Source organism: Astatotilapia calliptera, chromosome 15, assembly GCF_964374335.1.
Source record: "Astatotilapia calliptera chromosome 15, fAstCal68.1, whole genome shotgun sequence".
Classification (NCBI taxonomy): Eukaryota; Metazoa; Chordata; class Actinopteri; order Cichliformes; family Cichlidae; genus Astatotilapia; species Astatotilapia calliptera.
In genome coordinates this window covers 18,133,290-18,205,378 of record NC_137436.1, presented here as the reverse complement: position 1 = coordinate 18,205,378, position 72,089 = coordinate 18,133,290, and the positions used below count along the sequence as shown (strand labels likewise).

Below are 72,089 nucleotides of genomic sequence, written 5' to 3'. Positions count from 1 at the left end.
ATACCAGCCCAAACCAGTACTCCACCTCCACCTTGCTGGCGTCTGAGTCGGACTGGAGCTCTCTGCCCTTTACTAATCCAGCCACGGGCCCATCCATCTGGCCCATCAAGACTCACTCTCATTTCATCAGTCCATAAAACCTTAGAAAAATCAGTCTTGAGATATTTCTTGGCCCAGTCTTGACGTTTCAGCTTGTGTGTCTTGTTCAGTGGTGGTCGTCTTTCAGCCTTTCTTACCTTGGCCATGTCTCTGAGTATTGCACACCTTGTGCTTTTGGGCACTCCAGTGATGTTGCAGCTCTGAAATATGGCCAAACTGGTGGCAAGTGGCATCTTGGCAGCTGCACGCTTGACTTTTCTCAGTTCATGGGCAGTTATTTTGCACCTTGGTTTTTCCACACGCTTCTTGCAACCCTGTTGAATATTTTGAATGAAACGCTTGATTGTTCGATGATCACGCTTCAGAAGCTTTGCAATTTTGAGACTGCTGCATCCCTCTGCAAGATATCTCACTATTTTTGACTTTTCTGAGCCTGTCAAGTCCTTCTTTTGACCCATTTTGCCAAAGGAAAGGACGTTGCCTAATAATTATGCACACCTGATATAGGGTGTTGATGTCATTAGACCACACCCCTTCTCATTACAGAGATGCACATCACCTAATATGCTTAATTGGAGGTGGAGGTGGATTAATAGGTGGATCGTCTGGCTGAGTGGTGCAACACAAACAACCTGCTGCTTAACACCGAGAAGACCAAGGAGCTCATCGTGGACTACAGGAGGAATGCTGACCCACATCCACCCATCTACATTAAGGGGACGGCTGTGGAGCGTGTGAGCAGCTTCAAGTTCCTGGGAGTCCACATCTCCGAGGATCTCATCTGGACGACCAACTGCTCCAAGCTGGTCAAGAAGGCTCACCAGCGCCTCTTCTTCTTGAGGACTCTGAGGAAGAACCACCTGTCCTCAGACATCCTGGTGAACTTCTATCGCTGCACCATCAAGAGCATCCTGACCAACTGTATAACAGTCTGGTACGGGAACTGCTCTGCCTCGGACCGGAAGGCGTTGCAGAGGGTCGTGAAAACTGCCCAGCGCATCGCCGGAGCACCACTTCCTGCCATAAAAGACATCTACAGGAAGCAGTGTCTGAAAAGGGCTGGGAAAATCATCAAAGACCCCAGTCACCCATCACATGGACTCTTCACCCTCCTGTCCTCTGGGAGGCGCCACAGGAGCCTCCGGACTAAGACCACCAGGTACCGGAACAGCTTCTTCCCCACAGCTGTCAGACTCCTGAACTCTGCCTCCTGACATCTGACCCACGTTAAAACATGGACTGAACATACACACACCCACAGTGGACAACTGTACCCTCAAACACACAATAATAACATGGACTGAACCACCACTCACAACCACTAGCACTTTATATAGCCTCTGTAGGAATTATATCTCACTTATCTTAACTGCACTACTGTATAGCTCTGTGTAAATAATCATTCTGTACATTCGATAATCTTTAATCCTACAACTGTTTACAACTTGCATAGTTCCCATTCTGTATAGCTGTATATCTCAGATTTCTGTAAAGTTATTTATTTCATATTCTGTATAGTTTTTCATATTTATATCCTGTTCATATCCTGTACATAGCTTGTACTCACTACAGCCTGTACATACTTATAGTTATAGAATATTCACAACATACTTCATACCGTGTACATTATAACATTCCATAATAGACCCATTTCTGTAATATACTCACATATCTATATTATTGCTAATATATATTTGTAATATATCTATATCACTAAAGCACTTCTGGATGGATGCAAACTGCATTTCGTTGCCCTGTACCCGTGCATGTGCAATGACAATAAAGTTGAATTCTATTCTATTCTATTCTATTCTATTAATTGGTAGTAGCTTGGAGTAAGACAACATGCATGAAGAGGATGATGTGGACAAAATACTCATTTGCCTAATAATTCTGCACTCCCTGTAGACACATTCACACACATGCAAAGCATAGCCTTTAAGGACTAAACTGATCTTGAAGGATCCATTTGTGTGTGTTACACCATGTTCAAAGGAGCATTGCTAATGTTTTTAGACATCCTTTGATCACCTCAATTATTTATTATTAGAGCATAAAAGACTGTAATGAACAGTACACTTTACAGAGTCATTGGCTCAAGTTTTCAAGCTTTTTTACAAAGGCTATGGAGCTTGTTGTAGATGTAACTGTCCGTTATCCACAGTTCAATTTCTTTTAATTTACCCCTAAAACATTAAGGAGTTAATACACCTATTTACTGCAAGAAACACCTTAAAAATAATTTTAGAAATTTATATATATATTACAAAACTGCTTTCTTCCAGTTTTCTTGTTGGTATTTCTCAAATATTAATAAACATATTGTTGAAAAAAACACTGAAATGTAACAAAGCATGCAGAAAGAGTAAACTAAATAGTTTCTTAATAATAACATGAATGATATTCAGCAGGCTTTAGTCACAGATGAATATGCCTTTTTTTATTCTGTCACTTATTCACCAAAAAGTTAATATTCAAATATCTCCTTGCTGGAAGTTAATGACCAGGTGAAAAACCAAACAAAAAGAGCTGCTTGAAAGGATTATGTATACTATCTCGCAAGACACACACGCTCACACTAGATGTTGATACAAAGGGAGGAGTTCAGTGAACTGTAAAAACTCTAATGGGATTCCTGACAATATAATTAACTAATGAGGCTGATGAAAATGACAGCTTTCTGGTAAACCCCACCAAATCTCCCCCCTCTGGTTTTTCACATCTGCTGCTGCTCTCCTTCCATTTTTCCTCAACATTCATCTCACACATATGACTCTGTGTATGAGTGTTAGTGTATTCTTTTAGCTGTTCAGCACTTTGGTCAGCAGCTGTCAGTTTTAAACATGTTAGATAAAAAAAAGCCTGACATGACTTGACACAGATATTCTGTCAAGATACTCAGCCAAGATTTTTCTTTCTCTATGAATCAGTAACACAAAAGAGTTTAATAACTTATTGTGGTGCTTACATATGATTAGAAATTTCTGCAGACTGCTGATTGTTTTTTTTTTTTTTATCCCATTATCTGTTTGACAAAGACCCTTCTTGTACTTTTGACCCTGTACACCACCACAGTTGATAAAATCAACCTGTTTAGGAATTACAGACATATTTGTTTGAGGTCAAGTGACTGGCTTGGACACTGAATTATATCCTATTTTTTAAACCCGAGAAACTCCTGGGTTGCTTTTTTAGCATGCTTTGGGTCATTATCCATTTGCACCGTAAAATGCTGTCTGATCAGTTTGGCAGCTCATTTCTCTCTTCCTCCATATTATTCTCTTCCCATCATTTCCATACAAGTTAGTCTTGATTTCATCTGTCAGAAGAACTTTGTTTCCAGAATCATGTTGACTCTTTTAGATGTGTTTTCTGGCAAGCTCGGTGTGCCATTCTTGTTCCTGGGTGTTACCAGAGGTTTGCACGTCATTGTAAATCCTTTTATTTACATTCATGAAGGTGATTCTTGATTGAAGACTCTGACAGTGATGCACCTCCGTCCCTCCTCAAGTGTTTTTTGGTTAGAAATAATTTTGACATCATGCAATTTCATTGCTTTCTGTGATCTTTTTAGGCATTCTGGTGTTGTTGAACTGGCTAGCACATTCATTCTTATTGAGAATGTACCAGACTGCTAATTCCACCATTCCATAAATATTACTGCTATCCTTCTGAGTTTTGTTTTCTTAGTCTACTGATGGCCTCCTTCATTTGCATTGACATCTCTTTGGGCCTCATATTGTCACACAGTGTAAAGCTATAAAATAGTAAGCACTTTGATATTATCTGTCTCATTTGTCATGAAATAACAGAAAAAGGCCTAACCCAGGCATGAAACTGCAAATCCATCAAAAATGGCTCTAATTCCTCTAAAGTAAAGAGAAATTATTTTGCAGAAAGTGTCTCCTTCAGTCACACATTGACAAGAACTATGTCTCAGTCCAACATCCCCAAAATTTGATTCTGTTCATCTGGACGTAGCGTTTTCAGTGATTTACTTACCTGGATGATTGAGCATGCATCAAGATGCCTCAGTCCAACACTTTTTGCATCTATTAACTGTATTTCTGTATGAATTGGTTCTTTTATTGAATGTATTGAATTGTCATTTTAGATTAGTTCATTATTATTTTTTACACATCTCACTGAATAATTTATCAGACAAAAAAAAATTACTAGAAATTACTCAACACGTACCATGTGAACTGTTGTATTCATTCCCCCTCCCCCCCCCCCCCAACATCCCTTAAAAAAGACAAAAAAAAGAAAAGCTGTAAATTTTCACAGCTGAGAAACTCAAAGACAATATGTCATTTTGGCTGGCGTATTATTCAAAATGAAAATTCACTTATTGAATTAGCTGGCTTTTAAAAAATGATTCAAAGAGCTGCACAATCAGATAATTTATTCCACAGCTAATAATTTTACCCCAGCGGTGTAAACTTCAAAGACGCACATGACGACATCAAACTCTGAGCGTCCATAATCACATATTCTAAATGTACTAACTCGTTTCCCTCTGCTGAGCTGCCTCCTGCAGATTTTTCCCTTGACCAGCGAGCGCATAAATCCTCTGCTCTGATCCGTCCAATTTGCTGCTTTCACCACCTGCCTGTTCTGATTACAACCTGCACTCAGTGGGACGACTTGCTTGGAACAAAGATCAGCCTGCTGTGTGCGTCTCCGTGCGCCTGAGTCCACTTTACAGCCCTGTGAGGCTTAAACTGCAGGTGCACAACTTAATGGAAAGCTAATTAAATTTAGCTTCTCCTCAGTAAACAAGATGAAGATGAACATAATTCTGTTTTCGCAATAGTTTTGATGCCATTTATATAGACCAAGTGAAACAGAAAGCAAAAGGAAAAATTTGTTCCATTTTTCTTTTTTAACTTGTGATGAAAAAGGGAAACAAAAACATTTGAGGTAGCAGACACGTTCCTAAAGGAAGGGACCATTTTAAAACTATTGCTGATTGGCTCGCAGTGCTTCTGGTTAACAGTTAACCTTCTTCCACACCTGATTTCATGGTTACTGCCAGTTTCTCACAACCAGTTTACTAAGGAGGTGCTGGAATCACTAATGTGACCGTGGTCATTACAGGAACATAACGGTTACACTGTGTTAAAGTGTCACTAAATCACTGTGGCTACTGATTTTATTAGTGAGCCACAAAAAGCCTTTTATTGTCAACCAGCGTAACAGCCAAGAATGGTGGACGCTCCATTAATTAGGCAGTTCATTGTGCTTTAGCAAAGGGACAATATTAATGATTAAGCTGGTCTATAGTCATACAAACACTGCTTGTCGCTGACCTGGTAGATGTTAATTGGTTAAACCCTTCCCACATTTTTTTCGTATAGTCTGAACCCCCAAGAAAGAAGCTTCTATTCAGTTGTAATGAAGCTCTTTCTTTTGGATCACAATGCAGATGTGTAATTGTGAAAGCTGTAAAAGCTGGAGGCCAACAGTAGAGGTCAGTATAAGTAAGGATACTGGAAACAAACGCAAAGTGCGTGTACTATAGTTGAAAAATTTATACTGCTAAACTAATACCTACTTCACTCTCTCTGCACATTAAGCACACTTCAGCCAGTATATATACTTTGCCTGTAGCAACACCTTAAACAAATATTTACACTGTATTTAAGCTGTAGAGGCTAATTTTCCCACATGGTTTTACTGTGCTATGTTACAGTAAGAACCGTGTGGTTAAGCTACTCCACCTTTAAACCTTTAAACAGCATATACTGTACAAAAGTCTTGTGTCACCCTTCAAATGGCAAACAAGTGCAGCAGTCTATTGGAATGTGCAAAAACAAATGGAAATACAGTATATAAGAGAAAAACAGAGTTTGTACAATTGTAATGAGGTCGAAATTCAATATTTATTCTTCACTGCAGCCTGAAGTCTCTTAGGGAATCTTTTTTGTCAATTCTTTAAGGAATAGTTCTCCAGGCTTCTTTAGATGTTGACTGACTTTTGTTCTGTTCCCTGTTAAAATGAACCCTCACTGCTTCAATAATCTTGCGGGCTGGACTCTAGGGAGATCCATCCATGACAGTGTTTCATTGTGTGATTTCACTGCACATAATGCTGCAACATGCAAAGTTTTTGTCTAATAGCTCTCACCTTGTTGGTGCAAAACTGTTATTTCATGCCTGTCAAACTCTGCATTTTTTTTAGAATCATCTAAAGAAATCTGAACAAGTCATATGTGTTTGTGACAGGCTGCAACAAAGTGTCTAATTGACTCTAAGTTGGTTCATCCCTAAAGTTAGGTGCTTTTTTATGCCTAAATGATCCATAGATCAGTATTCAGAGGCTCAACAAACAATAGAAAAAGACATTCCCATTAAATATATAAACTATTCAGAGAGAAAAACCTACTTACCTACTTACTTGCCTACTCACACACTTGATCAAGTGTATTACTGTACACAGTCTTGCAAGTTAAATAGGTTAACCAGGCTAAAAGTACTGCTTACTGTCATATGCTGGCTGTGATTAATCCTTCTGTTTTTCAGCCTTCCCTCATTGATCTTTTTGCTTTAAATGACAAAAAATAACCCACTGCATGTAAGAATTTTTTACCTCGAAACAAGACAATTCCAAGATGCTTCCCCTACAACATTTTCACAATTTTACAAATAACATTACAAAGCAAGATGCTTAAACTCGCAGATGTGATTACATTCATTTCTTCATCACATTCAACAGCAAACTTCTAATATATTGTAAGAAGTTATAGCAGGGGACTGTTTTGAAATAAACCTGCTCCCTCTGGGAGATATCCCTTGCTTCTTGTTTTATCTTTACTTTCATTTCTCCTCTGTGTGAAGCAGAAATCCTTCCCTCCCTCCTTTGCCGGTAAACTTACTGACCCTCTTTGCTGCAGCAGTAGTGCTCATCTCTGCATTGACTCTCTCTGTGGAGAAAATCAATAAGCACAGGTCAAAACAACCACCGAAGGAGGAGTACTGGTAACACTGTAAAACCATCAGCGCAGGATTTACGGAGGATGCAACCGCAGTCTAAGCACTAAGTAACATGCTTGGTGCAGTTTTACTTGTGTTTATTTATATTTAACCAAGCTTTCTTCAGTGATTACTGTTAAATATTTATTAAAGTGCATTATTTAGAGAGACATTAGTGCAGTCAATCAATCTTACATTTTTAACAGAATGAATTTAATGACAAAATCGTTCACACAAGTTTGACACAAACCTCTGATAAGTCTATTGTGAAGATCAACAGTCTTTCCCCCACATGCCTCTCACCTCTCAGCACTCTCAGCGCTCATCATGAATGTGCCGCCATGGAGTGTCTTTGGCTCCACGCCTGCCGGTGTCCATGCTGCACTCGAGCTCCTTATCAGGTGTCAGATGTGGCTCTGGTGTCACTGAAGTCCTGTCCATTTCCCTTCACACCCTTCTTATTGAGCTTCAATGCAGTGACCAAGGACCATTAGAACAGCCAAGTAACAAAGTGAAAACAGCAGCTAAATACTCTTTATCCATTTTTCTTTCATTCTACTTTTTTTAAGGGAAAATCTAATATCTATGTCATCCTTAAGTCTTTATGCTAATATGTATACATATGTGAACAAACAAAAAACTACAATGAAAACCTCATATAGAGAAAGCGAAATATGGTTTACTAATATTTGGATTACAGCAGAAGATTGAGGATACATTTTGAATCTGTCACACTCATGTTGCTTCATTTTTATTCCCACAGAAAAAGCAGGTCTAATATTTTTTCTGTGGCCTAAGAGACTGGAGCCTTGTTCACCCTCACATTGTTATCATGGTTGTTGCATGTCCACAATGGCCGACAAATTAATGTCATGTGGTTAGTGGTCACATGTATGCAAAGCCTCAGTAGTTCCTCCCTTCATAATAACTGCGTGTATTATTGTAGGGTATTATTGCGGAGTTTAATATAACCTCAAGACATTAGTTGTTAGGGACAACTAATTAGGTTGTCCCTAACAGTTAGGGACATGGCTGCTAAGTGGAGTAACTAAAAGTAGTTGGAGGGGAGCATTTTTAATGCAATTATGGTCCATCCAATACATAATTATTCAGTTTTGGTAAGTGAAATTCTCATATTTTATTATTTTGGAATTTAGGTGTACTGCACATGCAAAGTTAATGAATACAGTTTGCTAATTAAACTTGCTAGCAATGGCTAATAAGGTTAGCACTCCAGCAAAATATGGCATTGGCTTCACTTTTCAGAAATGTCAATTTTAAAAAGTTATTAATAAATGTTATTAATTACTGGCAATAGCTGGTTAGATTTACCACTGACTGCTAATCTTCAATAAAACGACTATAAATAAAGAAAAACTGCTGCAAAACTCAGAAATCTGACGGGAGAAACATTAAGTGTTACTGAACACATCTACATTGTCAAACATAGAAAATACAGAGACCACCAAATAATTCCTAAGAGATCAAAGAGAGCATTTATGTGTGCCCAGACCTACTACATCGCTTGAGTGTTTCACATGTATACCAGATGGTTAAGCAAAGCTATTCAAGCCTTAATCACTGATCTAAACAAACAATTATCAGGCATCCCAGTACTTTGCTTGTGAAGCTGCTGATAGCAAAGGGTAAATGAAAAAGTCCCATCCTGAATTCTGCAGTTTGGAAAGTCCCACCGTGGGAATATGGGACATCAAAGCCGGCAGCTCAACACCAGGATAAGTGAATGAAAAGTTCAGATGTAACATTTTCTCCTTGACATTATTGGTGGCAATTAGCTGCTGATAAGTAAGCAGGAAAGGAAGGAGACAGTGTGTGTAAATGCCATCAGAAGACTTACACAGAGCTCCAACAACACAGTGGTCTGAGCAGAATGAGGATCAAGAGATAATGCTGTCATGCATACACACATGCATGCACTAAAAAATGGAAGCTATTAAATGGTAAAAGCCTTTTTTTTCATCGACATATGAACAAAACTACAGGGAAGCAAAAATAATGATTCCATAGTTTAAGGAAAATGTACACAATCACTGGATTTCTCACTCTTCATTTGACACTTCAGGTTTCCCAGGTCTGATTTCTTAAAACCACCTAAAACATGTTATACATTTTATCTCCTTCTGGTAGCTGAATCATTCATGATTTTTCTGCTTTTCCGGTCAATTACAGATAAAGAGGAACTATTTCAAGGATAAACATAAATAAATAGATTAAATCTCAGGCTGAGATAACTCGTTTTAAGATAAATACAGACCTCAAATTGATTGTTAATGATCTAAAACACACTTTAAAAAAAAAATCAATAACATAGAGCTATTTATAAAGATATTTATGGGACTTTTGAGAGAGAAATTTAAAAGAAGGAAGAAGGTCTTTGGTTTGAAAACTGTGCAGGAAGCTGCCTGTGGAGGGAAACAAATTACCTCAGGTTTAAAGGTATCTTTCCATAACACACCTTTTTTAACACCTTATGAGTAATCCTAAGTGTGTTTGGATGAATGACAACGTTCTGTCTTTCATCAGAAAGCTTTAACTCAGGGCTGAATGCATAACTTCTAATGGGGAAATACAAATGGAATGCACTCTTGCAAGACTGGATCTGTGAATAACCGAATCAAATCACTTACCCTGGGGTTAGAGTTTTTACCCAATGTCAGGGTTGGCTCACAGACATGGACGACATGGTTAAAGGCCAAATCCAGAAGGTCATTTTCTATGGTTATCGATAGTGCTCCTGGTTGCCCCCTCATACATCGAACTATTTTACACGTGTTTTCTAAAGTCAGCTGACTAAATGGGGAAGGAACACCACACTGATATTTCTGAACAATGGCTAGTTTCAGCTGGTTTGGAAGTCAAATTTAACTTCAGGCTGTGTTTTAAAATACACTTCTGTCTGAACTCCAACTCCAGCATACACATGAACCTCTTTGGGGCGACAAATCTTGATCATCGGGAAGAATTTTCTCCCTCCCACTTTGATGTTTCTTCAAGGTTGACTATTTATAAAGTCACCACTTGTTGTCTGGAAAGTGCAAGTCTGTGGTGCTACATAGATCCCCACTGTACACAAGCATATAAACAGTCCATGCTCACAACACTGCCCTCCTTATCGACAGGAACCCAAAGTTCCTCCAGCGGAAATGTCTTTGTTCCCCCACGGCTGCCACACAATGAACGCGACTCTCTGGAGTCTGCTGAAGGCACTGCAACCAAAGGCCTTCGCTCATTCCACACATAGTGTAGCACAACGAAGGCAGTGACCTTGGCAAGAAGCTATTAAAATTGTTCTCCACTGAACGAAATATGTACAGTCACCTTGGCACATAAAAACACTCCCTTTAGCACAACAAAACATGTTTAGGTGACAGCTGCTAGAATAAAACAAATGGAAAAATTTATCTCTACTTATCTGTCAATCTATCATTATATGATATGATCTGTATCACTTACCAACTAAATTCTGATATCTTTTCCATCTCATCTGCCCTTTTACTGCAGGTTCCATGGATCACACCTCTTTTTCTACCACATTCCACAGATTATCTTATCTGATATCTGGGGAATTTGAAAGTTAGATCAACAACTTGAACTCTCTGTAAAGCATTTTTCTACACATTTTTGCAGGGTGGAAGAGCGCATCCTGCTTGAAGAGGTGAACCCCATCAAGGAATGCATTTGCTGTGAGCAACAAAGTAAAAGCAAAAGTAAAAAAGCAAGTGCAAACAAGACGAATCAGCAAATGAAAACCAAGCAAAACAAAATGCAAAGCCTGCAAACACAATCGCTGGTGTCTTGGCCAACAACCTCCTCCACCAACCTCTTAATGTCAACCTTTATCTCGTGACAAGGCACTAACTTCAAAGGGCACCTTATTCACCTGGGGATGAGAATTCACACGCACAACAGAACTAAACCAGGATGAAACCAGACCACCTTCTCCTATTGTTCAGTTCTGACGTTCACATTAGGCTCTTTCAATAGTGGGCAGGGGTGAGCATGGCTCTCCTTTTACAGACCCTTCTGCCGCTTTTCACACCCAACATTAAGACTTTCAGTCATGTGTACACCAAGTTCAGAGTTATCCTGTTTTTGTTGTACTAAGATGGCAGCTCACTTCTTCCTGGGTTACAATACCATGGCAACTTGTGCTGCAAACCCAAGTAAGTAACGTGTATTTATAGATCACTTTTCACACACGTAAAGTCACAGAATGCTGTACAACAAAATAATTGAAAGCACAATAAAATATAATCACGAGCTCTGGATAGTGACCGAAAGAACAAGATTAGCTTTAGCTGGCCTCTCCTTTAGAGAGAGGGTGAGGAACTCAGGCATGGGCTCAGAGTAGAGCTGCTACTCCTCCACATCATCATGATGACTGATGCAGTGTATATTTCTGTACTCATATTGCTTGACCTCATTGACCTTAACCATAATATTTTACTTAACACGCTTAAGGTTTTAGCTGTTATCTCTGGCTCAGCAATAGGCTGGTGTTGCACCTATTTTTTTGAAAAGACTTTTTCTGTCAAATTCTCCCCTAACACTGTTTCTTTAACCTGCAAGGGTCAATTGTAGGCCATTTATTCTTTTTCTTTAACATCCTTTCTTTATCCAGCATTTTTGATCTTTTCTGGCATTTTCTATCATTTCTGTGCTGATGACATTCAGCTGTATATGTCTTTAAACCTCATCAGCTGTATGGACTGTCCATCAGAGTTGACAGTTCATCCCAGATAAGTGAGTGGAGCTCCAAGTGGCTCTCCTTGTTTCAAACTCCAACAAGAGGCCGTGATTAAAGCTCCTCCTGAAATACGTTCAAGAATGAAGTGATTGTTTCCTTTTGCAAAGTCCACTGTTCACTGGGATAATATTTGATCCTTCTCTGGCCTTCACATGCAAAATCTATCTCATATTCTCGTTTTATTCACTTGAGGAACATTTCGAAAGTTTATTTTCCATTACTGAACTGGAAAAACATATGCATGCATAGATATCATCGCACTCCTGTTATTGTAATGCCCTATTCACCAGCTTAGATAAATCATGTCTTTCACGGCTTCAGGCAATACAAAATGCTGGACCCAGACTCCTTACACGTTCAAGCAAGCAACCTCACATCACCCCTATCTTTCACTCCCTTCATTTCAAAATTTCAATACTTATATAGAGAGCTCTAAACAACTAGCTTCACACTATTTATTAACTTTTTCTTATAGACTGCTAGCATTCTTTGTTTGCGGGCTCAAAATGTATTAGTTGTTCCTTTTGCAAGATTGCAGGAAGACCAAGGGAGAAAGAGCCTTTCAGTCTGTGGCACTTATACTTTGTAACATTTTAATCGTATATGCTGTGCTGCACACAGAAGCCCAAAGGATCTTCCAGGAATGGTGATGCTTTTTCTAGAGAATTAAGTAGGCGATGATTTCATATCTGTTTCTGTCAACTAAAACAATTCCTGTTCTTGGGTAGAGTGATGTGAAAATGGTAATGGGAAATGGATTTATTCTTAAATAATGATTTTCTAATCCCCCAGCGCACTCAAAGTGCTCTGGGAGTGCGAAATAAGGTGTTTGTCTGCTTACTGATTTCTTAGTTTTCTTGTACATTTACAAATTTCACCAAGGGCTAGGTACATTTGATTAGATCATTTTCCTTGATAAATTAAATAATTTAAAAACTGCGATTTCTCTTTACTTGTTTTATCTTTGTCTAATATTAAAATTAAAAGACCTCTGAGAAACAAAACAGCATTTTCTCACAACGCATCTTAAACCAAGAATAATAATTTACATACTTAAGATAAAACACACCTATATCTATTGGTGAAGTTAAAAGCAATATAAGAAACACAATGAAGGAGTCAAGCAGATGATGTTCTATGGGTGTTTGTATGCTGTATACTATGCTGTTGATTTTGTACTTTATGGTGTATTTGTAAAACCTTTGAGACAATTTGAGTCTGTATGGCTGGTGCCTTGGGCAGGTCTCCCTTGTTAAAGAGATTTGATCTTAATGAGACTTTCTGGTTAAATAAAAAACTTTTTTTTTTTAATTGACTGTTAAACACCACCAAAGCTGGAGAATCAAAACTAAAACTGTCTTTGAAAGATCGGTTTAATTGAAGACCACTCATAATCCATCTGTGTCTCCTGTGTCTTAATGAAATTATTGCGACTTGATAAATCTGTTAATTTGCTTTTCTTCCCACATTTAAACTTTATTAATGTAGTATCACTTTTTCAAACTTCCTGACCAAAATGCACCCATTCATTCATCCCTTGAGTGTGAGTTCCCTCTCACAACATTGATTTGTTGTGTATTGTTTTAAGTTTGTATTATATATGTAGCCTCTTTCCAATACTATTGTTTTATCATCCTTTGAAAAATCAGTTGCTCTACTACCAGCTGACTTACCCATGTTTGTGACTGGTCAGAATCTGCTAACACTACCTCTAGATAAGGAAACCCTGAGTTAACTTGGTGAGCTGATAACCAGCTTAGCAATCGTGAGAGTTGACAGTTCATCTTGTAATCGGAAGGTTGCCGGTTCAAGCCCCAGCTCGGACAGTCTCGGTCGTTGTGTCCTTGGGCAAGATACTTCACCCTTTTCCTACTGGTGGTGTTCAGAGGGCCCGGTGGTGCCAGTGTCCGGCAGCCTTGCCTCTGTCAGTGCGCCCCAGGGCAGCTGTGGCTACAATGTAGCTTGCCATCACCAATGGGTGAATGGGTGGATGACTGAACGTGTAAAGCGCTTTGGGGTCCTTAGGGACTAGTAAAGTACTATACAAATACAGGCCATTTACCATTAGTGTGACCACCTGATTGCCAGTGTTAGGATAAATGAATTGAGATACCCTGGGTACAATAGAGTTGTACAGGGCTCTGAACACCACTGGCATCAATGAACTTTGGGCACCCAAGATCCTGCTATTTTAGAGAAACTCTGACCCAGTCATTATCTATCAAGATTACTAGATTTGTCTTTGTCAAATCTGCTCAGAACCTCATGGTTGCGACTGAATGTTCACTTGGTAAGTAACAATGGTAACGGGATAATCAATGTTACTCACTTCACTTGTCACTGGCTTTAATGTTGGAGCTCACTAGTGTGCATCAACTGAATTGTATTTCCCTTTGTACCTATAAGCCTTAGGGTCTGCTTTTTGCTGAATCTGTTTCTTCGTAGCACTAGTTCTGGCATGCAGCAAATGTGCATGTGCAACAAATCGACCAATTGAGGCCCCAAATAAAGTATAACTACCTACATACAGTATCAGCAAAGATGCACAAACACACACACACACACACATACACATGCACACAAGCAGATATTTCCTAATGACTTGCCTCATGGCAGCAGTCAGTTGAAGGTCCACAGAGGATGAAATCCTGTTACAGCTGGCTTTTCATGACGCCTTTAACTGCATTATACTCTCCTCTCAAGTCTAGATCCAATTTCCCTATCAAACAAGGTAGCACACGCACAGCAAAGCTGTAACAAGGCTGGCTGCCTTTAATGTCACATAAAACAAGCGTTTTTTTCTTCTGCAGTGTCTGGACTTTCTGAGTAGATGGGAACAGGAAGTTGGTCAGACAGATGGGAGAGGATGGGGGGAACAGTGAGTGACTGGATAATTCACTTAAGTTTGCTGTGGTAATCATAATTATAGAAAGGTCGCCTGATCACTTAGCTTGCTTAGGATTTCAGAAATTTGTGTTACAGTAAACTGGATTGAGGGGGAGGTTTAGATCTATAATTGAATGGTATGAGAAAAAAAACCCAAATAATGTATTCGAAACACTCCCTGTTGATTTATCTCACATTACCTTAAGCCTAACAAGCTGACATTTCCACCTGAAATCATTATTTGAATGAATGAATGAATGAATGAATATGAAGTCTTTATTTGTCACTTGCCGTTTCCTGCAGTGAGTAATACAATCATTTTAGACATTTAAAAGCAACACAGTGGAAATTTCTTACATGATTACTGCCTTTAAAAAATGAAACTGATTAACTGAAAAGTAAAAATAAAAATAGTAACTGGTTGAGCGCTCCAAAAAGTGGACATGGAAAATTCAAATGAGTTATTAGAACTTGAAAATATCTGGGTTGAATTTGCCTGAACTCTTATAATATCACCATCTCTGAATACCAAATGGTCATCAAAACTAGTGTGATGTGTTTTACTCTAACAACAAGCAAAAGTGATGTGAAATCAACTAGAGAAACGAGTGTATAAAGAAGCAGTTGCAGTATCTGCACATGTTCCTCTACAGGATAAAAGGCCTTCCTTATTCAGTCAGCTGTCACATCTGGCTTATTGCCAAGCTGCACATCCATCTACTCGCTAATAGCAGCTGTACTCTTATCGCTCAGTGCCAATGACAAACCCTAGTATGACCTTATACAACCTCAGCTAAGAGTTTTACTAGCCTCGCTGTATTTCTTCCCAATCTCACTTAAATATGCCTTCACTGTGGGCAGCCTATTTAAAGAAAAGGAGCAATTATTGTTTATTCGTGCTTATCTAAGTGAAATAATGACAATAGTTGCAGCCAAATACAATTTATAGAACTTTCCAAAGGTTTTTAATGAGTAAAGGGGATCACTGGCTTAAACTCAATCAATTTCTTTTATATAGGTCTCGCATGGTAACTTTCAATTATCCTTTCATTTACTCTTTGTAATTGAATTGATGGAGTTGACCTCTAATCAGCTTTCTAAGGTCACACCTGTCAAGTGTCAAGTTGAGAGAATTGATTAAAGGATCACTTCAGTTTCTGATTAATTGATTTTCTTTTCTTGTGGAAAGGATCTCTTCCACAAACACAGGACATATGAAGGAGACCCGTTTCAACATTAATGAGTCTTGAAAGCCGGAAGTTGCTTGAGTTCCATACACGTTATTTTTAAAATTGTGTGTGAGGAAAATCTTAAACTGTATAACTGTATAAATGTAACTGTAGCATAAAATCAATCAGCATAAAAATCAGCCAGAATTGGGCACAGAGCAGTTTTTTCCGTTTTTATTTGCTCTCAATGCCTCAATGAAAAGGCTGGTACAAAAAGGGTATTGACCCTGATAATACTTTGTAGTGCCTCCTTTGGACACCACAGATCCATCCAAGAATAGATGATGGACACAAGACCTTAAGGAGCTATACAGTATATGTACATTTAAATTAACTTCCCAGTAATGCATTTCATAACTAGTTAGAAAGCTAAGCTGAGGACTATGCATATCCATCTGTTTAGCTAAAGTGCACCACCTGCTTCTTCTAATGCAAACAATGCTGGGAGTATTCAAAATAATCAAGCTCTGCAAGACAATTTCTCAGTTAACCTAAGCAATTTTCCTGCTTTTGTGTTCTGTTCATATCAAAGCATACCTAATATGTCACTGTATATTTGTGTCTTTGGGATCATGTCCTGTTCCATGACTCAATTTATCTGTCAGATAAATGGCCTTATTTTCCTTTTCAATTTACTCACAACACACATTTTATTTATAGAATAGTCACAAATGGAAAGAAAGGGCACTGATTTATGTCAAGTAAGATAGTTAAGACTCATCTCTCTGTCTTGTACTGTGCATGGATCAATTATGCTTACTTTCTTTTCCTTTTTTTCACCTACTTAGGAAGAAAAAACCTGAATGGCTCAGTGTTGGATGATTAATATCACCTATCAATGTTATCAGCCACAATGTAGACATCGTCGCTGATAACGTATATCCAGGGCATGATTTACAATGAAAATGACCGTACACTGTCAGACAGTTTTAAGGGCGTGTAGGAAATATTACCTTAACCCAAAAAATTCCTTTAACAGAAAACCAAGCCTCTACATGCTTCAGCTGAGCTGTTTACTCACGTATTAAGAGGTGCAACACATCATTGCAATGTGGAGAAATTTGCAGCTGTAAACCATTTTTTTCACGCCCCCTGTTTTGTGACTGAGATGTGAATCAGGGGTCCTCACTAAGTTAGTCTGAGCATGATTAAGGTGGCCACTTTCCTCCCTGCATTATGTCTAAAACACACAGTCTGGCTCATCTATACTTGCCATGGCTCAAGGCAGCATATTTCCATGACATGCCCAAACCAAACATGGAATGTGTGATATTACACAGTCACGCATTCATTATTTCATTATTCACTCTAAACCATTTGCGTCAAGACTGAGTCATATAGGAGTGTCAAAATGAAAAGATCAGCAAAGCCTCACAATGGGTCGGTTTCCTTTTTAAAAATGTGTTTTTCCATCACAAAAATCTAAACAGAAACACTCCTACTTACCTTCACATGGATGTCAGTGAAACCCTTATTAACTCATTCTTTATTAGAAATAGCCCACTCTTGTAGGCCTTTCAAAGGGTTTTTTGGGACATTAACACTGACCTATGAATCATTCAAGCGTAAATCAACCATGCATTGTCTTCCACAGAGCCTGGACTACAATGTTATTGAAGCAGAGTGGGATCATCTTGACAGAGAATATGAAAAAAAGGCAATCAACATCCAAAGAGGAGCTTTGAATGTCCTTCAAGAAGCCTGGAGAACTATTTCTGAAGACTGCTTAAAGAAATGACAAAAAAGCTTTCCTAAGAGAGTTCAAGCTGTGCTGATGGATAAAAGTTGGCATAATAAGCATGTGCTTCAGCCAGTACCTTTTTGATTAGCCTTACTTTCTTCCTTTGTGGTAAATCTTTCTTCTTTATTCATTGAGAGAATTGAATGCTAACCAATCAAATAAAAATAGAAAAAGTGGTCAAACCAAATACTGACTTTCAAGCCTATTAGAAATATACAAAGTATTTATACTGTATTTTCGTGTGTGTTTTTACGTTTCAATAAATCTCTGTACCTATTTCCAGTTTTCCTAGCAAAAGTTAAAGAAATGAGGGGTCGCTCAAGATATTTGCATAATACTGTAGATGACATAAGCTGGTGCAGAATGGTAGTAATGCAGTGTAATTTGAAGAGCATAAAAAATCCTCTTATGTCTAATTATGTTCACAGTTCATATTTTATGAGGAACATAAATCAGCACCATGAAAGAATAATAAAATAACATATAAAATAAACCCCTAAAGGTAATAAGTCATTGAATTACTGCCCACAGGTAGAAACCAAGACTAAAGCAGAGGAATAGTCAGTGTTAGCTTACATGAACTGAGCCAAGAAACAGGAGTGAACCGAAACCAAAATCTCAACTTGTAATATGCACGTTAGGACGAGCAGCTTATACTTACAGCCAGTGATATAAAGCTCTGGCGGCTGACATTTCAACACAAAGTCTGAAGTATCTTTGGCAGAATAGTTTACTTTAAAATGAGTCATAAATATTTAACAGCAAGCTCCAAGCTGTTCTAGCTGCAAGCTACGGGTACTATTAGGCTACTAGCTAAAGTTAGCTAATGAAGAGTGTATATGTTACAGCAATATCAGCAGGTAATATTAAGGTTCAAATCCACCACAAATAAAACTCTTTTGCTCAACATCACACTTAAAGCATGTGAACAAAGTGTACTAGAATTCCAAAGTATAAGTTTATGTTCTGTAGAGATATATATCTACGATAAATTATGTAGTATTATAAAATTACAAAATTACTATGTAAAGTGAAATCAGTGTTTTAATGCTAAGGTTGTAAAGGAATGGGGAAATATTTCATTTCAATTGAGCTAACATTGCCTAGGTTGGCCTTGAACAGTTATTTCTAGATTTATTTACTTGAGGGCAATCTTGTGAATGAAATTGTTGGCAGATAATTTGGTCAATTTTGTGTTGAAGTTACAAGATAAAATAGAACAGCATTGTAAAATGAGGTTGTATGATTCACAAGACCAATACCGCATGAAAAATAATTACACACACAACACACACACTCAATCACTGACTAACCTAACATGTAATTCTTGAGGTTGTGGGAGGAAACTGGATTACCCATTGAGGACCCATTCACACACAGGGAGAACCCATACTATTTTGGCAAAAGTATTCACTCACCTATGCAAATCATAGCATTCAGGTGTTCCAATCATTTTGATAGCCACAGTTGTATAAAATCAATACACTTGGCATGCAGACTGCTTCTACAAACAATTGTGAAAGAATTGGTCGCTCTCAAGAGCCATGATAGGATGCCTCTCGTGTATCCAGTTGTCCAGTTGTGAATTTATTTTGCTTCCACTGTCAACTGTTAGTGGTATTGTAACATAGTGGAAACAACTGGGAATGACAGCAACTATTAAAAATCAGTGGATATTAGAGCTGGGCGATAGAACGATAACGATATGTATCGCGATATAACTTTTACTCGATAGAGAAATTAAGCTATCGCGATAGACCTCTCCGCTCTTGTCCCCCCCCCCCCCCAAAAAAAAAGGTCAGCCAATCCAAATTAAGTAGCGCAGAGCCGAACCAATCACAGCCGCAGCGTCATGTCGCGTGACTTGTTACGTACAGCACAAGTGCCAAGCCGTGTGTTTGTTTGGGAAGCGTGCCGACTGGAAAAATCAACCGAGCGTGACCGAAGAGAAAACAGATGATGGTTCCAACGCCGGAGAGATTGTCGAACGGAAGAGCCATAGAAGTTCCGTAGTGTGAAGGTATTTCGGCTATTTCAAGTCTGACAAAAAACAGAGTAACGTGCACTGTAAATTGTGCCGAAAGCAAGTCTGGAAATACAATAAACTGGTGCATGCGTCACACTGTGCGCCATGTTATTGTTTCGGTGAAATGAATTTCTACAATACTGTTACTGTTAATTCTACTCTCTGCAGTGTTTAAATGCTTACATATACACACAGTTACTGTCCCTCCACACATACGACTCGGTTCTGCTTCTATGCCCCAGCTTTGTTTACTTTTTCCCACCGAGGCTTCTAGACTTCTGATTGGCCAACATTTCTGCACGGTTAGGAATCTAGCGCCACCTGCTGCTTTGGCATGTTCATAGCAGCGTTTTCCTTCATTTCTGCCTTTATGTGTGGACGGGATTATTTTTTAAAACGAAAACGGAAAATCTCCGTTTTCAAAAATACCCGTATACGTGTGGACGTAGCCTCAGTCTCTGACTGGAAGCGCTAATTCGTTATTCGGCTTTTGTCAGACTAAAGTAACTGTTAAAACTGTTTGAAAAGCTAAGCTATACAACAAGGAGAGATTGAGAATTTCCTTTTAGTTCTCAGTTTATTTGATATTGACAAAAGTTAGTCAGTTTTGTCTGTTCTTCTGTAAAACAAACTAAGATTTATTTTTAGAATTAATATTTTCTTTCTAAGTGGAATTGACAATTTAGTCTGTTTCATTTGTTCTATTTTGAAACTTAAACGCTTTAGCGGCTGCCTTTTGTGTAGTTTGCAATATTTGCCTTTATTTATCTGAAAAAGTCTCATGTTCCTTAAGTACATCTACCCTGTTGAACTTATTATGGGAAATAAATATTTAAATCAAAACAAGCTGCTGATTATTTCACATTTTACTTGTGAGCAACGGCACATTTAAATCTTACAAATATAGTTATTTGGCTTATATCGTGATAGATATCGTTATCGCCTGAAATGAAAAAAACATATCGTGATATGAAAAAATCTCATATCGCCCAGCTCTAGTGGATATGGGGCACATAGTGCACAGAGGTTGCCAACCTTCTGCAGTGTCAATCCCGATAGACCTCCAAACTTAATTTAGCCTTCAGATCAGCAGTGCGTAGAGAGGTTCATGGAATGGGTTTCCATGGCCAAGCAGCTGCATCCATGCCATACATCACACAATGCACAATGCAAAGCGTTGGATGCATCGATGAAAAGCCCTTCACCACTAGACTCCAGAGCAGTGGAGACGTATTCTTTGAAGTGAGAAATCACTTCTTTTTTCTTTTGTCATCATACCAAGACATTTTGGATCATTTCATGGTCCTAGTTTCATGGGAAGAGTTTGTCTATGGCCCAATATGACTGCCCTCCAGTGCAAAAAGAAAGGTACATAAAGACATGGATGAGGGAGTTTGGTGTAGAAGAACTTGACTGACCTGAACAGAGTTCTGACCTCACCCCGAGAGGACACTACTGGGATGGACTAGAGTGGAGACTGTGAGCCAAGCCTTCTCCTAGTGTCTAACCTCACAAATGCACTGCGAAACCCCACAGAAAGCCTTCACAGAGGAGTTGAAGCTCTTGTAGCTGAAAAGGGTGGGCCGACATCATATTAAAGCCATGGATTAAGAATGGGATTTCACTCAAGTTCATATGCGTGTGAAGGCAGACAAGCAAATACTTCTAGTGTAAAAACCTCTACACAGATTAGTTCAAACCCAGAACCTTGATGCTGTTAGGCAACCGTGCTAAATACTGCATAATCGCATCACTTCAGTTAGTTATTCATCAAATGGTTTTAAAACCTAGCAAAAAGTAAGGAAATTTGTGTTTGATTGATTATTTCTTTGTTGTAAAATCCTTCTTGGCAGTTATTCTTATATGACTGGAAAGCCTGTTTATTTCTCCTTAAATAGTGCTACATCTCTAAAGGAAAACAGCCAAGTTTAGTATGTGGGCTGTGCCCATTAAAAACTTGCCAAATCTTTTCTGCTGTTGCCCAAAAGCTTAGCTTGCTATTGGATGTTGTTTTGAGATTCTAGTAGCCCAGGTAAGGACAAGCAGGTGCCTGATTAGTGCAGCACCTGTGAGCAAGGACCCTGCTACAGTGGTCAGTTGGTGTCAAGTATACCACATTTGACTGAACTAGATCAGACCCCGATGCCATATACTCAGCCCACAAATACATTTTATATAAATGAATAACATAAACAATCGACCAAAAACAAATTTCCTTCCATTTCTGGTAAGTTTAAATTGTAGCCTACATGTATACTTTTGACTGAATTGGAGAAAATCCTAAATAAATTCAAACTTGTATCAGTGCAGAGCCACTAAAAGTTATCGTGACAATTCTGCCCATGATGAGTGTAGGTAAACTTGTGACCACAACAGTAAAAACATCCCTATAGTGCTTCACTGTGTGTTATGCCAGTTACCTTTGAGTTTCGTTGCACTTTACATTATTGCAATTTGCTTATGAGTAGCTCCTGAGGGTGTTTTACATTCCCTGGTGTCTCTTGGGCTGGGAGAGGGGCAAATTGACCTTGCGTATCACTGCGCAGAGTGTAAGGTTACACTGCACACTGTCATTTGAGCATGTACAAACAGACACGCATGGAATATGTGGAGGCAAATATTGCAAAATCTCAAAAAAGCACAGCCCTGACCATAAGTGTTTCCATCTTCATAATCATGTAATGTATGCACTTTGTTTTTCACCACCAGTTGCTAAAGAACACGTTTAAACCAGAGGTATCAATTTGACCAACAAGTGCTGTGCATGCACTGGCATCAAGCTACTGCATGAGCATGCATGTACAAGAGTGGCTGCCGACTGTGGTAGGGAAGTAGATTAAAATTCACAGTTTGTTTATCCTCTTTTGGCCTCTTGACCTTTCCTTTGACCCTGCAAAATCCAGCATGTTTGTTTTGAATTGCTTCCATGGTTGTGAAGAAGAATGATTTACATTTAAATATCTATGTACGCACACAATCCCCAGAGGACAACTAACATTGTTTTTGAGGATAGGCAGCTAATCTACCTCTCAGTGTTGTTTAGAGCTAAAACTATTAGTCAATAAATAGAATTTGAATCAATCAAAATTGAGAAATTTTTATTATCACTGCTTAAAAACAAAACAAAACAAAAACAAATTACTCCATAAAATCCTGTTTCCTGTTACCTTTAATGTGAAAATTTTATATATTTATGAATTTGAAATAATGATCATCAGACTGATCAATATTAGAAATAGTTATAATTAAGAATCAGTTTAAATTTCAGTGATTAAACCTCTGTCTATGTTGCATTATCTATTTGTCTCAGTGTAAATGCTAGGTTTAGCCACAAATCATTTAATTTTCATCTTAATCTTTGTTTATTTAGATGCATGGCATTCATACACACACACACACACACACACACACACACACACACACACACACACACACATCGAACAGCTGTCCCAGAAAAGCTGTTATGGATCTCTGTTGCACTCCTGCAGCCCCAGCCATCTCCTCCTCTCTGCCAAGACTGTGCCCTCCCCGCCTTCTGGTGCAGAGGGTACGTGTCGGGGTTTCTGCAGCGCCAAAAGAGACCTGCAGTGCCAGTAAACACACCACTCCCCCAGCACACATACACAGACTCAGTCAGTACACTGTTGCTTATTTCCCTGCCTTAAACAACCCACAGTGCCAGCTGCAGCCCCGCTGTCCACCAGCACGCGCCAGCTTGATGTCCAATAAGGGCCACGTTTAGCGTGTGTATGTGTGAGTAGACCTTATGTGTGTATGTGTGTTTAAAGGGACGAGGGGCTTAGCCTTAAATCCTGTCACCCAGCTGCCTCTACAGTCAGATGGTCCCAAAGACCCACATCAACAGATGTACAGAGCAGCTAGAGCGAGCAGAGCAAACAGAAAAAAATACCATCTCAGACTTAGTCTGCCTGTGTGTGCAGAGGGAGTATGTGTCTATAAAAGAGTGTACAACCTCCTCTGAATTAATGAAGAAAAGCAGTCGTGACCTTTAATATTTAGCTGTTTATGTCCCTTGTGAATCCTTTCAGCCATTTTGAGCTGTCTGTAGTAGTACTACGTGTTTACAAATGCAGCACTGAAATGTCCTTGGCTGTTGTGGAGAGCTACTTTTGGAATCTGGTGTCAGTTTCCTGATGCAGTCTGGGGTATGTGGGGGGAATTGATGCCGACAGTCACAAAAGCAACTTGGCATCACACTCCTACTTCCTTGTACCAAGCAACAGCAATAAATAAATATTGGTATGCTTCCAGATTAGACTTAAAAAATTGATGTTGGCATTAAAAGCAGAAACAGATTAAATGTAGGTCAAGCAAATAACGTTTTACAGAGCATATTGTAAAAGCTCTCTAATGGCAAATTTGTGATTCAGAATGCTGGACTATATACATAACAGACTTAATCAGAATATTAGTTTCCTGTTAACCTAACCTTTTCCCAGCTAGAACAAAGCTACAAGTAAGTGCATGTAAGTGGAGTGACAAATGCCACATGGCTAAATTTTTTACAGCATGTGTGATGCCGTCACTGATCTCCCAGTTCTTAGCTGGGACTCTTATGACTTTGAGTCAATCCAAGATTCCGTCAATATAACACGTGAAAAAAGCATAACAGTAAGAGCTACACAACATATGCATGCTTTAATAATAACCTCCACTCTTTAAGCTTCGGATTTTCCACAAGATATTGGAACCTAGTTGCACGGATTTGTTCTCAATCACCGTCCAAAGACGAAGAGAATTAATAAATCTTTAGCTCAATGACAGCTTCCCAGCTTTTGGATGGGGTCTTGGTTAGGCCTCTGAGAAGGCTAGTCAAGTTCTTCTAAACCAAATTGTGTTTTCTGTCATATATACACTGGACAGAATGGAGAAGAAAGATGACTTTGAACATGGCGTAGCTGTTTTCACCAGAAGGGCTGATCTGAGTATTTCAGAAACTGCAAAGATTTTCCCACAAAACCATCTCTAGTTTGTTCCAAAAAGAGAACATATCCAGTGAGAGACAGTTCTCTGGGAGAAAATGCCTTGTTGAGACATACATACAAACACATGCAGAAAAGCACAACACAGCCAACCTTGAAGTGGATTGGCTACAGCAGCAAAGAACCACACTAGTTGTCACTCATATCAGCTAAGAATAGGAAACTAAGGCCAAAATTCAAATGGGCTCACCATAATGACATTGACAGTGACACTCGGATGGTAGGGTCAGAAGTTGGCATAAATAGCATGTGAGCATGGATCTATCCTGCCTTATAAACAGTTCAGCTTGGTTGTGGGGGTGGTTTAATGGACTGGAGGATATTGAGCATTGTTTAATGTTACAGCCTATCTTGGTAATGTTGCTGACCACGTTCTTTAATTTTGGGATCACAGTCTACCAATCTTCTGATGGCTCCTTCCATCAGGATAAGGTCACAAAGTTAAAATAGTCTCAAACTGGTTTCTTGGACCAGTTTAGGTTCATTGTACTCGAACTGCAGTCACTTTCAGATTGGTGAAGGCTTCCACAGCCACCAGATCTCAATCTAATAGAGCATCTTTGGGGTGTAGTGGAACGAGAGATTCACATCACGAATGTGCAGCTGACAAATACGCAGAAACTGTGTGATGCTATCATGTTAATATGAGCCAAAATCTCTAAGGAATGTTTTCAGCACCTTCATGCCATCACGTATAAAGACATTGCTCAAACCATACTGTGGTCCAAGCCTAGATTTGCAAGGTGTACTTAATAAAGTGTGATCTAGCTTGATGGTGCATGCATATGTTACACGTGACCAGAGAAAACAACTTATTTCATACAGAGAATAAACTGTACCAAGCCCTAACTGTATAAATTAAATATGGATTATTTTGAACTGTGAATTATCCAGAGATACTCCACTAGAGTCCAAGGGTAAAAATATGGAGATAGAAAGCATGATAGCCCCCCTTAAAGGACCTCATACAGAGCAGGAGGAGCACGGCCATGCTCAAACAAATTGTTTAGAGCACAAAGCAATAAATGCTGAGTCATAAAAGCAGCAAGAACTGCAGACAGTATTTCTGCAGAAATTAAACACCACATTCTGATATCGGTTACTCATGTCCACCAGATCTCTTTTACAGGATGTAATTATCCTAAGACCAGCCAAACCCTTCCTAAAATGATACAGTCATCTATATATTAATATAGCCGTAAACATAATCAGCTGACTTCCCTTCTCCCGCTATAACACCATCACTCCTACGAAACTGTAAGCTGATCTGGCTTTTCTGACAAAGGAAGGTCCCATTAGCACCAGCTGGGGCTACCCATGGGAACGAGGAGGAAAAAAGTTGTCCCACCCACACCACACACCATAACATTACTCATGAAACATTCACATCCTTATGTGGCCTGGACGATCACGCCAGTCTCCCATTGGCAGAGAAGAGATCGGCCCAGAGCAGGAGACAAGATTCTATTGGTGTGGTGCGAGCATGAGTGATGACAGGACGGCGGGGAGGCTGGCGAGGTTATTGGATCAATCGATCCAGGTCCTTCGCAGACCACACAGATGAGGGCAAGGGCAAGTGCTGCAGAAATTCAGAAGATGGCAGTTCTGGGGTAAATGCTAGCAGTTACAAGTTGTATTGTGTCATTACAAATACAAATACATGTACATATGTCTGTGAAGGTTCTCAGTCATCCAGGTCATCGTAGTCAAAGGAGCTTGCAAAGAAAAGCGTCTGGATTTCTTTAAGTTGCTTGAAGACGTTTCACCTCTCATCCGAGAAGCTTCTTCAGTTCTAAGGTCAAATGGTGGAGAGTCCCAGATATAAACCTAGTGGGAGTGACCCCTCTAGGTTTATATCTGGGACTCTCCACCATTTGACCTTAGAACTGAAGAAGCTTCTCGGATGAGAGGTGAAACATCTTCAACTTAAAGAAGTCCAGACGCTTTTCTTTGCAAGCTCCTTTAAATACATGTACAGTTATTGAGCAGAAGTAAATTTAGTGAGCAGCTTATTTTGCCCACTTTGTGCTTTCGTCTTTATCCCTGTGGACAAATATTGCAAAATCACAGGGTGAACTGCTCCCAAAAGAATTACTACTCAACTATTCAATAATCGGCCTGTGGGCAACCACTTTCAATCACAAGGCTCAGTTGGTTTGTATTCCCACTTTTAAGTTTCTATTTTAAATCTGACATTCTATCTGGATGGAACTAGTTAACGTGAATTTCTGTGTATACCGATGACGCCATCATATTCCTATGTTATTGCCACCTTGATTGACATTTTGTTTTGAGGACAGCCATTGATTGCACGTGCTTGCTTATCTGGTCCCCGTCTTTGAAACAACCATTTCAAGGGGAATGATTTCAGAGGTGCATTGTAGAATGACATACATCTTGGGTGTCCCACTATCTCCAATCAGCATTTTCTCTAGACTGACTGTAGTATAAGGCAAGATTTAATTTAAAAAAATTAAATACATTGACAAATCAGAATGTGTGTAATCGTTAAATGTTGCTGCTCAATTTACACTGGATGTGAATATTTTGGGGTGATTTTTGCACTGTAAACCAAATATTACAAGTGTGATCATGGTGTGTCAAAACTGCTTTAATAAATAGGTAGGATGATTATTTAAAACAATGAAACACCCTTTTTGCTTTGTACAAAATTAACGCATGTCCCTTGTACAATAAAATGTATACAATATGCATATTCAGCTTTTAACACCAGCAGTGATGCAGCTTTAATTGTTTATTTTGCTGTGTCCCATTTACAGAAATACAATGGCGTTTTGAGACAATGACATGATATGAAAAGGGGTAAAACTGTTTAAACTGAGTTGGTAACTTAAAACACATTTGCATGATGGCAAAGAAAAATCTGCATCTGCAAACATTGTTCCCTTCATTAAAGCCTTTAAACCAAGCTAATGCTAATGCAAGATGTCCACATTTGACCCAACATCCACATTCAGAACTCTAAACTGCCAAGAGTGGACTGGTTTTTCTTTTGTTTTTAAACCATCCATCTGTGTTTTATTTTAGAAATCTCCATGACAGTAAAGTGACAGCAGTGCACTTTACTCAAGCGAATAAAGCACACCACACTACACAAGATGTCTTACCTGCCTTAATAGTGGAACAACATCAACAAAAAAAAAAAAAAAAACCCCAACAACATAACACGACCACTGATAACACAAACAATGCACTGTTACATTAAGGCACCTGAAATAAAAGGGTTTGTGATGGGTTTATAAATGGTTTGGAAACTTGTTAAGGCTATAGTATTGGCAGCTTTTAAAAAAAAGAAAAAGAAAGAAAAAGAAAAGAAAGACAAAAGAAAAAAAAAAAAAAAAAAAAAAAAAAAAACAATGAAAAAGAAAGCAAAAGAGCGGTTTGACCGTAATAGCAATATGATTTTCTCTACAGCACTTACAAATAAATAGCAAGTAAATCTTAGGGCTAACAACAGTTAAGAGCAAAATTAAAGCATTTATAGTACATTTTCCTACAAAATAAAACATCCAGGTTATGCTTCCTACTTCTAACTTTGCCAATTGTGTATACACCCCCCTAAAAAACAAAAAACAAAAAAAAACCAACAACAACAAAACACTAAGGGAAGCTAATATTGAGACTGCATGCTAGACTGAAAGAAAAGCCAAAATAACATCAATGACACGAACAGGATGCCTAGTGATGCCTCGGCCCTGTGAAAGTTATTCTATCACATAATGTAAAGGTGAAAAACCAAAAACATCACTTTTTCTTTAATATTTCAAAACACATATTAATACCCCCCCCCCTCAAAAAATAGACACCATTTATAAACCCTTCATAAATTCCTTCATAGGTGGTACCTCATTGTAAATGTTCCTAACTCTTAACTGCGGGACTCTGAGTATTAAGTGTTATAAAACCTGCCTATTTGGACAGGCATTAAATAAAAGGAATGGCGTTGTAAAAAAAATAAAAATAATATTAATCATAATAATAATAATAATAAAAATGTGTGACTTGTCTTTTAAGTTACTTATTTCAAATATACACAGCGACTCCTTTAGTATTTACATGTATGTACAGAGTATTCATTTCTGCTTTGATCAAATACCTTGAATGGCGTTGCTGTGAAATTGAAGTCTAAATGTACACATATCCCTTTGAGATTTGAGAACAAGGAGGTCAAACTGGGCAGCGCAACTTGGAGCCTGAACGCAGCTCTTAGAAAGGCACTTGCTACCAACTCAAATACTGCAAAAAATCATCAAACAGAGCTTTCAGCCAAGAAAACGAGACAGGAGAAAAGGAAAACAAACAAAAACAAGGAAGGCCACATAGTAGGCACTGGGGTTTCTGCCCCCTCTTCCCCTCCAGGCCAAGTGTTTTTGGTAAGGCTGGCGTGTGACGGCCACAGGTGGGCAAAGCTGGAAGGAAACTAGAGCAAAGGGAGAGTTTCCCCTGTTACTGTGAATGCAACAACAGTCCATGTCTCTAAAACCCTTCCCTTTCTCTCCCTTTAATGTGCATCTGCCCCAACAGACACTGAACAGGAACCCACTGATAGTTTAACAAAATCATACTCATCTGTAAACAAAACAAAAAATAAAATCATTATACAGCCTGTTTTTTTTTTCCCCTCAATCCATATCAGTGACTCACCATTTACCAACAAGTCCATAAACATAAATTGCAAGAAGCTTCTTTTGCCTCCTGAAATATCATTACATCTCAGCTCCTGTGTACATGTAAAGGAAAATAAGGTAACAGAATGAAAAAAGGATGTTCACTGTGCTCTAGCCCTCCTGAATCAAAAATCACTTCAGGTGACAGTGACGAAAACATGAAAATGAAGCAAACAATGGCTTATATAAACAAAAAGCATTTTTTCCTTTCTTTCCAAAAATAGTCCAAACTAAAAATAGTCACTGCCTTGCAGCTTCTCTTGCTTCCACACTGCAACTCATTTGTTTATATATATCTCATACACAATAGTCTCTGAGGTCTTTCTGACCAGTCAGGACCGCACTGACATTTTTCCAGCGGTTGTCTTTGGGACTGTAGCCTGGGGTCCGGTGGGGGGCTTTGAGAGGTGAACTGGAGCTGTGCATGGTGCAGATCACTCCTCCACTGGGCCGCACTGCAGTTTTAGAGTACTTATAAACTAGCTGCTTTCCCGCCTCTGCTCCACCGCACTCCTCCTCGAGCTCAAGCTCGCCTTCCGTCTCCTCCTCCTCCTCATCATACGTCCGACAGGAGGGGCCCATGAGCTTTTTGCGCTCCTGCTCAGCCTCCCTGTTGCTTTCTTTCAGCTGCTGCTGCTCCTGCTGACGTCGCACAACGATCCGCAGTGGCTCCCACTGGTTGTTGACGCTGTCGTCGGCGGCTGATCGGGAGGTCCTCTCGCGCTCTTTTCTCCGTTTGCGTGTCCACCAAACACATACAATGATGCAGAAGAGGCAGAGCAAACAAAAGGCGACACATAGTAGAGGCACCAGGTAATCTGTTGACATCAACATGGAAGGAAATTGTAGAAAAAGTAAAGTCAGTAGGAGTGCGACGTCAGCAATAACTAAAAATGGCTGGCCCTATGAAACCATTGTGCAACATTTGCGTTAATCATTCCTTACCCACTGATGGACGCATGACCTGGGTTTCCACTTTGACCTCAATGACTGCCAGCATTATGGTGCTATTGTGCCGCTTAGACAAGGTGCCCACAATGGCACTGGCTGTCTCCTGGATCAGACTGTGGTCAGGTAAATCCTCTGGATGGAAAGACTGAGAACCAAATCAAAAAGAAAGGAAGAGAAAAGACACCATGAAGTCCCAACCAAACATCTTATTGAGTGTGCCACTTGGGTTGTATGGTAGGCACTGGCTGTTTGTGTATTTTATGCCCCCACCCATAAATCTGTGTCAATCAAGCTTGGTAAAATCTCCAACATGAGCTAGAATAAGGTTGTTTTAGAAGGCAATGGAATAATCACCACTCTAATTCACTTTTACTTACTATAGCCACCTCTACAGCATCCTGATTTGAATGAGAGAGATCACAGAGAAGGAGAAGAGCGTGGTCTCTTGCCAAGTGTCTAGTATCAGGAAGATACCTCAGCTCAAAACAGATATTCTCCACTGTTGTTCCCTGTAGATATACACAAAAACCCAAAACGCATCAATCAGAAGCAACACAAAAAGTAGTTTAAACGGTTCAAAGCGATATGTGGCTGATTACTCACCGGCGGTACTTTGTCTCTGTTGAAAACGAGTGTTATGCGGCCGCAGCTGTTGTCCAAATGGCCGCTGTTTGGCTGGCACTTGGTGGTTACATGTGGAGGTGGAGGTCCAACCATTGAACAAACCCCCCACTGATGACAAGGGGGGGAGAAGCAGGTGAAGTAGCTATGCTCCAGACATTCTTGTCCAGCCGGACAGGACTGGTCACGGCCCGATGACTCGAGCCGGCACGGACGGCGACCACACAGCACCTGGTGTTACAAGGTCAAAATATTCACTTAGACGTGAGACAACATTCGCATTGCCATTTCTTTCTTGCGTCACTTGTCACCATGTTAAAATATCACGTGGGAGTGCGACTTCATATGAAAGCATTTTCATTCATGCTTCTGGAAATATTCCCTTGAATATAATATCCATTGTGAACTCAAAGACACAGAATGGAAAAGCTAATAACAGGATATCAATCAAGCCATCTAAAAATAGCACAAGTCCTGGAATCTGTTCAAAGGTGCGAAAGAAGAGTACCTTGAAGGCTCTAATCATAGGCGGTTATTTAACTTTAGGGTCCAGGAATAAGATAAACACGATGAGCTCTTAATCAGAACGCCGTTTTGATAGTAATTAAGTCTCTTACCTTTGTACAATCCACCTTGCCATCGAGGCAATGGCAACTGTTGCACTCCTCCTCCCAGTGGCTGCCATGTGGAAACTGCAGCCCAGTATAGTGGCAAGTTTTCCCAACGCCTATGACTATAGATAGGAAGAAAGAACCATGATGCACTTATGGAACAGTTTTAAAATCTCCAGCTGTCCTCCTGCAGCTCTCCTCTCTGGTCTAAGCCCCTTGTAGTAGATAACGACATTCGTAATTGCATGTCATAACCAGACAGTGAAAGCCCTCAGCTTAAACCACTGTGCCACTGGAGCTCATTCAATGCAAAACTTTGTTTTTAAGATACTCCATGGTTTTAGCCAATAATGTAAATCTAAAGGAGGTGATTTCATCCTGAAATCACTTAAATTTGAGCGTGCTTACACTCTTGGCATCTGGCTCCTCTTCTTCCACGCGGACAGATGCATCGGAAACTATTGATCTCATCCACACAGGTGGCTCCATAGGCACAGGGTGAAGACTGGCACTCGTTTATGTCTACACAAAGAGGAAAAACACCACAATTTAAGACAAAATGTTAAACCATTAGTTAGGTCTACGAGTCTTCCAAGCTCCCTGAAAGTTGATGTTTTAAGTACTTTGAGCTACTGGGAAAAAGTTGACATCTTAAAACAAGACGTGGCCTTCTTATGCCTTTTTTGCAACCAGTCACCATTGGCTGTGCATTGTTAAATAAATGTTGTTCTACAGACAAAGTTAATTCAAAAAGATAGAAAATAACTATAAAAGTCACATTTTCCCTCACTTACAATCATATCGCATTTGATGCTTTAGGGAAAAAAACAAAACAAAAAAAACAAACAAAACAAACAAAAACCGCCCCCCAATAACAACCCCCCACCCCGAAAACAGCCAGTCAAAACTAAAAACTTCCAAAAAGTGCAAAAATAAAAATCACAAAGCCTCGCCTCCCGTGTCAGTGGGAACCTCCAGGCCATTGTCACCCAGATTTCACATGAACATGTCTGAATGAGAATTTTCAAATTTAAGCCCCAGAAAAAAGGTGAAGGCTATCCGTCCAAAACAAAGGAGCAGAAAAGAAGAATTTCGGGGTCACTGGGTTATTTGTCTTCAATGTGTGAATATGTGACTGTGTGAGTACGGAGGAGGGATGACCTTTGACCCCCCCAAGGCGTTAAAGGACTAAGAGAAAGTGAGAGGGGTCTGTCTCGGTCTCACATTTAGATGTCAATACAGCCATCTTTTTCCACGCCCTATACTTTTTTCCACCCCTTCTTCCATGTAGCAATCCTCTTAATCATGTTCTCATCAGGAATATCATTGCGGTTGGTTTTAGCCATCACATCCAAAATCGGTTCATCTTAACCTCATGTCATCACTCACTGATTCTGCAGTCAGGTCCGGCGAAACCGGGGGCGCACTCGCACCGGAACCAGTTGACTCCGTCCACGCAGATCCCACCATTGTAACTGAGGGAGCAAAGAAACTGACAGTTAGATGAGGCCGTACATCCTTTCCAGCTACAACAAAGCACATCGATTGTGTGCCTTTGTGGGGGGGGGGGGGGGGGGGGTCACAAGACTCAGTTCAACCCATCAATACAAGCCTCCACCTTTCAAATGCTAATAGGTGTGTCCAGTTCCTCCCCTCCCCTCATCAGGCCTTCTTCCATTCCTCCTCAAAAGCCAAGCTTCCCCCCAGGTCGCACGGAAAGAATGGACACGTACACCCCCTCTGCCATTCTACCCCCCACCTGCATTCACCACAGGGTAGGTGGGACTCTTGTCCTCCCCACAAAACTCCCACTTCTCACTGTCCTATTCAATATTTGAGCCCCCTCCTCTGCGAGATGCCCTTTGAGGCTTGATTTAAGGACAACTTCCACTGCTTTAGTGGCCCTTCACCCCTCTAGCCTGTAAGGTCTGAGTAAAGCGTGGAGATGAAGGAGCCAGGGAGGTGTGCAAGGAAAGAAAAATGTTACATACCATGGATGAGGGTCGCAGTCGTTTGTATCTGTTGAAGAAAAGAAAAAGTAATATATCATCTTTGTTGCATACATGTGGCATGCTACCCCCCACATCTGAATTGACCAGTCTATTATTTATATGCATGTAATGCAGCAATAATCCCAGCCTAATAAGATCATGGGTTTCAAGCTTTTGTTACTTGCAAACTTTATAATAAAACTTAAATGTCCCATTGCAACAGATTTCACCTCTACTTCAAAAACAGTACACCCAACACACAATTATGGTGATTTTACCGTCAGTTATATTTGAAGTTATACAGTAAAACTAACTTTGTCCACAGGTGGGGCCTTCCCAGCCCTCTTTACAGATGCAGGTGAAGGTATCGCCTCCTCCCACACAAGTCCCTCCGTTAGAGCAAGGACTGGAGGCGCATGTGCTGTTCTTAGCTATGGAAAGAGAGAGTGAGTCACGAGGTGCACTAGACTGTCAAAACCCAAAAGAGCAACACATACACAGGTATATGATTCCAAGCAGTGGAGCAAGTGGGTGATACTAAACTACCGGGAATAAGGTTACAGGTTTCCTACACATTATAAACTTACCGTACAGTCCCTATAGACAGTTATTTTATGTTCTACCAGCCTATATTTATCATCATTTTACTATTTTTTAGCAACAGGCTTGAATAATTACTTGTTACCTGAGTGTTTGTGAAAGGCGAGGTAATTTGGGACATGCTTGTCCCACTAATTCCAGCCAGCCTTTAAATTAGCTAAAAGTAAGCTCTCAGGGAGGTCTTCCTTGGAAGGCTAATACCATATTGGATTGTCTGAATCATCCACTCCATATGGCGGTGTAGCTTCTGCCCTCAGGTTATCATGCAAGGTCAACCGTTTGGTCTCTCATGAGTGCGATTCAGATATTTATAATGGGTTCTATTCTGCAAAAAAATGGGTACTTTGCTCACTTGTTATGAATTTTCATTTCCCACTTCTTCTTTTTTTTAAATGCTAAACTGCTGATGCCATTACGTTTGTCATGTTTACAGTTTCTATATGAACCTAGAAAAACAGGACCGTCACCAGAATCCAAAACCTCTTCCGATTAAAACATTCGCCAACTTTCTCGTCAACCTAAAATTGGCTCACCGATCAGACAGGATTAAACTGCTGAAATGCGACACCAACAATGGAAGCCGATCAGAGGTGGCTGTTCTAAGAGTTACGTGGTTATTAAAAGATATGCCAAGTCTTGCAAATTTGCAGCAATCACTGTAGCCCGTTTTACTCTGAATCTAACCAATCGAGACTAACACAGCTGGTTGTTTCTCAGTTCTATTCAAGAAGTGAAGGGGTATAAGACTGCATGACATTTCTTTAAGGAAGGGCCAACAGACATCCCATCTATTACTCCAAGTTTGCCCACCATAAGGTTTATGAGTGAAAGACAATCATGCTCCATCTCCTACACTTAGTTTTAAAATACAATAATGTCAGTAATATAAAGCATCAGAAAAGTTTCTGATAATCTTACAAGTGGATGTTTCCTGTCAATTTGTGACAGTTTCTTATTAACATGATACTTATTCACCTATAAGGAACTTTTTCATCCTTGAATCCATCATTAGCATTACTCTGGCTTAGCCTCACCCACACACATTTCTCAGCTTGTTCAGAGGGTTAAGGTTAGGCCTGGCATTGTGTCCATTAATGACAATTTAAGCCAGTGACGGAAACAGCCCATTTCATAGTTATGAAAAGCATTAAGAGCTCCCAGCAACTACAAATGTAGCCGTAATGATTGGTCCATGCATCGTCTGTTTAGTGAAGGCAAAGCAGAGCAAAAAGCATTCAGTAAACATTTTAAAGTTTTTGGATTTCTGACAAAATCTCCCGTAAAACTAAGCCATTAGCTTCCTTAAACCTTAGCGTATTCCGTTTCTGCCTCACCTGTGTTGCACATCTTTCCTCCCCAACCAGGTGGGCATGCACAGCGGAAGGTATCCCCGTGGTCATTGCAGGTTCCTCCATTACTGCAGGTGGTTTCATCACACTGGCGCTCACCTGGCAAGAGGAAATTAATTAATAATTGGTGTAATCCAATAATGATATAAATGTAGACATCAGTTTTACAGCTGTGAAACTGTAAAAATACACAAAAGGTGGAGCTGGAACTACTGGGAGCTGTGAACATAAACACACCCATTAACACATAGGCAGATAACTCACGGGAATGGCAGGTCTTGCCCTTCCAGTTATCGGTGCAGTTGCAGTAGAAGTCGTTTACCAGGTCGATGCACTGTCCACCATTCTTACAAGGATTGTGTCTGCACTCGTTGACATCTGAGGAAGGAGGAAGGTTTCTATGATTCAAGTGTTTCATTCACTTTTGCATAAACTGTGGCGTGTTTGGTACAAAGCAACGCAGTGGTGGCAGATTCTTTAAACCAGCCGTGACTTTGTGTTTAAGAAGGACACAAAGACTAGCAGGAAATCACTCACTGTGGTCACAGAGCTGGCCCTCCCATCCATCAGGACAAACGCACTGAAATGAGTTCACTCTGTCAACGCAGGTTCCCCCATTTCTGCATGGGTTGCCTATGCAGTCGTTAATATCTAAAATAAAAAGAAAATGATATGACGTATATAATGATATACTGAAAGGGTTAAAAGAAAAGAAAAAACACCCCAAAAATGAATTACAGACCACACAGCACCTCCAGAATCTGAAAGCTCAAGTCTCTACGTACTCTCGTGACAGTAGATGCCACTGAAACCCGGATCACAGACGCAGGTGAAGTTTCCGGCTGGCTGGCTGATGCAGCGTCCTCGTGCGCCACAGACATTGGAGGGTATGTTCTGTATGCCATCCGAGTCATTGGTTGCAACAGCAATGCTGCAGCTGTCAATAGCTGTCAAAAATAAACCAAAAACCCCCCCAAAAAAACAAGTTTCAGGTTTAGTGTTTTCTCATATTATCGATCTATTCAAGGCTTTTCCCCCCTGCAGATTCCTTTAGCCACCTTGACATTGAGTGGTTTGGCAATCCTCTTTGAGCCTTTCACACATCTTTCCTTCGTAGCCTTCAGGACACGCACAGTAGAAGTCCTGTTCCATGCTATGACACTTGGCCTCATTCTCACAAGGGTTTGGATCACAGGCATCAGAAGATGACGAGCTTGGGATCTTTGGAAAAAAACAGGAGAGGGGGGGGGGGGGGGGGGGGGGAGGACAAACAAAATATACACATTAAAAGAGTGACTGTTCCAATTATAAGACCAATGATGGCGGAAAAAAATAAATAAATAAAAATCACTCAGTAAACATAGTCCATCATCTTTACACAGCCAGGTATCTTCTTCAGGTGATGATGGAGACCAAGAGGATCTAAAGCACTATATGTTAAAACAGTCCATTTGTATTCACCAGGTCATTGCAAGCACAAATGTTGAGGATGCTTCCTCAAACTAACAGCCTGATGTTGGACACAAAAACCCCGGCAAACAATACAGTAAACTGGTGTGACTTAGTACACTCAGCAAAGTTTTCTTCAACAAGTGCTCACGAATTGTGGGGTGGTAGAGCAGATCAGCTACTAACTGGAAGGTTGGTGGTTCAATCTTTGGCTTCCCCAGTCTGCATGCCAAATATAAATCCTTAGGCAAGATACTAACCCCAAATTGCTCTCCGATGTGCCCATCGGAGTGTGAATGTGTATGAATGTTGGTTAGATTATACTTGAGTATAGAAGGAAATGCTTGTATGCACACTATATCAGTCCGTTTTACGGACAAAAGAGTTTCTAAGTGGTAGAAAACATTATCATCACATTAAACTGCCTATGATAATAAAGCAATCAGGCCAGCTGGAGTAAGGACAGCTAAAGTCTGAAGGTGAGCAGCTTAGCTTGGCTCAAGCCTCTGCGATTATGAACAAACTGAGTAAGTGGACGAGCAATGTAAGCCTCAGAAACTTTTACTAAGCTCATCAACAGAATCCATGCTTTCGGTTTTACATCTCTGCCCTGCGTTATCATTCAAGATTATTTTGAGAGGAGTCAGAATGCGAAACGGAGCAGGCAAAAGAACGGCTATCCATTATGAAGCTGGTTCCACATCATGCAGAGACAAGCGAACACATAAATATAAATCCTCTGACACAGAGAGAAGCTGCCTAGAGGTCAGAGTGATAACTTCAGCCATTTACACATACGGCATTTCTGGGATTGGACAGAAAATCTTTCAGTTCCTATAAACAGAGCATAACTGTGCATAAACTCTGGGTTGCAACCCGTTGCCATTTAAGGTGCTGAAAAAGGGAGATGGAATTGGGCAACGGGGTTGGTGAAGTTTGTGGTCACACACAGTTTATTTTAAGTGTCAGGGCCAGACTTCTTTCTTTAGTATTTGCACGTGTGTGGTCAGGGAATCACGTCTGAAGGTAATAAATCTGCAGAACATCACTGTTAACTGCTTGCGCTGTCCAGAGCACAAAAGTCATTGTTAATGCAGCAGGCGAGAGCCCAGAATTTAGTGCGTTTCATTGCATAATTTATTTTTGCTGTGTCTAGCCAGACTTTTTGGCGATCGCTTAGATCACCCACATGTCCTCTGTGAATAAAAAGGGCCCAATTAAATGTAGATTGCCAACTGAGGACTCACATTTTACTGACCCCCTCTTTTCTTTCTTTGTTATTCTCAACTCGTATCCATGTTGTCCACTTGTCATCAAGTTTTCTACAGGAGACAGAGGCTCTCGTCACCAGCACCACCCGGGCAAGTTTAAGCGAAATTGCAAGATGCACCATTTCAAGTGGTCATAACTTGAAAAGTTGGCTCTGAAGAGAAAACTGGCAAAGGTTAAATCGGGTATTCCTGGAAGTTTTTTGTTATTTTCCCTTTTTTCTTCACACCTCTAAGATTGTTTAGATGCAAGTTGCCCATTTTTGGATATCTCTTGCTTTAGAGATGTTTGATTTCGCGTGAATAAAATCTCACTAGATGGCATTCACCGTGTTGCGAGTAGTTTCATGTAGGATATTATCTTTCTATTGCACTACATCCACCCGAGGTATAATTGTGCAGATGGAGGCGGGCATCCACCTGGGTCCTGCTGATGTCAGCGTGTAATGATTAGAATTTCTTTCGTTTATCATTATTCAGCAGCTGGTACCTCGCGATCTCAATTAACTCTGAGATAATTTAATATATTGCTTAATTTCCATAACAAGAGTCTTTAAAAAAAAAAAAAAAAAAAAAAAAAAGCATTGGCCAATCAGATCACCAAGATATTTAGGAACCATGAATGGATTTCAAGACAGCAAATATGAGATTTCACGCTGGGACCTAGTGCTTGACCGACTAAAAGTGATATTCGTAGAGTCACACTAGTAAGAGTGCTTGAATATAAAAAGATAAAGCTCTTTTTTGCTTGGCCCCTTAAATTCACAAAATTCACAAAATTTAAGCATGTCTACTACCATAAAAGTAAATGCATCATATTTGTCCCCTTTAGCCTTTTCTCTGTACCCATTTTCTCTGAAGACATGAAACACCGAGGCAAACATGACATTGATTAATCCAGTAAGCACTTGATTGTGTAGTCACAATCTAATCAGAGAAATACGATGCTGGAGGCATTGTAGTTTTGGCACTGCGGGGTAGGACTATACGGCCCTGCAACAGCAGGCATTAGAGCTCTGTAGTATGCGGGCAGAAATCCAGGGTCCCCTCATTCAGAGAGGCTCATATTTATAGTAGAGATGCTAAATCAGGATTGGCTCCTGACCAGCAATGTCCTCCATTCAGGACCCCAAGAGATGCAGCTGAGTGTCGGTTTCCTCACTGCTAACCTACATTCAAACACTCGCTTCATACATGAAGGGCTGCAGCAGGGACACCAATATGTGGCATCTTTATGAAATAAAAGTATGAATTGTGACGTGGACTTGGCTTGCAGGGTTGGAGGCTGACAACATTGCACGTTTTGGCAGATCACAGCAGCGATTTGGCACGTAGGGGAGTTTAATGATCTGCTGGATCAGATGACTATTGTGTTATGGCTTTTTGGTTGTCTTTATAGTTTAGGGCAATTTCTAGTCCATCTTAATGACACTTACATCCCAATTCATGGGCTGCTTTGCTTCACAACATGTTTTCTAGCATCCAACTTCACAGGAAACCATTTCCCCATCAGTGCTGGTACAATTGCACATGATTAGTCGCTATGATGGCATTTTGTTAATGTTCTACGTTTACAGAAGATCTGTGAAACAAACAGATCACCTTTTACGGTCATGATACCAGGTTATAATAAGAGATATCATCTCCTGATTTACATGCATATAACCACAAAGCATTTGCGGTCACATTTTATTTGTAGTGTGAACAACCAGACCAAAAAAAAAAAAAAAAAAAAAAAAAAAAAAAATATATAAGAATTGAGCATTAAGACCTGCAGTGTGAACGTAGCCTTAGACCTCCAAGAAAACACCCTGAACTTAAGTGGACATAACATACAAACTCCACAGGTCCTGGACCCCTAAGCCTGGGGTGGGGAACTCAAGGGCCGGTGTCCTGCAGGTTTTAGGTATCGCCCTGGGTCATCACAGCTGAATCAAATGATTAGTTCATTCCCAGGCTTCTGGAGAACTTCAGGACATGTTGAGGAGGTAATTCCCCCCAAACCCTGTCCTAAGCACTAAAGAGCTCAAGTTAAGGTAGTGTGTGAAACTTCTGGTTTTGGATTGATCAAATAATCAACGTTACTAATTTACAAGCGTTTGTTGACACAAACTTTGAAAATGTGAAATTGTGAAAACCAAAAGTGTGCCTTGGCAAGGCCAACAAGTCCAGAAATGTGAAAGGCAGTAAAGCACTTTACACAAACCATAAATCCTGCATGATATTGGTTTATGGAATTACAGCAAAAAACAGGTTTCGCCTCTCATATTTTATACCACAAGATGCAATAAAGGGTTAGTCAGCATCTCACAGCAAAAATTAATAAATGAAGCCTACTGCTACGTTACGTATTGCAGTTGGTCACTGGTAGAACCTGGGTAACATGAGACTCACCTCACACAGCTGTCCAGTGAACTGCGGTGGGCATTCGCACACAAAGCTGTTCAACACAGCGCGGCAAGTTGCTCCATTCTTGCACTGACCGTGGCAGGCACTGGTATCTGAAGAGGAAGACAACAAGAATTAGCAAGTTTCCTGCAAACATACATTTTAAAAATGCTACTCCACTAAAAGAGTGAACGATGCGCTATCAGTTGTGCATAGATTAAGTAAAAGTTAGGAAAAGGAAAAAAAAACTAGTGAAGTGAGAAGGGTGCCAGATAGACTCTTATGTAACTGGGCATGCATAACACAGCTGGAGTTTCGGTTTGCGAGACGAGAAAGGAACACGTTGCCACACGTGTGGAAAGTAAGCGGTGCCAAAGTACACCTAAGCTGTGCATCCAGAAAGTGAGGAGGAGACATCCGAGAGCAACCAGAAGAAGAGTTATCGATTTAGGAGCGACTTTGAAGGGAGGAATACTGACTGATGTCACAGTTTTGTCCGGACCATCCCCGAAAACAGCTGCAGTGATATCCGCCAATCAAATTTTTGCAAGAGTAAGCGTTCACACAGGGCTGTCTTGCACACTCATTTGCATCTGTGAAGGCAGGAATAAGGAGTCAATCAATTGAATGAAACCAGAGAAGGGACAAGATAGGAAAGAGACCAGCAACCCAGCTTTGAAGGCCTGCTGGCACCTGCGCTCTTGTATAATCGAACACTCAGAAGTTCGAGTGAGGTAAAGTTCGAGGAATAAAGAGTTAATCAAAGAACAGTTTAAATAATGAGGATTTTTGGTCAACTTCTGAGTTACAAAACTTTATGAACGTCTAATATTTAATGGCTCAAGTGCCTTAATTCTTAAATTTTTTGTCCAGTTGGTGTCAACAGAGTACTGGTATAAAATTACCTGCCTATTATTGGAATTCAAAAGCACAAAATTTGATATAAATATATTCATTCTTTTCAGTTTCTTGACCAATGAAAACATTGCTGGTTAAGATCAGGTGGAGCGGTCTCATAGGCTCGCTTCTGTACCCACAGAGTTCTCTCCACTTTCAAAGCTATAGTCTTCAGACCGAAAATGACGCAGGCTCAGGCGACAACACCTCAGGCACTGTATCAGACTTCACACAGCTTTAAGCGCCACAAAAAGCTTTATTCAAGCCTTTACTCCACAATACATGGAAACAAACTTTGAAGAGTAAAAGTGCCGAGCTACTTTCAGGATCTCAATTTCAAATTCAGTGTAAGTGATAAAATCTGCGAAAGTTCACCTGAATTTAATATTTAGCACCGAGTTATCCTGTAGTGCACTGAGTCGACGTCATTTTCGCAAAAAATTCCCCATTTGCATCACAGGGTGTTTTTTTCCCTGCTTAAGAGATTTTAGCCAGACTGAGAGAAAAGCACTGTAATTAAGTCTTACGTAAAGTTTATTTTAGAACTTCATAATATTTTTAGAATGTGTTTTGTGCGCCATATAGACAACCTCACAGTAATTCTATACACCACTTTGACCTGTTCAATAAAGATTAACAGTTTCACTCACAAACATCAACCACCTGCAGGTATTAAAAGTGGGTGTTTGGGGAGGAGAGGGCAGTCCGCAGGGAGTCCTGCTACACTCCCCTCACACACCTGTCTTCTCTATGAAACCCCAAACTCTACACATGCACCAATGGCCAGGTAAGACAGGAGGCCTATAGCTGCCTGTAAACTGAGACTGGAGCTGGTAAAACGACACTGAACTCTCGGGATCTCTTTCCTGCCTTTACCCCCACACACGCAACCCAACTTTGTTTACCGGTTGTAATCCATTTCCTGACTTTATGCTGGTCACGTCCGCTCATCGGAGAGGGGGGGGTTCTACAGAAATGAATGCCACAGAGAGTGGCCAGCAAACAGCCGGATATAGGCTTTGGTATCTCATAAAGTCATTGAGAAAAAGGTGGTCACGCTGTGGGAAGCTGCCAGCTCATTCAGGATACCAACATCCTATATTGTGGCCTTGTGACATGGCAGTTTCATTCCAAAATGATGAGCAATGCTATGCCTGCGTGTCAAAGGCCAATTATTTATTTTAGGAAAAGGAACAAACAGGAAAAGGGCAGAAAAACATCTTCCCCGGCTGAAATAAAAACACACTAATATGTGTATGCACACAAAACTCACCTATCTGGCAGGTCTTTCCTTCCCACTGAGGGAGGCACACACACTCGAATCCATCCTTCAGGTTAATGCAAGTTCCACCATGAGAACATGGACTGGAAGCACAGTCATCCAAATCTGAGGAAAATACTCAGGTAAGTGACTGACTGATCAAAAACCTGATTTTCATGGCTGGAAATCACTTTCATCATATAAAAATAAAAATGTGTGTAGAAAAGAAATGAAGACACTCACTGGCACAGGTTGGGTTATCCCAGCCTGGAGGACACTGGCATTCAAACCCTGCTGGAACCTCGCGGCATGTACCACCATTTGCACAAGGACTGGAAACACAGGCGTGCTCAGCTGAAGAAGCAATAGTGTGGAAGAAAGGGAAACATTAATTTCATATGAGATATGTTTGGGTATTTTTTTCCTGTTTTTAAAAAGTGTATTGTTAAAAAAAAAAAAAAAAATACAAGTCTCCATTTGTCTTGCTGGATGCTTTCCCTACAAACTGTAAATAAGTTCACAGAAAAAGTGCCATGTATTTCTGACTAGCAAAACAAAGGCCAGTATAGCTGAGAGAGGAGGCGGCGGCAGCAGCGGAGGAGAGGGCAGAAAATATGCTGTACATGGAAGGCCCACCTCTAGGGAGTGGATTCTCTCTCACCTATCTCACAGTTCTTTCCAGAGAAGCCCTCTGGACAGGCACAGTGGTACTCATCTGGCTGGGTGTTCATACAAGTTCCTCCGTTAACACAAGGCTGATGGCGACCGCAGTAATTCAGATCTGGAGCAAGAACAGCAAGGAGATGCACAGTGAAGTGAAATGACAACTCAAGGTTGCAAAGAGAAGCACAGAAAATCTATGAAGCTGTCTTTTTTCACTTTGCGCTATATTTTCAACAAGGTAGAGAGAAGTTTGATATTAAGTGATAAGTGAATGTTCAGAAGGAACATGAGGATTAGAACTTCACCACTCAGAAACAAAAATCAAAGATGACAGCTGTTGCCACACGTGTTTATGATGTTTCACATCAATCTTAGACACGGGTACAGAGGCATACTGCCAAATATGAGTTAATGCAGGTCAAAATAATGTTTTTACAAAACTGTTCCTGGTTGAACTGAATACTAGAATTTTATCTGTATTGGTATATTCTGAAGTGACACTACTAATAATTCTCTTTAACAATTACAAGTGGAACAAACAGCTCTCGTCTTGTTCCACTTTTTATCCCGTTGGAGCAGAGAGCTCCCAGAAAGCTCGTCAGATTCCTCAGTCAGCAAGAAGCACCAGCTGTCCACTTTGACAGGAAGCACAGTGTTTTCTCAACCCCTCTGCTGCACTGCATTAAAATAAATTTTACTGTATTCAGACCACTAGCTGTGTAGACTTAGTCTGCTTATCTGTATAAATGCAGTTTTTCACAATTATATTCTTTGCTTCATTATTTTAAAGCTCCCAAAAATAAACTAACTGATCGCCGCACACCAGCTTTAGGCTAAAAGCCAGGTCACCCTAAAGGCTGGTAAATAAATGAGCAGGGGGATCAGTCTCCGCTGGGGATCTTAGGGCCCATTCTCATCCCCTGAAGAGCCCTGTGTGACGAAGGGATGTGGGGGGGTGGAGATCGGGTGTCCCTGCTGTCGCTCAGATCACACAAGCAGTAAAACTATCCAGCCGCCGGTCTCCACTCAGAGAAAATGAGCAGTAAATATAATTCAGACCTCATATAAACAGTGTAATTCTGTAATAACTGAATAACTATAATAATATAAAGATAAATGTAACTCCTCAATGTTAATGGGTCAGGGTGTGAGAAGCTTGCTCATCTATTACTCATGAAATCCAAGAAACTGTACCTGGAGGGGGAGCAGAGGAACGACAACAACGACTCACCCTGCCTGGTGTTGCGAGTCCCTGTGAATACATTTTGTAAAAAAATTAATAAATAAACAGCATTTCTTCCATACCTTTTTCGCACATCAGACCACCCCAGTTCTGCTGGCAGTTGCACTGCCAGGGGGCGTTGCAAGTCCCGTGGACACAACCAGGATGAAGCTCACATTCATCACAAAACTGGCCCTTCCAGCCATATCGGCACCTGCCAAACAAGAACACAGCCATGAATAATTTCCCTTTAACAGCTTCTTGAAAAATTGTTGGTTTCATGGTCCGAATCCTAATATAGTGAAATCACCCATCGGTGATGAATCAATCTTTTCAAAATATCTACATAAAACAATCTGCAACTTATGTCCAACAGTTTTGAAACTGATATGGTTTTATGCTTGATTATAAATCACCACAACCAAACTAGCGTCTGTTAAGAACAGTTCTTAAAGACACCCATTAGGCTGTGAGCTGCTGTAGCTACTAATGATGCACAAGTGACAGACAGCCCGTGGAAACAAACCTAATATTGTACCTGCTATAGTGTCAACACATCCCATGGACGTCTTCTGCCAACTAATCTTAGTAGAGGGTGACATTCCAGGGCAGCAGGGGTTAAGGATACTTCCAGTAGCTACTGTGCATTGGGTTAGAGTATGCGGGTGAGGCGGATTTGGGGGCTACAAGGGTGACGTGATGTTTCTGAGAGTGCGTGGCTGGAGGTGATTGTGTGTATACAGTGTTTATGCGCAGCAGTCTGACGCTTCGGGACTGTACTCGGCTATTCCAAGGCTGAAATGTTGTCACGGCAGCTGTCTTGTCAATTGGCTGCTATTTTGAGCCCCTTGCAGACGGCACCGCTGCCTCTCTGAGCTTTCAGCACCCCCTTCCAACCCCCTCTTCCAGCCAGTCTCAGACTGTGGGGTCCGGGGTATCAGGGTAAGACTTGGCATGCTTCATCCACTGTATTCAATTACCACCAGAGAGCTTAACAGCAATTTGGCAATAACACTAAAAAGAACACGGAGACTGCTTTAAGGTATCCAAAGAGTAAATCTGTAGTTTGTCCTTATTGATATAATTAATCACAAATGTGAAACTTATGAAACTTGGCAAAACTCCATATAGAAGGGTTACAATTAATATCTAAGGAGTTCTTAGGAACACTGCAGCAAACCTCTTAAATATGTCAGAACAAGCCTAATGCGGGCTAATAAAAAGCCTCAATACTGTGGTGTGACAACAGGCACGTACTAGCCTTTGTGTTTCTCAAAAGCCCGTGGCAGACGAGGCAAAGCCCATAAAACCTTGATGAAATAAAGGGAATAAAGGGAGATGGCAAGGGATTTGATGCAAGCTTTCTGTGACCTGAGGCATCATTAAATTCATGCCGCTGCAGGAAGTCTCTTTACTGCTGCTCTTCCATTGATGTCACACTTCCTGTTGACTGCAACTTGACATTTTGTATGACTAAGAAGAATGCGCTAACTAGAAAAAGGACGGCACAAGAAAACACCATTCCCTCATTCCTCAGCTTTCGGCCAACTCTCTTTCCTAACACGTGGAGGCAAGCATCCCCCCCCCCCCCCCCCGATACAGCAGGTGAAAGACTGGGGTGGCGAAATGACGACGGGATGTACCACATCCTGGAAACGTGGATTCACTGGGACATCCAACGTCACTTTATCTAATTGTCGTTTCCACTTTGGGAAATGTACATAACACGGCGGGATATTCATTTCCGCTCCTGTCCCTTGCCCTTCGAGGAGGACTGCAATGCGGATGGGGAGAGCATCTGACAATTCCCAGCACGTTTTGCAGTGGTCAAATTCACACACCAAGACGAGTCCCTTTCTTCAGTCCGAGCTGCAGAAGCCTGATGAGGTGCTTGGTATTCTAAGGAGGATTTCGGATAGCTAAAAATACAAGAAGGCTGGTACGGCATTGCCCTTTTCTTCTGAACCGAGGTGGAGATGCCCACGAGGGAGGGAAAGGCTGACACACACACACACGTGCGCACACAAAATACAACAGGCTTCGACAAGTGAAGGTGCCTCTGCTTTAAATCCAGCCTTTCCACCCCCACAGATTTAGCTCCTCTGCTGAATTTTTAAGAAATACCGATGCAATTTTGTATGTTTAAAAAACAAACAAACAAAAAACCAACATTTCATCTAAAAATGCATGAGCAATATGACAGTGATCTAACATTTTACGACATGTGATACATTTAGAAAATTACAGCGCCAGAAACAGAAAGATTCTGCATTTATGATTCACATTTTTGCATATCAAATAAAATCTTCCCAGTCATCTTACTTGCATTCGCCTGGGACACTGCATGAGCCATGTAACAGGTTGCAACCTTGCTTGCAGATCGCTAAGACAGAAAAAGAGCAACAACATGTGTTTATTTAAATGCATCTCTTCCCATCCCATGCAACCCAGGTAATTAAAGAAGTGGAGGAAAGGGGGCACCAAGACAGAAAGTGGGTGGTAGAGACGCTGGTTTGTTTTGTTTGCCTTCATCCTAACAAGTGCAACAAGACATGAAAATTCATGGCACCCTGACTAGACAACTTTATGGCCTGCATAAAACACCACCCTCTTTTTAAAAAAAAAAAAAAACAAACAAGCCAGGCCTTCTGCGCTCTCCTCCCCTTTTTCACCCTTCATCTTCTAAGGTCAGTTGGATGATTTATTGAGGGCCCCCCACTCTCTCCAACACCACCCACAAGCATGACCTCAACACTGCTAGACTTTAGAATAATGACCTGACCAAACATTCTACGTTTATTTATGCATACTGCACATTTCTGCCATCTTACTTTAATAATTATAGCCTTGATGATCAGTAAAGAGTAAACTGATCGGACTCCCTTTGAAAATCTGAACCCAAACTTAATAGAAACAGTTTAAAAGACATCTCATTAAATAGATCTCAAAAGGCAGCGAATCTTTACAATTCATTCACGCATTTATTTTTATTTTTGAAGACATTTTAAGGTGCTAGGAGCTCACCTGTTGTGCAGTCGTGGCCCATCCAACCATCCAGGCACACACGGGTGCCTAAAGGTCCACAGCGGTAGTGGCCAAAGTAGTCGTCACGAGGAGAACACTGTATGTTGCACGTGCTGGTGTAGTAGTTTTCGTCACACTTTACCCGGATACGGTAAGTGATGCGAGCCACGGGCCCATCGTGCATGATTGTCTGCCAGGGGTCACCAGGGTTGATCATGCCAGTGCGGGCGCTGCGCTCAATCAGCAGGTCCTCCTCAGCTGAAACAAAACGGGGTGAATGTGCGATTCAGACTCACTTCCTTCTCACCACACATAAAGCAACTCAACCTGACACTGGATCAGATATTAGTCCACTCAAAAGGTGTCCTGACAAAACGTCCATCTATACGGCAGTTTAGTTTTTTGACTTGATCATTGCGGTCAACAGAGTCGACACAAAGTGTAAAGCTCAGACGATGACATTTCATTATTGCCTTTCTCTTGTTATGTTCTACACTAGCTTTAGAAGCTTTTATTGGACTTGTGCTAAAATAATATCCTGCCATAAACTGAATTAATATTTCACTTCATTTCACTTTCACACCTTTTGTCTGCTGAGAGCAGCTACACTTACAGTGAGAGGAGGGAGAGAAGAGTCTAACGTGACTAGATCAGAGAGGTATGCAATAGGTAAATTGAAAGTGGTGTTTAAGTACAGCCTGATGTTGCCTGGAGCCATGTAAAGAATCATTCCCAGCTTTTTCCTCAAAGTGAGCACCACAGCTTATTAGTATTCCCTACACGAACACCAACTACAGTCACTCATTTTAAATTTTTAGGCGGTCCCAGACTTCAGTGCATTTTACCAACTTTATGAAGCTCTGTAATGCTCCATATTTATTCTCAACCCTCAAGTTAATTTGTATAATTCACAGTTCATAATAATCCTCATAGCTCGAAGTAAACCCGCATAGTTCTCCCCGTTTATAAAAGCAAGACATTTCAAGGTCTCTCTTTTTAAGCCAGCTTCCTTCTGATTGGCTGCCCTCTTGCAAATCGATGGTCTGACCAGCAAGTGAGGGAGCCTTCTCTGCTCACCACCAGAACTGTGTCTGAGTTTGCCATTAAGGATAGCGGGGGGGGGGGGGGGGGGGGGGGAATCTGGCTGGTACTGAGCATTTACAGAGATATTAATTCTGAACGTTTGTTGCACAGGCGGTGCCTGCACGTGTGGTAGACTCCACATTTAAGCCAGATTTAAAATAATCGCCTAGTTTAACAGTCAAAATACAGAAAAGTGTAACAGATCCGATTTCAGACTCTGACAAACACTCGGACCACATAAATAAGGCACACATGCTGTGCAATAACCAACAAATACCTACTACTCAGGCTGAGATCCTCACACTTTTTCTTTCCCCTGCCTATTGCACGCTTCTGTCCGTCTGTTACAGACCGAGCCACAGCATCTAACAGAGTGTCAACAGTAGACTTTATATAAAAGATTACAGTTGGAGACTTTAATATGAGAATCTCTTGGACCTGACTTGCATCTTCAGTCACTCTCAGGAGGTTTTTTGAGATACTGCAGTTTGTGGCACTTTCTGGTGGCTTCGCTTTTCAGCATCAGAGGTCACTGCTTTCTGTAAATAAGCTTCCACTTGCTATCATCAACTTAAAAGGTAATGAAGATCAATCAAGCACTTTAAAAAAAACACTATCTAAGGAGTGAAACCTTTATGCAGAAGTCTCTCCATTAACTAAGTTGTTTAAAGGCTGAGGTATACTTATCAGGATGACTAAAAACTAATTTATTTGAAGCAATTTGAAAACTGGACGCTGATGTGGACCCTCTATCCATTCGTACAGTCACACTCAATTGTACCCACTGAATTTTAAGTGCGCTCTTGAAATTCATTGTCAATTTTCTGGCAACAGCACATATCATCTGTGAGCTTTAAACAAGCACCATCATGAAGCATCTGTGAAACATTTAAAGCCAATCATCCTCTAGCATTCAAACAGTCTACTTCTGAGGGGCAGAATGAAATAACAGGCAATCTTTTCACAGTGGAGTCAAAGCTGGAGAACAATCTCTGTGGAAATATGGGGGCCTGCGACTTCCTCCGTGGCTTTGGGCTCAATGCTCCAAAGACATTTTAAAGCAGGAACACGCGCACACACACACATTCCTCTGCTGGAGTCTGACAATGTCAGACAAAATTAAGCAACAATAACAGAAATAACCCTCGGTGCCAGATAGAGAACAATGGGCTCGGGGCCCAAGCCGGTCTCTGCTACTAAGCGTCTAAACACTGAGCCCGGCCACCCAGTCCAGTCCACTTCCTGCTCGATAAACACAAGGAAAACAGCCGGCAGCCTTTCCTGAGGACACAGGGGGAAGGGAAGAGGGGTGCTATGGAGGACATGACGCTGGAAGAGAGGAATCTCACTGACATCCTCGACACACTGGTAGGCTCTTACGTAGGACCAGACATGACCCCGATGCTGACTCAGGCCAGACAAGTTCAACTTAATGTCTCAGACTGAGAATGAAGAATCCATCTGTGCAAAAACAACAAATAGTTCAATGACAAGCAAAAGAAAAACTTAAGTATCGCTGGCTCATGACAAGTGTGAACTATGGCTACACTTGGAGTGGCGTGTCTCCAGAATATTCAACTTTGCAGTAGCTTGCAAATGCAGACCCTGTTCTGTTCTGCAAACTCTCCAAAGTCTCCACCTGCTACAGGTTCTAGTTAGAGTGCACCTCTAGTACACAGTGAGTCAGAGTACACCACTGGGGTGAGGAGGTCTCTGAAGAGGCAAGTGAATGACAAAGGAGCACTACAACGGGGACGAACAGGGAAACATGAGGAAGGAAGACTGAATATGTCCCAGCATTGATTCATTAGCATTGGTGTCCATATTAATACAAGCACTGTTTTTTCAGCACTACCAACTGACTTAACAGGCTCCTTTTTTTGTTTTTTCTTGCAATGGTTACAACGGCTTCAAGCTGCAGTTCCACATGTATCCATTAGTATAGATCAAACTACGGATTTGGTTGTTGCACCCCAATTCTCACCAATATGTGGTGTTCTGGTGTTGGCCCAGTATAGATCTGGTGTAATAGAACTGGTGCTTCAATGTTCATGATCTTGGCTCTACTAAGGCCTACAGACCAGTCAGTGCAACCAAAGAAGACAAAAAACCCACTGATAGGTCTCTAAATTTGTGTGACTGGCGCTTTAGTTTTGGTGGAAGAAAATCTTTTACCATCAGTAACAAAGGGGTTCAGATGATGCTTTTCTGTTCTGTAAATCTAGATGAAGGCTTGACATCTTAGAACAGCGGTCCCCCAACCCCCGGGCCACAGACCAGTACAGGAGTCGCTTGGTACCAGGCTGCGAGAGTTCAGGCTTGGGTGTGAAATTTATGGTTTTCAGGTTGTTGGTTTTTTTTTTAATTATTATTAACTCTGTTTCTCTGGGTCTTTTCCTGTGTTGTAGTTGTGTCTTATTTTGAAAGAAATATGTATGCATTACCATAGCGACCAGAGAGCATTAAGGGGCAGAGGGGACGATGTTACTCTCAATGTTGTTGGCGCATTTCAGGGGGACGCTGCTAGTAAAGTTACAATTACACAGTGAATTCAAGGTTATTATTGTATTTACAAAATACCACAGTTTGTCTTTGTTGTATCATTTTATTTTGTTGTATTTATGGACGACACCTTAAAGGCCAGTCCGTAAAAATCATGTCTGACATGTAGCGCAAAAAGGTTTGGGGAGCGCTGTCTTAGAACTACTGGAGAATGAGGTCCATGTCTTTCTAACAAGTCTCCCCATTTATAAAAAGTTGCCTTACCATTACTCATGAAATAAACCTACTTCTAACACGTTGCTATGAAAAGCACAAGACACCACTGCTAATGAAAAGATAAGACAAGTTCACGTGTGACCTGTCCAACCCTCCCACCTGCTGAGAAAAGCTGTAATAACTGCCCAACTCTGACATAAGCTTGCTACTACTGCAGACTGGCCCACCATCCTCCACAAAAGAAAAAACCAAACGTGTTTGTTCCAGACATTGTTATTTCTTGAACTTACTAAGGTAAGAAATTTGGGACATAAAAGCTAGTGACATCTGAAAATGACAATGAAAATAAAATAAAATCTAAGCTGCCTCAGATTCAAAGGACAGTATAATTAAGGTTTTTCTATAGTTTGGCAAATGATGAAAAGCACAGCATTTTCCGTCTCATCTTGGTGAGGAGTCCCATGTCTTGGGGAAAAAAAAAAAAATCTTCATCTTCTTTATAGCGATTTGGCTGAGACTAAAGCGAGAGTAGTTGGCAGATAATCAACTGGTCTGTTACTCAACAACTGGGCCGTACCACCTTCATCAGAACTAATTACCGTAAATGTACACAATCAGTGCAGAAACAGGAGACTACACAGGGCATGCACAGTCTAATCAAAGAGTGATGATGTCAAAATCTATTTCTTCTCCATTGTCTGCATTCTCAAGTGGAAGTGTGTTTGATGTTATGGACAAAACAGGATGCAGTGACCTCATATAAACAGAATAAGCTCAAGACTGGACAAGACAGGATGGCATGATTCAATACAAAAATTAATTCACCCTTGCATGCACATAAGGTTAATAGAGACACATGAAAAATGACACCTTTCTCACAGATCAAAGTTACATCTAGACATGCAGACATTATATGCCTCAATGTGTCCTCTTCCTCCTAGACTGGGCTACTGCTCAGATGGGGAAAAAAAGAGGCTCTACAGGAGTCCACCCAGCGGACACAACCAAAGGAAAACAGGATACAGCTGGTCAAAACTGACTGCCACAGCCAACATAGCCAAGGAAAACCAAGGCTTGTATTCTTTATGAGGAGTCCTGTAATTCGTGACCTCTGCCATTAAGCCATCAATAAACTATGTGTCACAAAGTATTTAAGAAATTTGGAGGATATGCTGGAAAGATCTTTGGCACATTTTAGTGGAAATGATTAAACGTAATGTAGCGTCATGGTTTTTTTTTTAACTGTAAGATGTTCTCATTACTGTATTAAAATAAATAAATAAGGAAAAAATACATTAAAAAAAGAAACCCTTACTACACACACACTGGATTGCAATCAAATCAAATTCGAAACTCAAGTATTGATATCAATACTAAACTCAAAGAAATCCAACGCCAGTCAAGATTTGTACTAAACACTTCTTACTGACAAACGCTACATAGTAAAATCCAAAGCAGTATGATGAAGGTGAGGTTTAAACTTACTTTCTCGTGTCTTGTTGTCCCAGTCCCAGGCCTCTACAATCAACGTGTATGTCCGCTGAAGGAAAAAGCAAAAACAAAAAGACATTAGTCACATGGCATTTATGACTCATTATTTTAGTTTTGGGCAGGTGGGCCTAAATGAGCTTGTTTAGTGTTGGCCATTGACTGGTATAAATGTGAATAACAGGAGTCTTCAGGATCATGCACATGTAATAGTTGTGTCCATAAGCTGCATTTTTGCAGCTCTTTTTCCTTCTACAAACAGAAATCAATGCATTTCCAGTAAATGAAGTTGCAAACAGAGTCTCAGAGTACACCTTATATTCCAATGCACGCACAAATGTTTGGGACTATTAATCACAGGCCACACTGTAATACCTGCTGTACAATGAAAAGTTCCACTTTATTCAGTGATTACCGTGACCAGTCCAATTGTGACATGGCTGTTGTAGCGAAACCCAGTGAGCATTGCAAGACAGAATTTCAGTTGATTTTACTCGTCTTGAAGGTAACCTTGTTGACATTTAAATCTAAAGACAAAGAGGAATTGAGGACAATGAAATATTCTCCAACCAGTTTTTGTTTTTTGTAACTAGAGGGGGGGAAAAAGGGAACATTAAAACAGCCTTTGTCATTTTGTTCCTAAAATCACAGCAGTACGCATTAATAATGACAGTCGTTTTCTAAAAACAGACCGAACTGTGGAGATGATCATTTTAGCCTCAGCTGTGCTGCTCTCAAACATCAGCACGCACGGATACAAAAATCAATTTTACTGCTACTACAGCGTCTCATATGGACCTCGGCTCCATTATCCAAGGGTATGCTGAAGTTACTGCTGAATCATTGGGTTTCATTGACAGTGTAAGACAACAATTACAACTGTGGAAAAGAGCCAAGACAGGGAACAGGACTTCGATGTGAAAAGTACATGACAGGAAGATAATGCATCGCATTGGGTATTGGGATTATAGCTGGTTTAAAAGAGTTTTTGTACCCTTACAGAGCGGTCCAAACACATCAAAATGAGATAAGAGCCATTCAGGAATACAACTACAAGATATAGTACATGTCAGGCAGGGGCTATGATCACATGTACACATTTCAGTCTAATGTGCAAAAGTGATGTCTAACCAAAGTCAATCTTTCCTGCTTCAGTCTCCAGTTTTTAAGTTTGCCTTTTATCAAAAAAGAAATTAAAAAAAAAAAAAGAAGAAAAATCTGCAAAAATGTACGGTCACTTTGCCAGTATAAGCTGTGTGAGATGAATTGGCTTTATCCTTGGTTGTCAGACAGTGAAAGAAAGCAGCAGCTAAGGGGATTATCTTGTTTCTGTCCAAGTTATGCTTTACAGTTAACCAGTACGACAGCGCTACATGGGTTTTACACTCTGCTGAAATTATTGTGCAATTAATAATAAAGACGAGCAAAGATACGATTGATGATCTATTGATGGAGTTTCATTAATGTGAAAGCTCCTCTGGTTGCTTAACTCCCCTCGACCAATGGACAGACGGGACCGCCCACTCTGATGAAAGTCAGTTTATGGACTGAAACGGTTTTATTCACACTTAATGGAAACCAGACAACCGTTTGCGTTTTAAGCAACGATGCAGCAAAAACTTGAGCATTCTGCACAGCTGATGCTGCTCGAGTAAACACCCGCACACAAAATAACCAAGCTAACCAGTATCACAGTAATCTAGCTGGTGTGCTGCAGGGCACACTGCTAGGCAACTAGCTGACCTAAATAGCACTCGTTACGTCACCGCCAGTGACAGTTGTAGTAGCCACAGTGTGACTGCTGTGATCTCTAGTGTAATGTCAATGACGGGGCATTACTCTCAGTGTGGATGGAAGGAAAAAAAAAAAAGATAGTAGCATTTGAGCTACTTAAAGTTGAATGAAATGAGGAGGAGAAATCAGGGAGGGTCACTGTAAAACATGTGTACGTCTGCCTACGTTGTTGTTCTGGGGGACCAACAAGCTGGTAGGCTAGTTGCTGCTGGGCTGTTGGATTAAAGAGGCTTGTCTGGCTGTGGGTGGCAGCGGGAGGAAAGGGAGGGGAGTGTTATTGTGGAAGATCATTGGTGAAAAGAGAACGGAATGGAAGATGACAGGATAGGTGTGAGCGGGAGAGCTTGGGTTAATAAGGATTGGGAGTGCAGGTGTATGAGATTGTATGTATCCAGGCAAGACAACATTAGAAAAGAAAAGAAGGCTGGCGTGAAGAGATGGAAAGCTATAGTTAGGAGTTAAGAGAAATCAGGGGATCAGGGCATGGGCAGACTCGTGCTTCTGTTGCCGGAAGCTTTGCCAACCCATCCGACCGCAGACACACAACAGATGTGGGCTCAAACGTGGATTATTATACATGAACGTGCATCATCCCACGACACGTAGACGGCTTCTGACCTTTCTAAAAACCCACCCTCCCCCAACAACAAAAGGGTGGGCTGGCCGACCCACTCAGAGCATTTGGATGGGTGGGTGCATATGCCAGTGGATATAAAGAGGAACTATAAGTGGCAATACATGCATTTGGGACAGGAGATCTTAGAATGAAGCCTGTCTGTTTCGTGAGACTATGCAGAGAGACGAACCTCGTCGTGACGCACATTCAAAGATTAAACAAAGAAGGGGTTGTCATACCGTGACTTGCACCTTTTGGGGTTTACTTTAAGTCCAGGCTTCCTTACATGCCTACATGTAGTAAACGTTTGAGTAAACAGTCCCGAATCGCGCATGCTGGGGATGAGCAAAGCCATGGACTAGTCTGGTTTCCCACAGACCGTCCCCGTCTGTGATTAGCTGGATTAAGTGACAGCTGCCCAAATGGTTGGAACAAGATAGATGGATGGGCAGAGGGATAAAGGGGAGGAGTGGGGGAGGGAAGGGGGTGAAGGCAACTGAACAAAGACCCTTGTCCCAACACCGTAACTCACCCCCATTCCAATCAAAACCATTGTCCATGAAGAGACACAGTCAGCACGGGGACAATTAGTGTCAGCATGTGTGCTACTGAGCCTGAGCAGCACAGTTGAATTGCTGAAGTCAAAACAAGCCGCCAGTGGCTCCTGTGCAAGTCCTAATCATATAATCAGACTCAGAAAGTATCCTAACATCATTAACCTGCCCTTTTTTCAACTCAAAACACATCTGCCATGTCTGACAGCGTGAAATACATCATTTGAGACTACAAAGTATCTGCAGTCAAATCTCCAAAACCCTTCCAAATGGATTAGAGGATTTACTTGGAGAAATCCTAGCTTTCAAGTCAAGAAGGGGGAGCAATGGTAAGAAACAAAGGATGTTAGTTGGATGCACTCAGTGACTGAGGTAATGATGCACTGACATTTAAGGGAAAAATAATAATCATTATCTATTCCAGGTAGTTATTTAATTCTCCACAGTAGACCACAATGATGATAAAAGCAAAGGATGTACCACTAGTGATGTCTGGGGAGAGCTACAGGTGTAGGTTCCCACGCCAGACGATGGGTGGATGGGTGAGTGGAAGGTGGCTGTTGAAATAATAAAAGGGACGGGAAACAGAGAGAGGTGGCAGTGGGAAGTGGAAGCCGGGGCAGGTTGGGGTCACTAAGCATGGGATCTGCACGCTTCTTTTTCAAAAGAGGGGTCAGCCCTCTGTATGTGGGGGCGACGTGCAGGTTTGCATTCGAAGAATACTGAGAATGTGAGATCCAGGGCTGGTGTGTAATCCCATGCAACATCCCCGTCTGCCAACAATTCCGTATCGTTGGAGGGGCGCGTCTGCTTTGTAGATCACAGCTTTGATTGACTAATTTCTGTCCCTTGGGGAAAGTTGGGATATCAACCGAGCTTTGAGAACGACTTTCACATAGTTACTATAAAAAAAGGTCTCAGATTAGCACTCGCAATTTAAAAGGAAACAAACAAACAAAAAAAAAAAAAAAAAAAAAAAAGCCCCGTCTGTGTCCTTGAGCTATTTTTGTCTCGCATGTCCACTGAAAGTAGCCTACATGCCCACCTCCAAGCTCGTCTACAGAGAGTTTAACTGATGTCTGATTTATTACCTTCTGATGGGACAAAAGGTCATCACAATTCATTCCATGGCCAGTAATCGCCACATGTAATCTTCATTAATCTGCGATGTCAATCCCAGCTTTTGATGTTAATAGGGCCGAGTTTACACTATTCTAGTGTAAAGGCACCGCACTAGAAGTCCTTCCTAGACTGGACACAAGAGCATGTGACACAGGATCTCTGGAAGAACTGCTAAAAATCTGGATTAATGAGAGATATGACATGCTATGTCACCCTTAATATTTAGTACCAGGTAAGGTGAGAAATAATCAGAATCAGAATCAGAATACTTTATTGATCCCTGGGGGAAATTATTATTATTATTATTTATTTTTTTATTTTTTTATTATAATATATAATATTTAATATATATATTAAATAACAGAATTCATCTGGTATTGCCATTTCCTAATGAATCAGGATCAGTAATCAAGCAACCCCAAAGCAGAGAAGTTTCCAAGGGAAGGAAAGCATGCTCAGGTATAGGATTTTGGGAAGCCATTTCAGGGTAAAACATTTGAAAAAAATAAAATAAAAATGTGAGCTTCCCATCACTTCTGCCAGTAGAGTGGACTTCAAATGTAAATCTCTCAGACTAGCTCCTCAATCTGTTCAGAGGCAAGGATCAAAGACCTCCAGTGGCAAAGTCCTTGCATATGTTGGCAGGCAGAAAGGTTGGATGGTTTTTGACCCTTCTTGACATCAGTGTTGAAACAGCACAGTGGCCATTCCAGGTTTCCAGGTATGGAAAACTCTAAAATAACCTAGTAGGAAATAAATTCTCAGTCATAAAGACAATTAGAATCCTGAGCACACAAATATATGATTAGTGTCGTCAACCTATCAAATATTTATGACATAATCCTGTGATTTTAACATCTTTAAAGGAGGAGAAGCTGGCAAATAAATCGCAGGATTATGTTGGGTTTATTTTTAAATGTCCTCTAGCAGTCAAGTTAGGCATCATTTATTTTCACCATTGCAACCACAGGTGTAGTTGAGGAAGCAGATTACAGACAGTCGCATCTCTCCGGGTAGAGAGGTGGAGGGCTATGAGTTCTGCACGCCTGCCAGAGTCGTGTGCCAAGAGATCTCGTACTGAAGGCAAGGCATTTGGCTGGCTGGCATATACCGGCTGTGCACACACACACACGGCCCATTGAGCATGCTGCTACTATGCCAACAGGGTCATTACCCATGCACTTCCAATACAACAAACCCCTCCCCTCCTGGTGCTAATTAACCAGCATAATCCAAGACTGTGTTACACGCAAAACAAACACTGACGCATGCACATGTGTATACAAAGGCTAACGAGCTCGGCGTTGCCGTGTGATAGTTTAGAGTTACAATTAAAATAAGCTAAAAGTAGGGCTGCTCGATTATGGCAAAAATGATAATCACGATTATTTTCACTGAAATTGAGATCACGATTATTTGACGATATTTATTTAACCCTTTAAGACCTACTATAGAACCAAGTCCACCAGAGCTTATATTATTTTTTTTACATGTTGTAGTGCCATTTGTGGGAGCATTTCAAGTTGCTATACATCAATACAACTGTTATAGCCCATATTTTAATAATATGTATGCATTAAGTCCATAGTAATTACATAAATTGCAAAAAAGTGCAATAAACTACAAAAAAAATTGAAAATCGCTTTTGTTTTATTTACATATATTTCTACTTGGAGAAATTTAAGAGGTTTATCCCTCAAAACTTTAAATACAATAAAGTTGCAAAAAATAGTTTACAACAACAGGAAATTTATTTTGAGTGTCTTCATAGTTTTATTTTGGAGATACACCAATTTTTATATACTGCAGGAAAAACAAAAAACAATCCTATGATGCAAATTTGCAAAGAAAACAGCAGGTGCATCATTTCACTGTGGGAAGTGTTACGAACAGCTGATAGGAACGGCAAAGCGTGTTTCTGGAATATTACGTTTTTGTTCCTGCAAGCGCTTTTTATGCAATTTTTGCAAAGCTATATGTGGAAGGAAACCGTGACCGAGGACAAGCTGATGGTATGAGATGTAAGTACAACTCCTCCGGTTTCATATGCAAAACAAATTATTGCGCTAGCTTACACGGTTCAGGTTCTACAGGTATTTAAAAATAGTTACGCAAAACGGAGCGTGCTGCTCTGACCGGCTTTAAAGGGTTAACAATGACTTTAAAAAAATAATATAAAATTGTGTGCAACACCACTAAAGTTTTTTTTTTTTTTTAAACTCTCTTTTCAACCAACGGCAGTCACTCTCCAAATAACTTCTGCTTAGCTTTCCGAGCTTCCCTCGGGTCCTCTTAATCAGCGGTCTCCAACCTTTTTTGCACCACGGACCGGTTTATGCCCGACAATATTTTCACGGACCGGCCTTTAAGGTGTCGCGGATAAATGAGGGAGGGGCTAATAATCGGCTCAGTCATTTTTAATGATCGTTGAAAGCCCAGATCGTAATCGTGATTAAAATTCGATTAATTGAGCAGCCCTAGCTAAAAGCTAAGATGTGGTGGGGGATGAGAGGGGTGACACTACAAAGGCAGTTTAAATGCTGTAAGTTAGCTGAAAATAATTCACTGACAGTCACAAAACTATTGACAGAAATGCCACATGTCATGAGTTCATCCCGATGCGTGCCAAGTGTGACAAACAAGTCAGAGTTCAAACAGGTTAAATCTCCATTACTGCAGCGTCTTGGATATTTGCAAATTACTTCCTCTGGAGTTAATTTGCCTTCAGAGGTCTAAGAGGTACTAGAGAAATAAGCATGCTTCAGAAACATTAACAGGCCAATTCCTGATCCAAAGTTCAACAGAACAGTGACAATTTAACTGCCCATGTAATGACATGCTTTAATTACCCCCACAAGGAGCCTCTTGCACCTGCACACCATTCATTTAACAAGAGGCAGGGGATGTGGTGGGCCACAACAACACGCTTCAATGCAGAGTGACCATGGAAATACACACATGTGCAGACACACAACTTACTGTACAACAGGGTTATACAAATAACATGTGCAGCATTCGTTGACAAGCAGGTCACTGTGCCACCTACTTAAGCAATGTTTTTACAATAAGAGACATAATGACTTTTAAAGTATGTGGTGAAAATACTGGAAAAGAAATTGTCATATGATTTAAAAGGTTTCCACCAGAAAAAAAAAAAATACATACAGCAGTGCTTGTGAGTCCTTTCAGGTGTAACTTTGAGCCTACATCTGTAGATCAAGTATGACACCTTAATCAAGGTGTCACCCCCCCTCCCCCTTTTACTTCATTTAGACCAATTGCACTTCTTCCTCTGTTAATATGAACACTGGCTACCAAATGGACTGATGATATACCAGACAGTGCTTTTGCTGCAGTGTTTTAAATGTGAAACATACCAAATATATCATTGATCTTTAGCAGAAAAAAACAACAAAAAAAACCCAAACATCACACACACACACACACACACACACACACACAAGGGTGGAGCAGGTGCACTGTGCATTTACAGTAAATCTGAAAACACCAGTTTCATTTTGAGCAGAGACTCTGCAGATGTAAACAGTGGAGTTTTCTTCATCTGTCCCATGAGCTCAGATCCACAAGAGAGTACTCAGACCACCGTCTTAAACGCGTTCATGAATACACACTCTCTCACCTGTGAGATCACAACAAAGGAGCACATGCAGTCCCCTTCTAGACAGGATTAAAAAAAAAAAAAAATAAAGCAAAAATCCTTCAGTTACCAACCTTACATACACTGATAAAAACAAAAAAAACGTTTAGATAGTAAACTTCGATACATTATGGATGTAGTCGAGCTAAGGAAGGCATTAACTACACAGCAGATGTTATAAAATTACAGTAGGTACACTGTAGAACAGATTCACTGTGCTAAATCTCGCCGTTTTATTCATTTATCTTGTTCCCTCTTCTACTTACATCAATGAAATCTGAACTGAAACCTTTACCACTGAAAATGACAAGAGTCTGCATGTTGGACCACGCAGATGCAATTTGAAATTTTGTGCATCAATTTGCCTCTGGTTATGTTTGCACAAGGTGTTCTCATGACTCTATAGGAAATGGCTCAATGGCAACTTAAAGCCCATTTGCATTCGCAGTGCAGTGGTTTGGTTAAAATATGGTTTACGCCAAAGAAAAATAATGAGCTTATTTTCATACAGTGTGGAAACAGGATGTGTCACATCTTCTTAAAATACCCATCTGCAACATTTTTACCAGTGTTGATGAAAACAGCTGTGATTCTAGAGATTTTGTTCCTTTTAAAAACAAACTTGGCGTTTACGGTTTATTTTTAGTCGACTTACTTTTAAAGATCAATATCCAGAGCCAATTAATTAGTTAATTGTGATGACCGTTTTTACAATAAAACAGAAGCATTACTTTCAGTCACCAAGACTTAGCGATAACGCTATGTTTATGTTATAACAAAAGTGGCTGTCTGACATTAATAACTGTCGAGTTCCTCTGAAGTCATAAGAAACTTTATATATACGAACATGATATTTACAAGCTCATTAGGAGAGGTTTGATTCCCATTTGAGACACACGAGTCAAAGAGCGTGAAACTGCAATAAATGTCCAAAGATTGAATCTGTAATTGCACTTAACTGTAAAAGATGAGAACTGTAAAGACTGAAATGATCCAGTTATTAGTGAGCCTTTCATGGTAAGATGTCAGTTCATCACAGTTCACTGAAGCCCCCCCCCTTACTCAGTAGCACAGAGCATTTGGACTGTTGTTTACGTCAGTCCGCTAAGTCAGAACCCAAAGTGTGGAGCTACTGCCTGATAAATTTAATCTGTTTACATCTTTGTTTAATAATTTACAGGTTTTTTTACTTAATAAAATTGGAAGAATATGGTCAATCATTTCAGGAACAAAAAAAAAAAAAAAAATCTCATTCTGCAGTAAAGCCTAGAGGAACATGCAAAGATAAAAGTAATAAAACTGTAGGCTACCACATCTTAATCACCACTTCTTAAAAAAAAAAGAAAGGCTCTCTTACGTCCCATTATGTCACTTTGGGAGTTCAGTGCGAGTGGCTAATTGTATAATCGATACAGAACAACGCTGAATCACAGGTGAGACTCGTGTGAGTAGCTTTCCACAGACCAGCCCTGGGACCAGAGGAGGATGGATGGGGGAGGGAGCCACACAGAGGAAAGATAATTGTTTACTAGAGGCCTATGCAGCCGTCTCCTAGCAACAGCTCTGACACGCTCTGTATCAGGTGTGGTTAACCATGGCAGCCTGCTTTAGCCTCTCTCTCTCTGTGTGTGTGCATGCGCGTGGAAAAAAAATAAAATAATATAGCTGCCCCTCAGCCAGAGAGGGGAGGAAGGAGGAAAGACCTACATTACATGAGCCAAAGTGCATCACCAAAGCACTGAAATGCTCTGCTTCATTCTCATGTTCAGATGCATCAATAAGAATCCTTGTCTGAGAAATGCGATGATACTCAAGAACATTTTCCGCTGCTCAAGCTCAAATTTGCTGACGTTTATAAGACAAAGAGTTCTATGTTAGAAGGTTTTGTCTGCTACGGAGTTTTACTCTGATAACGGGTCAGGAGCAAATAGATCACATGTTATAGGTGATATGTGGTGTTGGATATGCATATATATTGCTAGATGCAGTATCCAACCACTTCACTTCCTTTTTCCATTCATCTTGCAAGTACTTCACACCTGTCAAATGTGTGCACAGCATACTTTAACACAATTACTACCTAGTATCCCAGAATGTGCATCTTTATCCTAGGATGTATAATTCATAACTTGATACAAGCACAATGACTGAGTTGGGGACTGTGTCCTTGACCATCTTCTAGGAGTCAGTCGAGGTTTTTGTACTTTTATTCTCAACAGAAGCATGAAACAGGAATTCCAATAATTTATGTTTGCTCCAGAAAAGAGTTATGTAAAATAAAATTTAGCAGGTACGGCTAAGTTGAGATGTCATTTAATTGTGAATCAAATCTGCTCACAGTTGAAATAATCAGCCGCATGAGACCAACTACACATTAAGGGAGTGCGTGAGCGGAAGAACAAATAAACCAACCTGTAGCACACTCACTATCCCTTTACCATAGATGGGTCAGAGTGTTTAAAAACTCTTTATTCTAGGAAACAAACTATTTTAAGAAATATGTAGTTTAAGCATTTTAATGACACTGATGCCTGGTGTAGATCCCAGTAGAGTTTAAACTACCTCCCTACATCCATTAACTAGCAGAGTGAGGATGGAGGCTTGATACATGTCAAAGCCTGGAGCGGATAGAGTTACAGGCAGGATCACATCAAACGGACGTCCGGCTGATGTCACTTGAGGGCAGGGAGGATGAGAGAAAGATAGGAAAAGAAATTCCACCGGCAATTTCATTAGTGTTCAAATGGAAGTAAGACGTGGCTCTCTCTTTCACTTGCTCTCCAGAAGTACGCACGCAGCATGAGCCAACAAAAAGGAAACTCAATAAGAGTGGCCAAACAAGGCACTAACTTGGTCAGCTCATCTGCGAGCTGGAGCATGTGAATCTACATTGCATAAGGTCCATGGGCTTTATTAAACATGAACGCTGTTTTTATTTTAATGAGCAAATAGGCTTATTTTTAATCTTTCTAAGGCCAAGATTAAGAAAATCAGTGATTAACCTAGTCTGGCCTAAATAATGGAAACGCAGGGAAATGACTAGCCTAACCTTGATTTAACCATCATTGAGTCTGTTCCTTTTCCCCCCCCTTTGGCCCAGTCTGCTCATAATCAACTGGGACCCAAGTCAAGAACCTCCAATCAGAGCCGCTCCATCACCATAATGTTCAGTAAGTTACAGACAAGATGGGTGATAGTAGCCAAACACAAAGCAATGTCTAACAAAGGTTTGGTAGATTTCATTTCCAGTTTGGACAAATGAAACCAATTCGGTGCATTCTGAATTCTATGTGGAAACCCCTGCATTCTATTTGAAGGCCACCAGATGGCGATGGCTGCGATTATAAAAAATAAAAATAAATAAATAAATAACAAGACTGATATAGATTTCTATGGGAAACAGATTTTTATCCATCAATCTTTTTTCTGAAGCTGGCTTGCAGAGGCAGCAGCCTAAGCAGAGAAGCTCAGACCTCCCCGTTCCTCATCCTCCAGCCTATTCAAGTGAACATGGAAGTGGTGCTCCCAGGCCAGCCAAAAGATGCAAGCGTGTCCTGGGTCTACCCCGAGGCCTTATTCTGGTAGGACATGCTTAGAACACCTCATGCAGGAGGCGCTCATCCTGGTCAAACGCCTGAACCACCTCAGCTGGGTCATTTTGATGTGGAGTAGCAGCAGCTCTACGCAGAGTCCCTCCGAAGGTTATTATATTTTATTGACAGGACACAGACTGAAATGCTAGGATGGCTCCTGCGTTGCCTACTAACATTACGAGATTGAACGTTAGCATTGGGAACACAGTTGATTTTTCAGCTGCAATGCCAACTATCTCAAACAAAATAGCAATATTTCCTAAGAAAAATAATATTTTAAGAAGATGTTGCATTGAAACTCATTCCCCCTCGAATTCTTTGGACAGATCTTGTCTATGGATAGTTCCTTCACTAAATTTAAAGGATTTCCTCCCTTTGTCTACAAAGCTGGACAGTATCACTTGGATATTGGTTTGACTGCCTTTCCTATCCGCAAGTTAGGGTGGACACATCGCAGAAGTTGTACTAGTCGCAATCTTCCATGTGCTGTTTTTTTGCGTGCTTATGGACATCTTTCTTCTTCAGCATGTAAGGACAGACTGGAACACTTGTAGACATATGCTGCCCCCTTCAGTTCCAGAAGAACTGTAGTGGCAGATATGCTGCACGCGGTACCCACGGTAATAAAGAAAAACACGAGTACCATCGTGTTGTCAGAATATCTGAATCAAAAGTTCTAAGTATTGGTTCTGGTGACATCCTAATTACAATATGAATGTCGGTCTAACAAAAAGATTTAAAGCCACGAGAGTATAAGCAGTAAATTTAGGACTGAAGAAAGAGAGAGAGAAGAAAAAAGTGGAGGCTGAGCTCAGAGGTGGCATCACTAATCAGTCTTTTTACTGGCATGCTGTCAAGAGAACAACAAGACAGAGAATCACTGGGAGAATTCCAAAGAATGGATAAAAATCAGCCATTAGCAGCTGAATCATACTGGTGTGATGATAGAAGAACAGAAGAAACTATGATGCATAGAGCCACTATTTCTGTGGAGACAATCGTCTCCAGGAATACATGATAACCTTTTTTTGTTACAGCCTGAGTGCTCTACACAAGACTGAGATTAAATGTTCACTTTCAGATTTAGCTTAGGTGAATGGTTTAATTGAAACTTAGTGTCTTTAGCAGCAACATAACCATCGATCTAAATTACGCAGACTTGCATAGCCAAGATCCTAGGATTCAAATTTCTGCTATCATAAGAAAGTGTGAGACTAATTAAGTGTATGTTTAAGTATGAACAAGAACATTTATTATCATCAAAAAAGGCAACCTAAGCAGAATTTTTTCTGTTGACATCAACATCTGATAAGGATCAAAATTGAGAGCAGGAATAAAATCATTCATTCTGCTCAAGCCTGATTCAAGATGACAGAAGAGTCCAGGCCTCGCTGGTTTTCATGTGGCTCGAAATGGGCAGTTGACCAGATGACACAGCCAATAGTACACTGCATCTTTGTTTCTTCAGTGAGGAAAGAAACAAGGCCACAGCCAGTGACCCCGAAGACTTGTTGTGACATCTGGCACTGGAATACTGCGACGTTATCAGCCGGGCACTTAACAGAAGTACGACACACCAGAACAGCCCTCTTCACCTCTGCCTCAAGTTGTTGAGATCCTCAGTGGATCATATTTTATGAGATATGAACCATGTAGTTAGTCCATATGAAGTTTGAGTTAGACTCGAAGGAATACTCAACTCAGATGAATTATAACTTGATGGTGAATATATATGGCTAGACATTGACTTTGTCTTTTAGCCTTTTATCAAGTCATTTTGGACACAGCAGACTGCCTCAATTTGAGGAAAGATTTCAGGCATTTTAAGTCATTAATAAATATGGTGCTCCATCCTTTTCAAAGGATCAAAAGGCAATTAACATAGCCTTTGGGCTATTTGCACAAAAGCTGTTGATTATCCCGGAATCCTTTCCATGGTACAGAAAAATCCCTTTGTCGGATCAATTCATATGAAGAACACCTCCAGGTACCCAAGTGGGCAATTAAGGTTCCCAAGGGGCCACATGAGAAAACGGGCCCTTATTGTTAAGCTCACAGTGAGCAGAGACTTCAACAATAAGCTGAACTCACTGCTCACTGTTAATTTTATCTCGTCAGAAGCTTATTGGTGCAGTCCTCCACAACAGGCCCATTTTCTCAGGTTAACATGGGAAAATTAATTGCCCACTCCTGCTCCAGGTGGTAGATGTATTATCATTCAGTTCCACTAGCATGAGGTGCAGACCAGTAATTGGCGCCAGGAACAGAATAAAATGTCTACTAGACACGCCGAGAATCGACTAAAACGGCTCATGATCCAAGGAATACAACATCACCTCTACAACACTGGGCAGGGAGTCTAACATATGGCCATTCGTAGCTTCCAACCAGCTGTCACTGGCTTGCTGATGTTTAAGCAATGTGACAGAAGACAGGTAAAGACCGATGAATTCAAGTGTAGAGCACAACGTTTTGCTCAGATTCAGTGAAAAGTTAAAAAGAAATTTTTTTTTTTGAAAATGAATATTTTAATTTATGATTATGTTCATTTGCCCAATCACATTACAGCTCCTAATGGCTTTAATTCCTTAACAGTTAATAGGATTTCTCCCAGCCTCTTGAATTAAAGCTAAACATCTCCACTTAAACTGAATATTTATTGCACAAATAATCACTGTGGTGGCATACACTCAAAATTATGCCTTTGTATCCAAATGCTTCTAGACATTATTTCCTCTGAACCTAAAAAGTAAGTAAATGCAGCTGTTATTTCACTATTGGTCAACCACTTGTACTTAAGTTCACTTCGTTTATCATAATAAAACCTGAAGCACTCAGTTAGGAAACTGCTGCTGATTTTGTCATCCATCCTCAACTGCAGTTCAAAAGACAGCACACACATCCTGGTCTAAACAGCAGCCAATAATGTGCAGTACAGTTCCTTTGACACAAAACATCCCCCTAAAGACGTTTTAACGTCTACCCCAACTGTGTCAGACGTCTGCGTTCGCATATTGAGTTTCACTGGCTACTTTATAGTAAAGAACACCTTTAGGTGTTCGAGGCTGTGTGAAAACAGTGCTTGACATTAGAGTGTCCAAAGGAAAGCACTCATTATCATAAAAACCTCAAACAGTAAAATTGCTCCTTTATCAGCTATCAGTTATCTGGAGGGAAATGAGGTTAACTGGCCTGGAAGGACCACAAGCAGCCACCTAGCAAGCACAGCATGAGAGGAGGCTCCTGGGTGCTGAAGAGGGGCGGAGAGTTGTCAAAACCAGCCAGAAGTGCACATCGAGCTACTACCCAAAGGCATCATTCACTCCAACTTGACGCATATTTCAAACTTTGAGCATAATGTAACACATTCATTATTGTATTACAGAATTCATCCAACCAGCACCTACAACCAGGCTGCATCCCCTCAATCTCCTACACCTGTAAAACTTGGCTGTTGAATGTTGCTATGTGTGAAAGTAGGAGTTTTCACTCCCACACACCAACAATCACCCCACAAAACTGCGAGTAGCAAACAATAAGGTTCAACCTTTAAGTTAACGAGCTAAGGCTCAATAAATTGATTTGACTTTAAAATCAGCAATTTGCTGATGCAAAAAGCATTGCCGTAACCATTTCTCCATAAAAGCAGAAGCACTCCCCATCCGCCACCATCTACATATCAAAGCATTTCAGAGTAATCACCCCATCACGGCCTTGACAGGTGCAAGCTGGTGGCCTGGAACAAAGCCAATCCTCATATATCAGGGCAACTTTAAAAGATGACCCAGTTGACACTGCGAAACACTGTAACTGCAATCGGATCCTTGTGAAGCATGTAATCATTTAGCCCCGATGTGTGTCAGTTCTCATAAGGACAGGATGCTGCTAAGCACCCCCTTTAATGAGGTCTAGCTTCTCTGTAATAAGACAGAGGAGGTGGGAGATGCTACAAAATCATTTTGGATCACTGCTTTAAATCTATTCCAACTGCGACTCCTTTACAGGTTCTTGTCTCCAGTCTTAACAGCATAAAGGAGAATCGCTTTAATTTGAGCCGCAACAAGCAATTGTTGATATAGCTGCTCAAAAGTTAAAGGTAATCTGCAATCGTTTTCATAATGGGTCAGAAATTTTACTCACTTTCAAATAGAAAAAAAACAAAAAACAAAGCAAAACCAACTTGGGGGGTTTCAGCTTCTGATGTGTTGCTCAGACCTTTGAGAAATAAGCTCCAGATGAAATAATCAACAAAATAACTGACTGTCAACTAAATTTGGAAGCAACTGTTAGCTGTAGTTTTTTTTAATCTTGTGGATCTTATTTTGAAAATATGAACTTTTCTCCAGGTAGGTGCTGCTGGGGAAAACCTCATTATGCAGAATACCAGAGCGTTTTCTACCCACGAGTTTCTGCAGGTGTGTGCTTGCGCGCGCGTGTGTGTGTGCCCGCGGGTACATGTAACAAGGAGGGGGAAAAAACCCAAACCCGCCCTACATTTTAAACCGGGTTCAAAATGATGCACTGTCTGAAGAAAGGGTAAAGAAAGGCTTAACTGGAGCAAGAGAAATCACTCACCGGCCAAGCAAACTGGAAGGGGATCACAATCCTGCCAGCATCGTCGACTTTATTCGGGTTATTGTTGGCGCCCTTAAGAGAAAACGTATTTCCACCGACAACTTGCGTAGATTCAGCTCCGAACGTGCAGGAGCCAGTGGTGGCCACCTCCATCTGATATTCCTTCAGGCACACTTTGAAGTAAGTGTCGCACTCGTCTTGAGTGCAGCTCAGGTCCTGGGAGCTCCGGGGACCGTCGCAGCACTCCCCGTCCGCCAACTCGCCGTTTACATTCTCCACGGAGATCAGCTGCAGCTCGAAATAGCCGGTTGACTGGGACACCTACAACCAACGTATATACATTTTTTTTAATAGAGAGAACTACATATAGGCTCTTGTGGAGAAATTACAGCATAATTTATACATCTTAATCTGGTGCGTAAAAAATAGTATGGAAGTGGCCAAATCTGAGTCTTACTCTCCATTTAAAACGGTATAGAGGTTTTGGAGATTGGGTGGATGTGCCACAATATTTTTCTGCATCATGAATGGAGCACGTGAACAGCGTACAGTTTGCACGCTGGGATTTTAGACAATCAGGTTACTCTCAGACGGGAGCGAATTAACCGCTGCAGCAGCCAATTGATGCAATCCAACTTACAACTTGTTTGGTTCAGGCCTAATTCTCTCCCCTCAAGAAGATGAAGAAATTCAAATAAAGGAGTCAGCATTAAACCAAAATGGAGAGTAGCCTGTATCAATTCCTTACACTTGTCATGGTAACACGATCACATGCTCCACAACTGACGGCTACGTAATTCAATTATCGATTAATGTGACGCGAATATGCGTCGCCGGAGAGCCAACGCATCGCTCCACGCCCACCAACTTTTTAATTTGAATTTTAAACATTTTTTTTTTAAATTAGCAGAATTAAATACGAGTAATAAATAAATTATTTTTAAAAACACCCTCTTACCTCCGTCCATAACGTCAACAGCAGGCACACTATTGGGAAGCAATTCCTAATCCTGGTGAGATTCCACATGCCTCCGACTAATTAGAGTGATATGTGGGGAGGGGGGGACGATCTAAAAAAAAAAAAAAAAAGACAAACAGCCGCGGACCCGGCGACTAGTTCCTCCTCTCCATACATGCAAAGATGGAATATTGACACGCGTGTCGTCTCCAACGTGTACGTCCCGATTTCAGCGAGGCATTACATGCGTGTGTGTGAACAGGCGGCGGATTGCAGGCGCAGTGATGGTCCATGTACAGCAGCGTCCCTCCGTCAAATCTCTCCACACAGCAACTGAGATGTTTCGTTGCCACAGCCTGAGGAGAGGATGTCTGCTGTGATTGGCAGCTCCGCAAACCACTTACAAATTGGCCTGCGGGCAGTCTCTGAGCCAACCGGATTAAGGGGCGGACAATAGTATAATAACCCCCGCTTCAATCCTCCTCCACCTCCGCCTCCTCCCAAAACTTGAATTGTACTGCCTTTCTATTGAGCTTCATTTAGACAAACCGCATTACAGCGTGCAAACAAAGCAGGGGTCGACTTTAATTAAACGCGGCCGCAAAGATATTATAATGAGCATGGCCATTAGCCTATGTCAAATTAGGAACTTATCGGCGCTGCTGTGCTTTTAATTACAGTCTTAATTAGGCCCAGAGACAAATTTGGATGGGTGTTTAAATGAAGTGACGCCCGATGGCAGAAGGCACATTAAAAAAATGATTTGCTCCTAAAGTTAAAAATAAAAAATAAAGCCCTACAAGTGTGCTAAATGTTTGGCGTTAATCTGCGGGGATTACTTGATTCGTTTACAGTACAGTTTCATTTTCTTTTCAAGTGGTTGCTTTTGATTTGATCTAATAATGCTTAAAATTGTTGCCACTAACACCGTTTTTGGAGTGATATGGAGAAATAAAGAGGTGCTAAAGTATTTAATCTAATCATCCACATTTCTGGATTATTAACTGCGATTAAAGGTTAAAAAAAAGAGGAAGGAAAAAAAATACTCCATACAACGCAACACTTTTCAGTCCACGAATTGCAGTTTAGAGCGCCCTCTACTGTCTATGCAATACTCGTCAACTTTAAAAATATGAAATCATGTTCGAATTTTTCCAGTATTTTTTAGGTGTTGCGCGGATCTTAAGTTAAAAACACAAACCTACTGTTGGTGCAGCATTTCCCATCATACATTTTCTCTTGTTTCCTTTGCTTCTCTGTTCTCTGCTGCATCTCATTGCTATTTTATTTGACCACACAAATCCACAATAAAACCTCTCCCTTATTGACTTAATGAGCTTCCTTGTCCTCAGCTCATTCCGCTGCCTTTATACTCCACGAGGAGTGGAGGTGACCCCCTCTCGAAGAACGCAACGACAGCAGCAAGCGCGTTTGGTCATATAAAATGACTCCTCTTCTCTCAGATTGTACACAGAGAAATACATGCTCACAGAAACAGATGTTTGGGATACCTGCATCACCTGACAGCGCACTCAGGTGATCTGGTCCTCCCTGACAGATGGTCAGTCCTTACCAGTGTTTTTCCATGCTTTTTAAGCCCATTATAAGCACAGCAATACTCATTTCTCAAAGCATGTTCAAGCTCTTTTGATATTTCTTTCTTCCTGCATTGAAGAAGTGAATTAAGGTCACTTCTAATAGGCAAGCTGCAACTAGCGGCTGCTCACTCCGAAACCTAAAGCACCTGCTGTGAAAAAGGCTGCTGTGAAAAGGCTCCCACTTTAACCATTCCAGTTATTCACCCACAACTAAGAATGAATTCTCCTTTAATCTAATTTACACTTTTACAACTTCCTCATCTTCAACCCGATTGAGCCAGAGTGTCCACAAATTGTATTTCTTCAGTACTATGAGCCACACCTTAGCATGAGCGTGATTTGTAGGTTAAAGCTCCCGATATCCAGTAGTTTAGCAGCCCTTTATTTGTTATTTTGCTAAATACTATAATCATGTAAGGTTTTAAGTAAGATGTGCACTCATATTAACAGGACTGGATGTTTTTGACTGCAACATTAACTGCATGGGTCATAGATGGGAGGTATTTAAAGAAAACTAACACTCAGTTTCAAGCCTAACATTGCTCCGTTAAACAAGTACCCAGATAAACTGGCCAAAAACTATGACAACAATTCTACAGGCTCAGGTAGACATTTACCACGC

General features: G+C 40.7%; 1 protein-coding gene across 2 annotated transcripts; it reads right to left on the bottom strand.

Moving 5' to 3' along the window:
- Positions 1-29,569: 29,569 nt before the first annotated feature.
- jag2b (jagged canonical Notch ligand 2b) lies at positions 29,570-70,204 on the bottom strand. 2 transcript variants are annotated; one of them, XM_026194504.2, is made up of 25 exons: positions 69,870-70,204; positions 68,912-69,232; positions 52,997-53,051; positions 47,711-47,968; positions 47,009-47,069; positions 44,770-44,900; positions 43,463-43,582; positions 43,045-43,155; positions 42,814-42,927; positions 41,123-41,236; positions 40,650-40,756; positions 36,597-36,759; positions 36,324-36,485; positions 36,076-36,189; positions 35,803-35,916; positions 35,524-35,637; positions 33,904-34,020; positions 33,590-33,617; positions 32,988-33,073; positions 32,007-32,120; positions 31,605-31,720; positions 30,970-31,218; positions 30,744-30,875; positions 30,361-30,511; positions 29,570-30,233 (listed from the first exon to the last, which is right to left on the bottom strand). In XM_026194504.2, the coding sequence occupies exons 1-25, from the start codon at positions 69,936-69,938 to the stop codon at positions 29,713-29,715; spliced, it is 3,642 nt and encodes a 1,213-aa protein (XP_026050289.2). In that variant the 5' UTR covers positions 69,939-70,204; the 3' UTR covers positions 29,570-29,712. The 2 variants fall into 2 exon arrangements, with proteins under 2 accessions (XP_026050289.2, XP_026050290.2); XM_026194505.2 differs by lacking the exon at positions 41,123-41,236.
- Between the last annotated feature and the right edge of the window lie 1,885 nt (positions 70,205-72,089).

Bases quoted from the DNA above. Each gene is read 5' to 3' on its own strand.
- jag2b (XM_026194504.2), bottom strand. From the start codon at position 69,938: ATGTGGAATCTCACCAGGATTAGGAATTGCTTCCCAATAGTGTGCCTG. The intron at 47,070-47,710 runs GTGAGCTCCTAG...TTTCTGTCTTAG, and splicing joins GGGCCACGACTGCACAACAG to CGATCTGCAAGCAAGGTTGC. The intron at 30,876-30,969 runs GTGAGTAATCAG...GTATATCTACAG, and splicing joins ACAGAGACAAAGTACCGCCG to GGAACAACAGTGGAGAATAT.